Source organism: Lactuca sativa, chromosome 7 (assembly GCF_002870075.4).
Source record: "Lactuca sativa cultivar Salinas chromosome 7, Lsat_Salinas_v11, whole genome shotgun sequence".
In the NCBI taxonomy this organism is placed as follows: Eukaryota; Viridiplantae; Streptophyta; class Magnoliopsida; order Asterales; family Asteraceae; genus Lactuca; species Lactuca sativa.
In genome coordinates this window covers 22,073,157-22,145,245 of record NC_056629.2, presented here as the reverse complement: position 1 = coordinate 22,145,245, position 72,089 = coordinate 22,073,157, and the positions used below count along the sequence as shown (strand labels likewise).

The 72,089-nt window shown below is 37.3% G+C and overlaps 1 pseudogene; it reads right to left on the bottom strand.

Annotated features, from left to right (window-relative positions):
- Window positions 1-26,434: 26,434 nt before the first annotated feature.
- On the bottom strand, window positions 26,435-27,683 carry LOC111890984 (riboflavin biosynthesis protein PYRD, chloroplastic-like; annotated as a pseudogene).
- Window positions 27,684-72,089: the final 44,406 nt, after the last annotated feature.

Genomic DNA, 72,089 nt, shown 5'->3' with positions numbered 1-72,089 from the left:
GAATAATTGTGAGGTGGCACATACAAAGTCAACTCTTCCTTCCCTTGGGCTTGGGCCGAGAATGGGAGGGAAAGAGAAGATTTTTGGGCTTTTTTCCCTTAAGCCCATGTTATATCTAGGTTGGATGATTTTTGGCCTAAAAAATATAAATATGATTTTTATGACCCATTAGGTTAGATTAGGTTAATTATGGTCCAAAATGGTTCATATAATTAATCTATCTCATTCTAGGCCCTATATGGCCCAAAATATTGAATTAAATGGAAGTGGATCCAATTAGAGCCCATTTAAAGGTTCTAATCCCATGATAGTCAAATTGGAAGCTTATTGGTCCATTGAGTCCAATATGGAAGTCCTAGTCCAAAATGGACCTAAACAAGAACTTCTAGGGTTTCCAATTGCTTGTTGACTATTTGTAGTACTTGTATGGTGTATTGGATTGAAATTTTGTTGTCATAGAGTAAGCATCATACATGCTCTTAAGTTTTTGATTCTACATTTTACTTGAGTGTAGTGATTACAAGACACAAAATTTCTAGTTGTGACATCATCCCCCCGTTAGAGGGAATTTCGTCCCGAAATTCTATTTGAAAGCTAGATTTGAGAATGCTAGAATAGGTGAGGGTACTTTTGCTTCATTTGGTCTTCGCGTTCCCACGTGAATTATGGCCCACACTTCGCGTTCCACCGTACTTTCACGATCGGGATGCGACTTTGCTTAGTACGTTTCACCTCCCTGTCCATGATTTCAACCGGTTCTTCAACGAACAGGAGATTCTCGTTGATTTCGATCTCGTCAAGGGGAATGACGAGTGTTTCATCCGATAGACACTTCTTTAGATTAGAGACATGGAACACGGGGAGTACACTGTTTAGCTCTGCGGGTAGTTGCAGTTTATACGCCACTAGACCTATTCGGGCGACGATCTCGAAAGGTCCAATGTATCGTGGGTTCAGTTTTCCCCGTTTTCCGAAACGAATAACTCCTTTCCAGGGTGAGACTTTCAACAGTACTCGATCCCCAACCTGAAATTCTAAGGGCTTCCGCCGTTTATCGGCGTAGCTCTTTTGTCGGTCGCGCGATGCTTGTAATCAAGCTCTGATTTGAACGATCTTTTTCGTGGTTTCACGAATGATCTCCGGTCCCGTTAGCGCCTTGTCCGACATATGAGCTTTTTCTAGTTGGGTATCACCCACCTCAGCCCAACATAACGGTGATATACACTTACGCCCGTATAGTGCTTCGAAAGGAGCGACCTTGATGCTCGAATGGTAACTGTTGTTATACGAGAATTCGACTAAGGGTAAGTGGGTATCCCAAGACTTCCCAAAGTCTATCACACATACGCGGAGCATGTCTTCGAGCGTTTGAATGGTTCGTTCACTTTGACCATCCGTTTGTGGATGATAAGTGGTGCTCATGTCGAGATGAGTTCCCAGTGCTTTCTGGAGTGATTGCCAAAAATGTGAAGTGAACCTACTGTCCCTATCCTAGATAATAGACACTGGTACTCCGTGGAGTCTCACGATTTCTCGAATGTATAAACGTGTCAATCTCTCCATCTTGTAGGATTCTTTTATTGGCAGGAAATGGGCAGATTTCGTCAGTCGGTCGACTATTACCCATATGGTGTCTAGTCCATCCGACGTCTTGGGTAGCTTGGTCACAAAATCCATAGAAATCCCCTCCCATTTCCACTCAGGGATTACCGGTTGCTGTAATAACCCTGAGGGCTTCTGGTACTCCACCTTTACCTTGGCACACGTAAGGCACTTACTAACATAGGTGGCAATTTCCGCCTTCATGTTAGGCCACCAATAGTGTTGTTTAATATCCAAATACATCTTGTCTGAGCCGGGATGAATGGAGTATCGCGTCTTGTGGGCTTCCTTCATAACTACCTCCCTAAACCCTCCGAGTTTAGGGACCCAAATACGGTTCATGAAATAGTATACTCCATTCTCCTTTGCCTCTAGGTTCTTCTCCATTCCGCGCAATGCTTCGCTTGCTCTATTTTCCGTCTTCATGGCCTTTGACTGGGCTACTGCAATTCGAGTGGCTAGGTGAGATTGAAAGGTTATTGAGAGAGTTTTCGTACGACAATTAGAGTACTCCTTCCGACTTAATGCGTCAGCTACCACGTTGGCCTTGCCTGGGTGGTACTTGATCTCACACTCGTAATCGTTTAATAATTCAACCCATCTTCGTTGCCTCATGTTCAACTCTTTCTGGTTCAAGATATGCTGGAGACTCTTGTGGTCCGTGAAGATGGTGCACTTCGTACCGTAAAGGTAATGCCTCCAAATTTTTAGGGCAAAGACCACGGCTCCCAATTCTAGGTCATGGGTCGTATAATTCACTTCGTGCGTCTTTAGTTGGCGGGATGCGTAAGCTATCACCCTTCCACGCTGCATGAGAACGCAACCTAAGCCCTAATTTGACGCGTCACAGTAGACCACGAAATCTTCCATTCCCTCCGGTAGTGAAAGTACCGGGGCACTACAGAGAGCTTGTTTCAGGGTTTGGAATGCGATTTCTTGTTTTTCCGTCCATTTGAATGGTACGCCCTTTTGTGTAAGCGAGGTAAGTGGCTTGGCAATCTTAGAGAAGTTTTGAATGAATCTCCTATAGTAGCCTGCTAGACCAAAGAATTGACGGATTTCCGTGGGTGTTTTCCGGATTGCCCATCCTTCAACAGCTTTGACCTTAGAGGGATCCACATGAATTCCATCTTGGCTAACTACATAACCTAGGAAGTTCACTCTCCGGAGCCAAAACTCACACTTGGAGAGTTTTGCGTATAGCTTTTCCGATCGCAGAGTTTCTAGGATTTGTCGGATATGTTGGCCATGCTCTTCTTTGCTTCGAGAGTAGACGAGAATGTCGTCGATGAAGACAATGACAAAGTTGTCGAGGAATGGTCGACAGATCCGGTTCATCGGATCCATAATTGCGGCAGGGGCATTTGTTAGACCGAAGGGCATTACGACAAATTCATAATGTCCGTAACGAGTTCAGAAAGCGGTTTTTGGAATATCCTCTTCCCGGACATTGAGTTGGTGGTATCCGGACCGTAGATCTATCTTAGAAAAATAACTAGCTCCTTGGAGCTGGTCAAATAGATCATCGATTCGTGGGAGTGGGTAGCGATTTTTAACAGTGGGTTTATTTAACTCTCTGTAATCGATGCACATTCTAAAAGATCCGTCCTTCTTTTTGACAAAGAGGACTGGAGCTCCCCATGGCGAGTAACTAGGGCGGATGAATCCCTTGTCCAAGAGTTCACTGAGTTGGCTGGACAATTCCTGCATTTCAGTAGGAGCTAGCCGATAGGGTGATTTAGCGAGAGAAATTGCTCCTGGAACGAGGTCAATTCGGAACTGTGACAACCCGAAATTTCCATTTGTACGAACATCATCTATTCAATAGAAGCCAGTTCAGTTTCAGTGATTTTCATACTTTTCCGAACGAGTCTGTGTACTTTAGGGTTTATGTTTAAGGAGATATCAGGAGAGTGGATGCTCCTGGTTTTGTGAAATTTGAGCATTTCAAGTTTCATAATGTTACAGTCCAATATCAGGAATAAAAATATTTTCTGCCAAAATATTCCAGGACTATAAATAGTTTTCTGAATTAAATTAATTCATTATTCACAATTCCAAATAGAGAAAAGCCATATTCTCTCTGACGGATCTTCGGGTTTTCATCCCAGATTGTGAGTCTACTTTACTAAATGTGTTTCAATACTTGTTAGATGCTTTATAACATCAATTACATGTTTAGATTACAAGATCCGGGAGTTTACCGCCCAAGAACGTTCTTGGGGAGTAAACTCCAAAATGGAGCTTTAAGGCTACCTAGACCCATTTTCTTGTTAAGCAACTCATTGAGGACTTAGGATATGATCATAAGAGACTAGAAAGCATCCAAAATCAAAAAGTAATAGGAGTTTACGGCCAAGAACTTCTCTTGGGCCGTAAACCCCTTTTTAAGGGCATTTAGTGCCCTAAACCACCCCTAAAGCTTAAGGACTTTAACCCTCATATGCTTGTACCTATTTTGGACATCAAAACACTTCAAAATCATAAGTTTGTAGGAGTTTACGGCCAAGAACATCTCTTGGGCCGTAAACCCCTTTTCCAAGGGTTAAATGCACCACAAACACCCCTAAGGCCTTAAGACAATTACCATGGAACACCTAGGACTTGAATGGGGAGTAAAAGACATTAAGAACATCCCTTAAAGGGAGTTTACGGCCAAGGAACACTTCTTGGGCCGTAAACTCCAAGTGAAGGCACAAATGTGTGCCTCTTGTCCCCATTAGCCTTAGATAAAATCATGGAAGCTATCCTTGATGTGCAAGTGCCTCAAATGAATTAAAAGCCATCATCCCATAGGAGTTTACGGCCGTAAACTCTAGGGTATATGGACTATAGGCCGTAAACTCCCCTATGGAGCATTCTAGGGCCTTAAACTACTTCATGTATTATTCCAACAAAGCTAGGAGTGTTCTAGGATCAAGATAACACTTTAAAACACCCAAAACCACCATGTGAGGAGTTCACGGCCATAAACCCATGAGTTTACGGCCGTAAACTCCAAAGGGTGGGGTTTGTTGGGTGGTGAACTCTTATGCAAGGCCATTTGATGTTTCAAACCCTTTTGCCTTGTCCCGTAGCAACTTAGATGCAACCATTAGGACCTTTAACACTTATGAAAAGTGTTTACATGTTCCTAAGTGTTTTAACTTATTTATTAAGTTATTATTTGTCTAATTAGTTATACATATGCTTATTATATGATAACTAGGCTCGTGCGTGTAAACAAGTCTCCGTTTGCCACCTAGCACGGTATCCGACACTGCGATTCGTACAGCTCACCACAAGTGAGTTCATACCCCTTGAATCAACCTTTGACATGATTTTAAATGTTTTAAATACTTTATGGGGGGGTAATACAAGTCAAATACTTATAGTTATTGCTTCAATCACATGTGATTGCATTTAATCACATGTGATTAATAACTAGGAAAACAACGATTTTTACCAATGTTCAAACTGTTTATCAAACTGCTTTACTTTGAAATGTTTTACAAACTCTTTTACTATCCAAACTTATTTACAAACTGTGATTCAAACAAATATTTCTTATACTTAAACTGTTTTATCAACTTATGCCTTCAAATTGTTTTATAAATCGACATCAAGTCGATCTTCTCTTGAAATTATATTTATGCTTCAAATGTCCTATGAAAACCTATTTATGCTTTTATATATTCAATTGCATGCCCATATATGTATAGATGTATAAATAATGTTTAAAGGACTTAGGAAGGCCATCCGCCCTATTTCCTTTTCGCGCCTTGAGATGTGGTCTGGTGGGATTTCGGGTGACCATCCGAAGGTCGTTTCGATATTACTTATATATCATATATACATATATAGACATAAAAGTACTTCCATATTCATACTTATCAGTACATCAATAGTTAGTTACCATCGGGGTAACACAGGAACATATACAACTATACTAGAAACAAGTACATATACAGCTATACTAGAAACAAGTACATATACAGCTATACTAGAAACAAGTACATATACAGCTATACTAGAAACAGGAACATATACAGCTATACTAGAAACAAGTACATATACAGCTATACTAGAAACAAGTACTTATACAGCTATACTAGAAACATGTACATATACAGTTATACTAGAAACATGAACATATACAACTATACTAGAACGAGAAACATTACATATACATGAATACGTTAACAATTGTGATCCACTGTGTCGGAGCATGCCTTAAATGTCATGGCCCGAGTTGTAGCCAGAATTCTCTTGGAGGGAGAGCGTGATTTTGCGTATAGATCTATATTGGATTGACTATCCTACACCTTGCTTCTAGCTACAACCAGACTTGCAGGTCTACGGGTGCCAAACGTCATTTCTTTATTACGACCATTCATTATGTCGTTGTTACCAGTCGATAGCATGGTGCAATTTATCACATTATACCTTAATATAAATCCGGTTTAAGGTAGGAATTAGTACAGCAGTAGTTTTTATTATACAAAGCTACAGTACTACAATGATTTACCCATTACATATTTTAGTGATAATCTCACTTCAGCATTAATGTACAAACTATATTTTATTAAATGATAGTTATACTTGGGTAATTACACACTTTCACAACGAACGAGTATACAAGACAGTTAAGCCTTGGTAGAAGGTTACTTTTATAGAAAATATAGGATTTTCTGAGAGATTCAAACTTTTACAAACACTTTCAAACATTTACTTACATTTTTTTTACAAACTTATACATTGAGACAGGTTCAAACATTTTTGACAATAAACATTGACACCAAAATACTTATGAACTCACCAGCTTAGTGCTGATAAACTCTTTCAAAATAACTTGTATTCTCAGGTCATCAGTAGACAGGTACCGAGGCCATCTTTTGAGAGGATGGAGTGCATTCAAGACTCATCTCATATTATTTTGTGTTACATTATTTTTGGTGTCTATATCTGTACGGAACACACTTGTATTAAAATTATATATTTAATGCAATGGATGATGTTGTTTGCTTATTTACATTTACTGTGTTGTGATACTATACATGACGTCCTCCGCCCCAGAACGTTTCCGCCGTTCTTGGTTTTGGGGTGTGACAGGAACTCCACTTATCTCTCTGGGGTACTCCTGGAAGATCTTCAGGAAACACGTCTAGGAACTCACATGCTATGGGAATGTCTTGAACGTTAACCTCTTCCTTGGTTTTATCCACTATGTGAGCCAGGAACGCCAAATTGTTCTTTCGTAGATGTTTCCGTGCCTGGATGCACGAGATGAGGCAAAGGTTCATACTAGGTATGTCTCCGTAAATTACTAGGGTTTCGTGATTAGGAAGGTGAAGGCGAACGGCCTTCTCGTGACACATAATTTCAGCATGGTGGGGGCTTAACCAGTCCATGCCAACAATCACGTCGAAACTCCTAATGGACACAGGCATTAAGTCTATTCGAAAGACGTGTTGGTTTAGGGTTAGGGTACATCCAATGTAGATTTCCCCGGTGGATTCGGTTTTCCCATTGGCCATTTCCATCGTAAAGGTTTCATTGAGCTTCTGGGGTTGTTCTTTTAATAAATGCTTAAATCTATTGCTCACGAAACTTTGCTCTGCTCCGGTGTAAAATAAGATGCATGCATAAGTGTGGTTTAGGAGAAACGTACCGGTAACAACAGCGGGGTCCTGAATCGCCTCTCCCTGACCAATGGTCAGCATCCTTCCTGTTCCTCCGTTTCCGAGATTGTTGTTGTTAGGGCAATCTCGGCGGAAATGCCCAGTCCTCCCACACCCATAGCAGGTGTGGCTAGGCCCTGCATTGTGGCCGCCGGTGGTGATGTTGTTGTTGTTGCGATTGTTGTTGTTGTCGTTTCCTTGTTGTTGGTTCTGGGAAGGGTAAGTCCTGTAGTACCTCGCCGTGTGTCCCCTTCGAATACAACTAGTGCACTACAACTCCTTGCATTCTCCATTGTGATGGAAACCGCACTTCTTGCACTTGGGAAGATTACCGGAATAAGGTGTGGGAGCATTTGAAGCAGCTGAGGCTGGAGCATGTGGTGTGGCTGGAACCGGTGCGGTGGCAGCATTAACTGCCACTGTCTGCTGCTTCTTAGAGGTCTCGGGGCCTTGACGCCCCTTCCTCTTGTTGTTCTTCCCTTTCTTGCCATCACCTTCCTTCTTGCCCTCAGTCTCCGCTGGCTTCTCACCCTTTTTGTTGTTATGGTCATACAGCTTCTTCGCCAATCTTTTTGCACTGTCATATGTTTCGGGGTTTGCAGCTATCACATTTCCTTGGATTGGTGATGTTAGTCCCCAGATGAATCGCTCAATCTTCTTTCCTTCCGAGGTGATCATACCCAGGCATAACAGAGATAGTTCACTAAATCTCGATATGTAGGCATCGATATTCGCATTCTGCACAGTGAGGTTCCACAGCTCTTGCTCCATTTTCTGAATCTCACCTCGTGGGCAGTATTCAGCCATCAACATTTCTTTCATTTCCGACCACGGCATGGAGTTGGCTACAGGGAGTGTCATGGCTTCCACGTGTCCGTTCCACCAAGTGAGCGCTTGATCAACAAAAGTGCAGGCTGTGAACTTCACTTTCATCTCCTCGGGACAATCGCATATCTCGAATACCGATTCCACCTTCTCGATCCATCGCTTTAGAGTGATCACTCCTCCAGTGTCGTTAAAAGTTCGTGGTTTGGCGTTTGTGAAGTCCTTGTAGGTACATGTTTTGGTGGGTCCTTGATTCATCCCGTTGTTCGAACTCCCGACCCCTTGCCCGTTGCCTCCTCCGTTGTTCCCTTAGTAAATTTGTGACATAGCTGCGGTGACCGCAGTAGACACGGCCGCCTGGAATGCAGTGGAGTCAACTTCGGGTGGGGTTGGTCCAGCGTTTCCGCGAGTAGGTCGGCGGGGCATCTTTCTGTCATGAAACGGAAAGATGTTGAGTGTTTGGGGTTTCTGGGAGGTTGTGACCCTACTGACTAGGTGCAAGGTACGAACTTAAACACTCCTACCATTTAACATACAATCATAGATTCTCAACGCATAGCAATTTGTAATATCATAACAAAGCACGTAAAAGTTTACTAATATTATCCGCATTTGATACATGAAAAATTTGCTCGTAAGAGCATACATGAGTGACACTAGTTCGACAGCATAACGGCTCTATGAGTAGTGTAGTCACTTAAACATAGAGTCGGGGTACATAGCATAGTTCCTAATGACCTAGTAAGATAAGTCTATCCCTAATACTCTGTGGTGCGTCCTACGTAGTGGAGGGGTCATATGTCGAAGTGTTGAGCCAGTAACTGAGCCATCTCCGTCATGTCTCCAATAACCTCATCCCTCTCGTGCTCAGCTCGCACTGCACGTGCATCCATGGCGTACAACTGTTGCTGCAGGGCAGCGATCTCATCTTCGGGAGAGCGGTTCTCCCTTGGGGGGTTCATTGGTGGGGCGGGGTGGTCTGGTTGCGCCTCGTCCACGAACGAAGTGGCATGATCTTTGTCCGAGTCTTGTCCTTCTTCGATGTTATCGTCGGTCTCCCCAAACTCGTAGTCGGTGTCTATATATTCGTCAGGTCTGACATCGTGCGCTTCCTCTGGATTCCCTTCTGGTTCATCTTCAAGCATCCCGTGAGCCACTAGGACTTGATGAAACTGGATACCCGGCTGCCCTCCCTCCATGAAGACTGGGGAAAGTGTAAACTATCGTTACTCCTATGACTCTACAAATATGATATATACTAAAAAGACGTTCTTCTCTTTTGGTGATATAGGGGTTTGTTTTTAGGTTCCCTAGCTCTCACGATCTCATCCGAACGTGTGTTAGTTATACTTTGGAGAGAATGTAGTTGATCAGGCAACATCCACTCCTTGGTACCACTAAGAACAGTCTTGAATTAACCGAGATACTAGCATTATCTTGTTTGGTTCGGCGTTATGTTCCTTATTCCTAATGCAAGCAAAGGTGTTTTATTGTTGTATTTTACTTGTTCTGTTCAGAGTTGTGTTACTCCCTCTTTTGGTTTATAGTTGCATATCAATGTATCGTTAGATATGCTAGTTCACTATAAACAGAGCTCTGATACCAACCTGTCACACCCCCGAACCAGACGGCGGACACGTCCGAGGGCTATTGTGACTCAATTGAATACCATCACAATGAATATACATGAAACATAACATCATACATTACCAAGCATTGAAATATTACAACTGGTAGCGTTTACATTCAGTACGTTGATCCATAAGATTACATGCCCAAAAGTAAATTGTTTGATACTAATTAAAACAACAGCAAGACGTTACTAAGTACATTTTTCCTTTTTCGATTTACCTGTTACCTGAGAATACAAGTATTTTGAAAAACGTCAACATATGAAATGTTGGTGAGTTCATAAGTAATGTTTGAATATAGTGGTTTGTGTTGTTTTGAAAATCACCAGAAAATCCGATATTTTCTGAAAAGAGCATAGTATAAAAAGGGTGAAGATCCGTAAGTATGCTTGTTTGTTTCTATAGATGTGAAAGTAGAATTTGTAAAACTTGGTATGTAACTCGTAGGTGTATTAATTGAAAACCCTATGAAAACCCGATGTTTTCCTAATACTTTGCATCAAATGATTTATATTTTGTTATTTCGTTGCGACGGGTGTATTCGTTGAGTCCCGGTGACATTGGATTAATTATGGATTGTGAATTGTTATAAACACACATTAATGAAAATGACTAGTTTACAATTATACAAACGATCCCTTAGGCGTCGTTCGCACTATTCACTTAATCCAATCACCCGGACTTCTCATAGCCCCACAGCCGAGGAAGAAAAGAGGGTGCGAAGCCCCCGATATTTTCCATAAGTCGTTCAAGGCTATCGTGAATGCGAAGGGCCCTTAGCCCGACTCGCATTTGGTGAATTCTCGACTTTACTAGTAGCACCAAAGGACCCTTGGGGTCCAACAGCACAAAGCCTGTAAAAGTCCTTTTACACGGAATTTGGTCATATAAGACCCAACTACATGTAATCGAGTTTCCTTCGGGACTAAAGATCATGTCATTGGGCTAGCTAGGCCCAACAAGCACGATTTGAAACTTTCGGGCCCAAAGACAGTGTATCGACGTCTGGTGTATTCCCACGTGTGTATTGACTTCCCGAATTTCCGCGTGTGTATTGAATTCCTGAGATTTCTCCGTGTGTATTGAAGTATCGTCGTGTTAGTAATTTCGGATTCATTATTGATTCGAGACCGAATCAATTCGTTTGATAACGATTTTTGGTGTTGAAGGTGTATTATATTTCGCCGATAGTCGAGGTACTAGTATTTCATCATGTCGGATTTATTGTTTAAAACATTAGAATTTTACATTTTGCAGCCCCTTTCTTTTGGATAAATTTACACTTTTGACCCTTTGTATAAAAGAATTTCTATTTTAGTCCTTAAACCATTTTTCTTAACACTTTAGTATCAAAACTTGTAGAAAATGTATTTTTAAGCTCAAAGTTATTTGAAAAACATTTTTAGTCCCTCAAATGAAATTTTTCTCGGCTGAAACCCTTATTTTCGCAATTTTTACACTTTTGGCCCAAAATAGAAAATTTTTGCATCTTTGGTCCCTTTTAAATATGAAAAGCATTTTTAACCCTTGAAATGGACTTGGAGCACTAGTAGTCCCCTGTTTTACAGAAAAATACAGTTTCAGCCCCTCTAATTTGAAAATCTCGCAATTTGGGCTTTATTGGGCCGAAAAGTTCATTTTTGGCCCATTATGCTTAAAAATTTCACATTTAATCCTTCAAAGAGAATATTTCCAGAAAAATACATTATCGAAACTGTTTTGACTCATTTCATCCATCAGAATTTGTATTTTGTCATTTTGGGCCCTTTAACCTTATCTTTTTAACATTTTGAGTCCAAAAATGGGATTTTTAGCCCAAGGAGTTCATATTAACCAACTTGGTTATTTTTCTAGAAATGATTTGTGTGTAATAATATGTTTTATACTTGTTTCATACATCCTAATGCAAATCTCAGTTTTAAGGACTTTTTGACTAGATTCAACACCATAATCACATATGAACATGTAAATAAACATAGAAATCATACAAAGCATACATATACTCATAGATCTATACATTTGCTTGTATTCCCCCCCCCCCCCCCCACAAAACTTATAAAAACCGAAAAATAGGGGGTATGAAGCTCACCTTGAGTTGGGTTTCGGTTTTGGAGAAGATTGGAAGAAGTTTGATGTTGTTTTCGGCTCTAACAAGTCTTCCCTTGTTGATTTCGAACTTAGGGAGTTTCTAAGAGAGTGATCATGATTTTTACATGGATTAGAAAGAGATTTTTGATAAAACAAAGAATCTAGTTCATAGATCCAAGCATAATCTTACCTTAGATGAAGAATTTGTGGAAATATCTTCTTGAAAAACCTTCTAAAACTCGAGATCTTGATGAAGAGTGGAGGGAGTTTCCTTGAGAGATTTGTGGGAGAATTGTGTGTGTGTGTGTGTGTTTGGGATTGTCCGAGAATCAAGAAGAAAGGAGAGAAGAGAGAAGTGTGAAAGGATGGTGCATGGAAGTATGAGTCCTCTTGCATGGAAGTCCCTTGAATAATTGTGAGGTGGCACATACAAAGTCAACTCTTCCTTCCCTTGGGCTTGGGCCGAGAATGGGAGGGAAAGAGAAGATTTTTGGGCTTTTTGCCCTTAAGCCCATGTTATAGCTAGGTTGGATGATTTTTGGCCTAAAAATATAAATATGATTTTTATGACCCATTAGGTTAGATTAGGTTAATTATGGTCCAAAATGGTTCATATAATTAATCTATCTCATTCTAGGCCCTATATGGCCCAAAATATTGAATTAAGTGGAAGTGGATCCAATTAGAGCCCATTTAAAGGTTCTAATCCCATGATAGTCAAATTGGAAGCTTATTGGTCCATTGAGTCCAATATGGAAGTCCTAGTCCAAAATGGACCTAAACAAGAACTTCTAGGGTTTCCAATTGCTTGTTGACTATTTGTAGTACTTGTATGGTGTATTGGATTGAAATTTTTTTGTCATAGAGTAAGCATCATACATGCTCTTAAGTTTTTGATTCTACATTTTACTTGAGTGTAGTGATTACAAGACACAAAATTTCTAGTTGTGACATGACGCAACTAAGTTTGCTTGCGTCATGGTTGCCACCATGATACCTGAGTTGTAAAAGTTCTATGAGGACTACTGGCCATACGAGATGAACTTGGATCTTGTGGAAATTTTCACAAAAGAGCTTGCCAACAAAAGTATGAAGTCGTTAAAGATCTTATGGCATGAAAACTAAAGGAATGAGAGTCTTTCTGCAACCATGTGCAAAGAATGAAAAGATATGTGGAGCGCCTGAAAGGCTTAATGTGAATTTTAATGAGGAGTTAGACATTGACATGATTCTTAACTCCCTATCTCCTTGTTATGATCAGTTCATTATGGCTTATCATTAGAACAACACAGAAACCACATTGGCCCAACTTCACAACTTGTTGCGAACAGCTGAGTTAGGAATGAAGAAGACTCCTACCACTACAAATGCTCATTTCCTTGCCATTGGGAAAAAAATAAAGGAAAGAAATGGAAAGGTGGTCCTAAGCACAACTGGAAGGGTAAGGCCCATGTTGGGTCGTCTAGCAATGTCCCAAAGCTGAAGACCAGTTCTGATATTCCTTTTGTTAGTGATCCCAAAGAGGTCATTTGTGTCTATTGCAAAGATAAGAGCCATTAGAAACGAAGCTTCCCCAAGTACTTTCAATACATCAAGGATGGCAAAGTAAAGCGATCGTCGGCAGGTATTTACAACATTCAAACTAATAACTCACAACCTACTTGTTCTTGGGTCCTTGATAAAGGATATAGTTTTCACATTTCTTCTGATATGCAGGGATTAAGAGAAAGTGAAGAGGTGGAGCATGGAAGGATGAATCTAATCATGGGAAATAGGTAATCTTCTCCTATTACCAAGATTGGGAACTTATAATATTATGCATAGTAGTAATGTTAGATTAGATTTGGTTAATTATTGCTATTGTTCGGAAATGACGCGAAATATTATTTCTTTTCATGCACTTTTTAGACAAGGTTTTCGAAATTCATTTAATGATATGAATGGATTGATTTTGGTTTTTAAGAATGGAATTTTTATATTTAAAACTTTACCTTGTAATGGTTTGTATGAAACTATGATTTGTGTTGATAGCTTAGGTAATAGTGTATTTCATATTGATTTGCCTAATGATTTAAACAAGGCATGCGTGTGGCATTGTCATCTTGGGCACATTAACAAGAAACGCATCACCTAACTCCAAAAGAATTGAGTGTTGGGATCATTTGACTTAAGGCCAGATGATGAATGTGAATCTTGTCTTTTAAGGAAGATGACAAAATCACCTTTCATTGGTCTTGTGAAAGAGGTGAAGGTTTGTTAGATTTCATACACATAGATGTGTGTGGACCCTTCAGACCCACCACAAGGGATGCTAATCGATTTTATGTGACAATTATAGATGATTATAGAAAATATGGTTATATCTACTCAATCAAGCATAATCATAAACCTTTGAAAAGTTCAAAGAGTTTAAACATGAAGTCGAGAATCAATTAGGCAAGAAGATAAAGATGCTTCGATCTAACATAGGCGGAGAGTATCTTAGTATCGAGTTCCACGACTATCTCAAGGAATGTGGAATTTCTTCACAATTGACTCCTCCTAGGACACCACAACTTAATGGTGTGGCTGAGAGGCATAATCGGACCTTGTTGTACATGGTTCATTCCATGATGAGTCGATATTCTCTACCCATTTCTTTCTGTGGGTATGCCTTAGAGACAGCTGCACATATCTTCAATCTTGTCCCTACCAAGAAGGTTGCCAAAACACCTTACAAGATGTGGATGGGGAAAGTTCCCTCGTTAGCACATATCTCAAGGAATGTGGAATTTCTTCACAATTGACTCCTCCTAAGACACCACAATCTAATGGTGTAGATGAGAGGCATAATCGAACCTTGTTGTACATGGTTCATTCCATGATGAGTCGATATTCTCTTCCCATTTCTTTCTGGGGTTATGCCTTATAGACAGCCGCACATATCTTTAATCTTGTCCCTACCAAGAAGGTTGCAAAAACACCTTACAAGATGTGGACATGGAAAGTTCCCTCATTAGCACAAATCAAGGTCTGGGTTGTGAAGCTTTAGTTAGACGAGACACTCACGACAAGCTAGAACCTAGAAGTAAAAGATGTATTTTCATTGGCTACCCACAAAAGTCTTTTGGATATTTTTCTATAGACCTAGTGAGAACGTGGTCTTTATAGCACGAAGATAAGTCTTTCGTGAGATAGAGAGAGAAAGATATATATATATATATATATATATATATATATATATATATATCATATGCAAAGAGGACAGTAGGAGTACAATTTACCTTGAAGAGATTCAAGAGCCAACCAATGAAGGAACCTTAGAAGATACTAGCACTCAACCAGAGGATGAGACTCATGTTGAACCCATTGACATATGGACACCTATTCGACGTTCTAGTAGAGTTAGCATGCTACTAAAGTTTTGTGGTTTCCATATAACGTTAGATGGTGATACGTTTTTAGTGATCGTACAATGGAAAATTTAGATGAGTCAACTAACTACAAGGAAGAGATAGCAAGCCTTGACGCTTCCAAATGGAAAGAGGCAATGGACAGCAACATCAAGTCCATGTATGATAACCAAGTATGAAATTTTGTTAATTAAGAACCTGGCCAAAAGATAATTGGTTGCAAATAGATCTTCAAGAATAAGACCGATATGGATGGAAAGGTGCACACTTTCAAGGCACGATTGGTTGCAAAGGGCTTTACTCAATCCCCAGGGATTGACTATGATGAGGCCTTCTCACCAGTGGCCAAGATAAACTCGATTAGGATAATTCTCGCCATAGTTGTCTTTAATGATTATGAAATGTCGCATATGGATGTCAAAACCGCTTTCCTTAACAGGAAGTTGGCTAAAGATGTTTACATGAGTCAACTAAAGGGTTTTGTAGATGCAAAGTTTCCTAATAGGGTGTGTAAACTTGAGAAATTCATATACGAATTGAAACAAGAGTCTCATAGGTGGAATTTTTGCTTCCATCAAAAAGTCAAAGAATTTTATTTACCTAGGAGTGAAGATGAGTCTTGTGTGTATGTCAAGGCTACTGAGAGTATAGTAATCTTTCTAGTATTGTATGTTGATGACATACTCCTTATAGAAAACGACATTCCAATTTTGAAAGAAGTAAAGTCTCGGCTTGGAAATTGTTTTGCTATGAAGGATCTAGGAGAGGCATCATATATTCTTGGGATAAGAATTTTAAGGGATAGAAAGAAAAGACTAATTGGTCTTAGTCAAAGTACATACTTGGATAAGGTACTAAAATGTTTTTGTATGGAGAATTCTAAGAAAAGAGATCTACCTATTCAGAGTAATGCCAAATTGTGTAAGACTCAAATCCTAGTACAGATGAAGAGATAGTGGAAATGAGTCGAGTCTTATATGCTTTTTCTGTAAGATTGATCATGTACGTTATGACATATACTCGCCCTGATGTGTCGTTTTCTTTAAGCATGGTCAGTCACTTTTAGGGAAATTCCGACAGATCTCATTGGATAGTAGTGAAGAACATTCTCAACTATCTGCAAAGGACAAAGGATCTAATTCTAGTCCTTGGTGGCAGTGGTACATTGAGAGTGACTGGTATAGTGACGCCGACTTCCAAACAGATGGAGACAATCTTCGTTGTCAATTTGGCTGGATGTTCCTATTAAATGGTAGAGCAGTCACTTGGAAAAGTTCAAAGCAGGACATGGTGGCTGATTCTACTTGTGAATCAGAGTACATAGTAGAAAGTGAAGCATCAAAGGAAGTGGCTTGGCTAAAGAACTTTATCGGCAATCTCGGAGTAGTTTCGACCATTCAGGAGCTAATGGAACTTTTCTGTGATAATGAAGGAGTGGTTGCTTTGTCCAAAGAACCGAGAGATCATTGTAAATCAATACATATCGATAGAAAGTATCATTATATCATACATAGATTTGAAAATTTCATCTCATAGTAAAGTGAGTTTCGTCAGAAGACAATCCTGCAGATCCTCTTACAAAGGCTATGAGTAGGGTTAAGCATAGTCAACATTCTAGGAGCATTGGTTTGAGAGATGGCATTAGCTTTAGTAGTTAGATGATTAGTTTGAAACTTGTATCATAATAAATGTAATTGATTTTGGTGATTAAATAATAGAGATTATTTATGAGTTTGTATACTACCATTTTTCAATTATTTATTCTTGTGTTTCGTTTTACATGTTTTACTTCCTGAATAATTTAATTATTCAAAACTCCACATTCGCTCATACTTTAGGAAGTAAGTAATTAATGAATACTTTCAAGAATTGGATTGTAGATTGTCTAAAGGACAAATGTCTGATCAGATTAGAGTTTGGCAGCTGCTTTGGAAAGCACCATTTGTTGTTTAATTTAGAAGTTATACCTATAATTTAGTTTTAGACTTATTCAAGTGGGAGAATATTGTATTAGGTGTCTAAGCCAATAACTAAATTAGTATAATTTTGAATTATTAGCAAAGTCCTTTTGGGTTGCCCTCAAACCTAGTAATTGAATGGAATGCTTTTTGGAGAGAGAGACTGATATATTAATTTATTATATGGTTAATAAATTAATTAGAAATCAAAATAAATAAATTATTAGTATATTATGAGAGTAGTATCTTAATTAGAAATAGTATTATTTAATTAAAAATTAATTAGAAATTAATTGGAATTAATTTTAGGATTAATTGAATTAATTAAAAGTGGAAAGACTAAATGTGAAAATGTTCAAAAGTTGAACATTGACTAATTATAGAACCTTCCATAGAGGGGACGCTTTCTAGAAGAGGTTATGGAGGCATTCTTGGGCTCTAAGGAAGGTTAGAATGCATTAAGGAGGAAATAAGAGGATTAGGGTTATCTAAAAGGACCTGCTTTTTCCACTACCTTCCTAACACCATTATAAACCCTATAAGGGTTATGATTTTCAGCCATCATTTGTTCCCAAGAGAATTCTGAAAATTCTCTTCCTCCTCCTATCTCCTCTTTAGCCTCCAATTTGCTAGGGATTAGGTGTGAGCCATTAAAGACACGAGACTTCTGGTGCTTGCTATCTGAAGACCAACAATGAAAGATTACTAGTTTATTTCCTATAATAAACTAGGGGATGATTTTTCTTATAACCCTTTGTTAATTTGAAAATAGCAATGTACTTTAGGGCTCTTAATATTCAATAGTTGTTTGCAAATCATAGTGAGAACATAGATCCTTTAGGGTGCATGTGAACTTAGGGTTTATGTTTTTCCGCCAAAATAAGTTTTTTGTAACATATAAAGCCTATCATTTTCCCAAAAGGACTTTGTTGTCAATCTTCATGAGCCAGTCATGTCTTATTTTCACGTCATGGGCACTAGATTTTCAGCAACTTAATAGATTAAGTTGCTTCCTTCGATCCTTTGGGCTCCAAAGCATAGATCTAGTCTGAAACAATGTCTAGAAGGATAAAGTTTCCAACTTTATCTGTTAAGACCACCCAAAAGGTCAAAATCTTAAACCCTAGGTTTCAAATAGGCTAAATAAGACATGACTTTCCCCATTAAGTACTTATTCCAAAAAGTCCATAGCTCATCTACTCCAGATCATTTTCTAATATCAAAACCAACATAAAAGTTGGTGCTTTATACACATGCATGGCTCAAAACCCATCAAGAATCCAGATCCAAACTAATAATCATGCCAAAAGTCTCATAGATTCATAAATTTGCAAACTTATGAGCTCTCATTATTCCAACTCACTAAACATGTAGATTAAGGGACAAAACATAAGATCTAGCAGTCTATCATGATAAAAATCGAGTCTTCGACACTTACTAAGGTCCAAAAGAGTGCCAAGATCAAGGATGAGAACTAGCTTGCTGAATCTTAACTCACTTCTTCTTCGACACTTTAGGGTTTCTCGGATCTCAAATAGGTTGATGGAGGCTGAGGGTGAGTAAACCCTAGCCTCCTTATTCCTTTAAATAGGGAGCAAAACTCGAAAAATAGGGTTTGTCACTTGCCACCTGCCACATTGTGGCCTACACTGCCATGTTGTGGCGGCTTAAATGAAATATGCGGGTTGATCTTGACTTTCCACGTCGCAGTGCCTCCCTACCATGTCGTGGCAATCCTTAAAATGCCAAAATTTTCAAAATATAAATTACATCGAGATCTGGATGTTACACAAGATCAGTTAGCTGACTTGTTAACTAAGTCACTGTGTTCAAAACGTTTCAGGTTACTATCAAGCAAGTTGAACATTCGTAACCTTCATGTTCCAACTTTAGGAGGAGCAAGGGAACCGAGATTATCATATAGGGATAATCCCAAGATTTATATGTCATTATCTAGTTGTTACATTTATCTAATGGGATAATTGTTAGTTTAAAGTTAGTTCAAACTCCTTATATAAGGCACCATCGGATTTCTATGATTGTATTATTGTATTGAGTTTTCAATCAATAAACAAAACACTTTTCTGTTATCCAAAATTATATATATATATATATATATATATATATATATATATATATATATATATATATATATATATATATATATATATATATAGAGAGAGAGAGAGAGAGAGAGAGAGAGAGGGGGAGGGAGGGAGAGCATGACCATGGACATTATTCGACTTAGTTTAAGTTTATAACCATTCAAGTTTCAACACATCCTTTTCACATCTATTATACAAACCAGTTTGTTAGTCATATTAAATCAAGTCTATTTATTGAAAACTGAGTGAAGCTTTTTATTTAGTTTCTATATTAATAAAAGCTTAAGTAAGCTCTTATTTATTATGTGAATAGATTTTTCAATCAAACTCCATGTCTTAGAAATGAGCCTCTCAAATGGAGTGGGAAGAGGGTGGGTGAGCAGTTGCGTGTTGAAGACATCATCATTTATAGGTAGAAGAGCACCTTTCTAATTTCTATTGCTTTCTCAATTTGTCCCACGTCGTTGGAAAATGGAATATAGTAAAATGAGCTTTGTTTTGGAGAAAACTAGGAAGGCTTTGTCAATGTCTTTACAGCTGCTCAATTGTCATTTCTTATTGATTGTGATTAGTGTGGCATAATAACAAAACTTCAGCGGGGGCAGTTGCCCCACACCCTGATTATAACGTCCCAGACTTCACAACAACAAGGTTGTATTTTAGATTTGTAGGTGATTTTCATTCGTGAATTTTAAGGAAGTGTCCCATGAGATATAACCAAGACCATGACCCTTAAATGTCCATTCCCTGAACAAAATAAAAATTATTTTGTCCACTGATCATATATCTACATTCGGGACCATTAAGATATTTATATTTTAGCCAATATTCTATCTGCAAGAGAGCAATGCATTGTGTAATAATTGTGCTCATTCCGTCATTCGATTAGATATTTTAAGAGGGTGTTTGGCTAAGCTTATTTATGACTTATTTTCCGAGCTTATTTTTTATAAGCTCATTTTTCTGACTTATTTTTTATGACTACGGCTTATTTTCTTAGTGCAAGTCATAATAAGCTCAAAAGTTCAAAAATAAGTTAGAAAAAATGAACTTATAAAAAATTAAGTTCGGAAAATAAATCATAAAAAAATTTAACCAAACACCCTTTAAGATAACTTTTTAGAAAGGTGGGCCACAATAAAATGGAAGCATTTGACGGGATATGTTAAGGAGAGTCCAATTCATGGTTGTTAACAGTTTTAAGATTTAACATTTAGTCGGTAAGATTTAACATTTTGTTGTAAATATATGATTATCAGACAAAATTATAAAACTGGTCTTTATATTTTATAAAAAGCCATAAGTTTTGTGAAAAGAACCGAAAATGGTGTCTCATCGTCATTTGCACGACATCTTGCAAATATATGTGATGATTAAATAAAATAAACTAGAGTTGGCAACTGATCGATGGATTTGTCGGACTCAACCCCTTTATTAATTGGGTTAAAGATTTCAACTCAACCCAACATGTTCATTTATATGAGTTGATATTTTCAACTCAACCCAACCTTTCAGATAAATAGTTGTCAATGAGTTGACATGGCTATGTGGTTTTCAACCCAATCTATTAAATAAATAGGTTAAACTTGGGTTGACCAATTTAAAATAAATATAAATTAATTAATTAACTAAAGATTACGCCATTTAAATAGTTAGACTTCAATAAAATTTCAAAGTATGATAAAAGCACAATCTCAATTCACATATACAAAGAAATTGTTCAAATAACATTAAAGATATATGTATATTCTAAGTGATTTTTGAAGAGTGGCTAGTGTTGTCGATACCAAGAAAAAAATATAATAAATAGGATTCCATTTTTTTAAATAAATAATAATACGAACATTATAATTTATAAACTAATACTTAAGTTAATACATAATAATATTTAAATAATTATTAAATTAAATATAAATTAAAATTAAATGGGTTGGTGGGTTGGAAATGGGTTTATAATTTTTACCCGACTCAACCTATTTGATTAAATGAGTTAGACGGATTGACTCATTTAATTTAAATAAGTTGAAAATCTCAATCCAACCTACTAATTTTGAGTTTGGTTCAGGTTGAATTTATATTTGTCGGCTCTAAAATAAACTACAAAAACTCTTGACTAATTTTGAATCCTAAAAAATAATGAGATTGATTATTTATGAAAATATAACATAATCATTAAATGAAGTCCATTGACAAAAAAATATAATTGCTCCATAGGAAAGTTAATTCATGTTGCAAGGTTAATGTTCCTATAGCCACCGCTTTTATGAATTTTAGCAATCATATTTTTTATCATGGACTTCCCTTAATGATGTGTTAAATTTTCATAAATAATAAATCTCAATATTTTCTAAGATTCGAAAATTAACAGGATAAGAACGAAAAAAAAAACATTTACAATTTGTTATGGAACCGAATAGAATATATTGAAAAGAACAGGTATATGTTTATGAACTGCAAAAAATGATGATTTTGTTATATATATATATATATATATATATATATATATATATATATATATATATATATATATATATATATATATATATATATATATATATATATATATATATATATATATATATATATATAGACATCTATTGTGGATTGACATCTATTGTGTGGACGTGTGGATAATGGTATTCTGTGAGAATTACAAAGAAAATATGTTGTTTGATAATATGAATACGTTTAATCTTATACAATTATTTTAATTATTAAGCATTTTCATTAATTAAATTGTCTATAAGGTTATTATATATTTTTTTAATTATTCTCATTCTGTCAAAATATTATCAGGATGTTTATTGAGTCGTATTCTGTAAGAATTAAAATAAATAAAAAAACGATGAATGAAAACAAAAATGAATTAGAATTTGTGAGAATCCATTAAAATAACAATAGTTATGTGAAATTGAAGGTATTCACATTACTAAACAACATATTCTCTTAGTAATTTTCATAAAATAGCATTATCCACACGTCCACATAATAATTGTTCATCCACATTATAACCTATCTATCTATCTATCTATCTCTATATATATATATATATATATATATATATATATATATATATATATATATATATATATAGAGAGAGAGAGAGAGAGAGAGAGAGGTTGTTTAGTATATATATATATATATATATATATATATATATATATATAGAGAGAGAGAGAGAGAGAGAGAGAGAGAGAAAAGAGAGGTTGTTTAGTATTTTGTTTAAGCTAAAGTGGTTGTTTGCATTGCATAACATTCTAATCTCCATAATAATGATAATATAAGAAGGTCAAAACCAAAATGAGATTTTTCGCGGTAGCAATCGATATTTCATTAGTTATTGAAAACTATAAAAACTATGTATTCTTAACCATATCCATACATCCATAATCCATAATACATGTTATCTTAAACTTTTACCGTAAATCCATAATCCATACAAAACATTAAACTTTTGCTGTGAAAACACCCAATTGAAAACTAAAATATGAATCTAGGGACGTATGTCGCTACAAAACAAGGAAAAAATACTATTCATTATCCAATTTCAGGTTTTAGAACCGAATAAGCCCATAATTGTTGGAACTAAAGCGGAACCCCGAAAACCGATTAAGCCCAAATCTCAAAACCAGGAACCGAACCGGAATTGCTTATTTAATGCTAACCAGTCCTAACTGGTTCAGTTTTCAGTCTGATTTTTTGGTCCAAACGTTATCCCTATATTAGACTTGTTTGTAATTATCTAAATAATGTCTCAGAACCAAGAAAGTAAATAAAAAGTAGGCCTAAATATATAAGTGTATATAGGCCAATGAGCAGTGATAGAAAGCTAGGTATCGATAGTAATCTACTAGGTGTGTATTTGTGGATAGAACAGAATTTAGATGTTAAATTGTAGCTCTATACAAACAATAACAATATACATCCAATACTTAAACATAAACAATAGCTCTATATTAAGTTATTAACAAAGCAAATTAACAATCTAATATTAAAGGTTGGAATTAATAAGAAAAGATGAATAAAACAGGACCAAAAACTAAAATAAGTAAACAAAAGTTAATGGAAAATTGATTACAAAAGGTAAATAGGAAAAAGGGTGTCTTCAGTTGTGTGACGCGCAATATAGTGTTATTCATCCTTTGGATTATTTTATCACAATCCCTAATCCCTTTCAAAGAGGCGATATTTAGCAAATAACTACCGTAAGGAACAAACAATATACATACATCTACAGACAATACTTTACAACCATAAGTTCCAAAAAAAAATCTTGATTTTTCTTGCAAATATTTGATAAGGTGGGTAATGGTTTATGGTATGTCTAAAAAATCAAATCAAGAATCAAGAGCGGAATAAGCAAAAACGAAACATTGGAAAGGAAATAAGGAATAGTACTAATCTTTTTTCATTTTATCCAACTATACATGTACATACTAACTTATCCAACCATACATTAAAGCAGATAGATGTAAGAAGCACAACATTAACATGATCAACAAACTCATTTCTAACTTACATAACTCCTCCTCCTAAAATCAAATCCACATTGTATCTTATCCGCGTCCCTTCTTCCATTAATCCCAACAAGAATCGCAAAAATTGTTTTTTTAGAGTAAATTACATTTTTGGTCCCCAAATATTTCGGATTTTTACGATTTTGATACCAAAAAAGTTGTCTTGCAATTTGTTAACCTTTTTTATCCATGTTCCGAGTAAAATGACTATTTTGGTTATTGAGTAGAGCTGATTTTTGCACAATTGGTCTCAAAATTTATAGTTGTTTGCTTTGAACAACGACCAAAAACATAACAAAAACTTCAAATTTGTACTAAAACTGCAAGAAAAAACTTTTTTGCACTAAAAATGCAAAAATTAACGATACTTAGGGACCTAATATGTAATTTACAATTTAAAAGTTTTACAACTTCCACAATTAACTTACTGATATAAGTGATAACAAAAAAATAAATTATATTTTTGGTTCTTAATATACCTTTTCAATTTTGGTCATTCTTTAAAAGGTTTTTATAATGTTTTTGGTCCGTGTTCAATTTAAGATAACTCTTTTGGAAACAAAATTTTAAAAATTATAGTTACAGACTTACAGTCATGGCTCAGATTTAATCAATTTACTTGGAACAATGAATCAGTGACCAAAAATGTTACAAAATCTCAATTATAAATATACTCGGGGACCAAATGTAATTTACTCAAAAAAAAAAAAAAACATAGTTACATTACATTTTGCATATTTGCATACCCCTCCATTACTCCCATAATCATCAAGCGAACCCACATTTGACTATGATCTACATTTAGCATGAACAATCGGGTCTAACTAAGACCTATCCATACCCCCCCCCCCATTTGACCAACTTTGACCATTCATATAAATCGCACCTTTATACATCCATTCTTCCATTTCATAACTGTAAAAATCATCAAAAGGCTCTCTACATAACACACAAGCATTTTGATCCTCGTCAGCAGCGACCGCCACTTCATCATCATCTTTCTTTTCAATTACATTTTCAAATGGAATTAGAAATCCGGGGACTGGATCGGTTCCTAATGCTTCTACACTCTGCACTACAAAGCCATACGATGACATTTCCAAATCATTTTTGGGATGGTTTTCATTTACAATTTTATGATATGTGGTTTTTTGTTATGTGTCAATCCATGTGGTTACAATGTTCCTTTTGTGATTCGAACCGAAGCCCACATGTTTTGCATTGTCTGATAAGATCGGTGTATAATGCGGTTATTGTGGACTTGTGGCACGCTTTTAGAACATTGTTATCAAATTCGAGTCCTACTAAATCCTATAAACAGAAAAAGATGACATGAAATGATTCGACATGACAAAACATGTTGTATTTTATTTTGCATGTGCATTAAAATATGACTAAGACAGATGTAAATGGGACAAAGTTTTGAAAAGTTTTGCCTCACATTAAAATGGTGGGACATGGATTTACTATTCATTTGTGTTTGGGGTCTAACTTTGTTTTTACAATTTGGTACTTCAAGTTTAAATGTTGTGTACTTTGGTTTATTTACAATTTGTGTTTGGTGTCTAACTTTGTTTTTATAATTTGGTCCTTCAAGTTTGAAAAGTTTTGCCTCACATTAAATCACATTAAAAGGGTGGGACATGGATTTACTATTTATTTATGTTTGGTGTATAACTTTGTTTTTACAATTTAGTCCTTCAAGTTTGAATGTTGTGTACTTTGGTTTATATATATATATATATATATATATATATATATATATATATATATATATATATATATATATATATATATAGGCTTAGGTTATTATATTCAAAGTAATTATTGTGTTACTGTATGTATAAATGTGGGCCAATCATTTTACTTATTTTAAAAAAATGATTAATACATATTATTGAATTAAATATAATTGAAAAATACCATCTAATTTAACTAGAAGGGTATTTTAGTCAATTAATATAGATTTAATAAAGGAAATTTACATATTTTAAGGGATCATAGATTCTATTAATTTTAAAAATCCGATTTTACAAATTATAAGGTTTTAATTTCGGACATTCTCACAGAATATGTTTGAGTATGTTCAAAAATAAAAATATTATTAAACCATAAAATAATAAAAATATTCTTGGACATATTTCTTGATCATAACTTTAAAAATTTCTTGTAGAATAACAAAATTCTCGAACCATCAAATGAAGAATTAAAACAACAATTACATTAATTCTTATAGAATACATGTAACAATTACTAAAAATTACATTTATTTTTAAAGAATAAAACTAAAAAAAAACTTTCAAATCTAGAAAAAAAAAACATCAAAATCTAACAAAGACACTAATACATTCTAAAAGAATAATGTTGCTAAGAGACGTCGTTCAAATTTCGTGGTCCGTTCTTCAAGCATCAGCTTCTGTAGAAACAAATCCAATGAATAAATTAATGAGAAAATATCTATATTCCATTCCAACATAATTGGAATTCGTGATTCCATTCTGATAGAATTGGAATTTAATTACCAATAATTATATTAATTTGGGGAATTCTAATAGAATGTTCATGATTATCATAAAAACTTTCTTTTCTGATAGAATGCTATAAACGAAGAGATACCATTCAGTTGAAGGATTTTAGCCCTACACTTCTCAAAAGCCTAAGGCATAACACCCATTGTACTGTTACCAGCCCCACACTTCTTACTATTCATATTAGAAACAGCAAGCATCTGATCTGAAATACAAGGATCCATCACAGTATCATCAGGAATGCCCGAAATACCCTGCCCAGCAGTCAGATAATCCTCATCCATTTTTTCAAAAAGATCCTCTTCAATCGATCCTAAAACATCAAATCTATTTTTATTGTTTTTCTTATTTTCACCACCAGACAACACTACATTACCATCAATCTCTTTCTCATTTTTATTCCTAAGATCAACATCTGATCTGTTAATACCTAAATTACCCTTCACAGTATCAATTTATATAGAATTCGAATTTACCAAATTGTTAACAGTTGTCATCGGGGTATTTATAACTTATCCATACAACACTTAATGACATCAAAATAAAACATACCTTAAGGTAACAAAAGGGTTCCCAGTTTTCATTTGATGTGTCCATACCTCATTAAGCTTTTTGTAGAGTTCTTCTTCAACACCAGCTGTAACATCAATTCCTGTATCTTGTAATTTAGCAACGCCCCTTGAGGCTACAATTGGATTCGGATCAATCATTCCCACCATCACTTTTTTGACTTTTGCTTTGATTAGTGCTTCAGAACATGGAGGAGTTCTTCCAAAATGATTCCATGGTTCTAAACTCACATGTGTAGTTGAGTTCTCTGCCAATTCCCCAGTGTCCCTTAAAGAAAAAACCTGTGAAATGGAATAAAAAAAAGCGAGTCATACATATATCATATATGTGAAAGTTCGAAGCAGAAAAGGCAATATTGAAGTAAGTACCTCAGTGTGAGGTTGCCTAGCTTTGGGATGAAATCGTTCACCAATGATTTTCCACTCTTTAACGATAACACAACCAACCATGGGATTAGGTCTAGTATGCCCAATAGCTTTTCCAAGCAAGCTCTACACACCTCCTTATATAAAATCCGGTGTCATTATCTTTCTTATCATCTTTCCCAAGTGACGCTTCTTCACATGTAATCCCACCTAATCCAACGTGCCTCCTCATATTGTTTGTTGAATCAGATACCTTTCTGGTTGAATTACATGACCCAAATCTATAATTCGAAAAGGATTGAAATTTAACAAATTGGGTTGAAGGTGGGTTAGGGTTTAAGCAGCGAAACAAAGATGAGGTTTTTGTGGGATTGAGATTATAGTTTGAAATTGGAAGTGTTTGGGCATACATTATGAATACCCCCATAGCAACAACTTGTGAATTTGATGAGAGGGAAAAGGTTAGGGCGACGATGAATAGAAGAGAAGAGGAAAGAGGCGGGCGTAAGGATATATACTATAAATTGGGTTTTAAAACTGATATTACTAAATTAAAGGGATATTAATTGATTTATATATTTACCATAATTAATTAAATGTAAGATTACATAATTACCTTTTTGAAATGATCGGTCTACATTTATTCATACAATAACACAATAATTACTTTAAATACCTGAACCTAGCTCTCTCTCGCTCTCTCTCTCTCTCTATATATATATATATATATATATATATATATATATATATATATGTCACACCCCCAAACCAGAACGGCGGAAACGTTCAGGGGCGGAGGACGTCATATTCAGTATCATAACAGTTCATAGAAAGGAAAGCACACACCACCATACATATATAAAGGTTTTAAAAATATTTACATCATTGTATTCATTACATGCTCAAAAGATAAATGCATAAACATCTTTCAAAAGAAATAATTAACACCAACGCGTTAATCCCCAAAAGTTGATTTCCAACCTGCTTAACGGTTCCCTGAGAATACAAGTTATTTCAAAAGAAAAAATGTCAACAATTAAGTTGGTGAGTTCATAAGTGATTTAGAAACATTGAATGCCATTCCAAAATGAGTGTATATTTTCCAAGAAAATCCCTTATTTTCTTATAAAAGTATGAAATGCATGAGAGTATTTGTGTTGAAAAATTTAGCTAGTTGAACCAAGAAAATCCCTTATTTTCCTAATAGTTGTTTGGTTTGTATATAGGAAAATCCCATATTTTCCTAAAGTAATAGTTTGTTTAATGTCCAAGACTAAAAATTGGAAGCATTCCACATGCTTTAGAAGATTTTTAAACATAGATTTATAAAATAAACCTATCAGAAGATTTCAGTTTGTTAAATAAAGAATAGTTTTAATAACTACTCGTTCATCAATCAGAAGTACTATAATAGTTGTGTATCCGATGAGTTTTATAACCATACTAAACATAATATGCCTGTAGCGACGTTCTTCAGGTGTCGTAGCGTTATGACAAACTGTCACCCCAAAGGACGGACTGTAGCTAACAGTCAGGGCACGGGATCATGACTTCCCGTATAGATCTATACACATTTGACACGTTCTCCGAACGGGAGACTCTGGTTATAGACAGGACTTGTAGCGATACCTTCTAAAAAAAGGCAGTATTTGAAGATGTACACGTCTCATGGATTCTCAACTAAGTCTGTATTCAAGTAATAGTTTGTGTGCAAAGTTTATCCTTTTTCACAATGTTTGACAAAGCATAAATCATAAGTTTTTAGAATGTATAAAACGGTTTAGCAACGAAGGATACTTTTGAATTACTAAATACTTTGTATAAATCTAGTACATGCAAAGTATGACAAGAGTTTTCACATAGTAGTACTAAATCACAAGTGGTTTATTTGATAAAAATGAGTAAATGAAATTTTATGAAATACACGATAATAATCGTATGTTTACTTGTATCCCCCCCCCCCCCCTAAAAGAGTATAAAAGCATTTAAAATATATTTAAAGTGTGTTTGAAGGGGGTATGAACTCACTTGGAAGTTTGAAGATAGCGAGACGGAAAACCGGGCAGAGTTTCGTCTCGGGAAACGGATTTTTCTCGGGATTCTCGGGAATCTCGGGAGTAAAATCGACCTTCGGGACTAGAGCAAAATGACCAGGGCGTACGGGCGTACGCAGCGCGTACCTGTGCGTCATGCATGAGCGAGTCCTCGACTGCCCCGGAGCTCAGATGGGACGGATTCGCATAGGCTCGCATAGGGGCGACGTGGACGGACCGAGACCAAGGCCCTCGCGTACGCGGGGCGTACGAGGCTACGCAGCGCGTAACCCGGATGAGGTTGCTGACTCCTCCTTCGGATATTACTAGAATTTTGATTTAAATTTATTTATAATAAATTTAATAAACTGCAAAAAATCATATCTTCTTCATACGAACTCCGTTTTCGATGGTCTTTATATCCACGCGTAGGTGAGACTATGCTCTACAACTTTCGTTTAGACTCCGTTGGCAAATTATGAAATTATTTTTATTATTTATTTATTAAAATGATGTGATTAAGAAATTTCTTTAAAAATTCATAACTTCTTTATCTGACGTCGGTTTTTGACAGACTTTTTACCGCTGAAATACCATTTTCGAGACCTTCAATTCTTGTTTAGGTCATTCCGGCCAAAAGTCGCTCGATCTCCGATTCGAGTTTTTAGCTGTCTGCTGCTAAGCCGAACTTGGAAAAATCTTAACTTCAATAAACGAAGCTGGATTTGGGCATCCATTTTACGTACGATCCCGGTTTAATGATATTAAACATAGTAGGAATTTAAATAGATACTTTTTGGGCATTTTATTATCAAAGTTAATTTTATAAACTCCAAGGTGGTTACAATACTTGACTTTTTAGGTCATTACAAAGAGTTGAAATATCGGGTTGTTACATCATCACCCCGTTAGAGGGAATTTCGTCCCGAAATTTTAATACAAAAGAGAAGTCTTAGGGGCTGGGGAAGAGGTGCGGATACTTCTATTGCATTTGGTCTTCCCGTTCCCATGTGAACTCGGGTCCTCTCTTAGCATTCCATCGAATCTTAACTATTGGAATGCGACTCTGTTTAGTTCGTTTAACTTCCTTATCCATGATCTCGACGGATTCTTCCACAAAGTTAAGATTTTCATTTAGTTCGATTTCCTCGAGTGGTATTACAAGTGTTTCGTTGGACAAACACTTTTTCAGGTTCGATACGTGGAATACTGGATGTACTTTGTTAAGTTCGATTGGAAGTTGGAGTTTGTAGGCCATTGGGCCAACTCTTGAAATGATTTTGAAGGGTCCAATGTACCTAGGATTTAGCTTTCCACGCTTTCCAAAGCGTATCATGCCCTTCCAGGGTGAGACCTTCAGTAGAACATGGTCGCCAATCTGGAATTCCAAGGGCTTACGTCTTTTGTCGGCATAGCTCTTTTGCCTATCTCTTGAGGACTTTAGTCATTCTCGTATTTGCACGATCTTTTCAATCGTTTCTCTGATGATCTCCGGACCAGTGAGGGTGCTGTTAGGGACTAGCCCTTTTTCCAATTGCGTGTCGCCCACTTCCGTCCAGCATAGGGGTGATCTGCACTTACGACCGTAAAGGGCTTCAAATGGAGCAGTCTTGATACTAGTATGATAACTATTGTTATAAGAGAACTCAACCAAAGGTAAGTGAACATCCCATGCCTTACCAAAGTCGATTACACATGCTCGCAACATGTCTTCCAAGGTTTGGATCGTCCTCTCACTCTGTCCGTCAGTTTGTGGGTGGTATGTTGTACTCATATCCAACCTTGTTCCCATGGATTTTTGCAGTGATTGCTAGAATCTGGAAGTGAATCGGCTGTCTCTATCTGAGATGATGGACATCGGTACTCCATGAAGTCGTACGATCTCCCGGATGTAGGTTCTTGATAGTTTTTCCATCCTATCAGTTTCCTTGATCGGTAAGAAATGGGCTGACTTGGTTAATCTGTCGACGATTACCCAAATAGTATCTTGGCCACTCTGAGTTTTGGGCAGTTTGGTTATGAAGTCCATGGAAATCTGCTCCCATTTCCACTCAGGTATTTCAGGTTGTTGGAGTAGACCTGAAGGTTTCTGGTGTTCTATTTTTATTTTGGCGCAGGTCAAACACTTGCTCACATAAGTAGCAATCTCCGCTTTCATGTTTGGCCACCAGTAGAGTTGCTTGAGATCTAGATACATCTTGTCTGACCTTGGGTGTACGGAGTATGGAGTCCTGTGTGCCTCGCTAATAACTACCTCTCTGAATCCACCAAACTTGGGTGTCCAGATCCGGTTCATGAGGTAGCGTGCTCCGTCACTCTTGATTTCTAAGTTCTTGTCCATTCCCCTAAGGGCCTCACCTGTCACGTTTTCGGGTTTCAAGGCCTCTATTTGAGCTTCCTTGACTTGCGCTGACAGGTGCGAATGGATCGACATGGCTAATGACTTCACTCTTCGGCCAGAGTATTCCTTTCGACTAAGGGCATCGGCCACGACGTTCGCCTTTCCCGGATGATAGCGAATCTCACATTCGTAGTCGTTGAGCAATTCGACCCAACGTCGTTGTCTCCTGTTTAACTCCTTCTGGTCGAAGATGTGTTGGAGGCTCTTGTGGTCTGTAAAGATAGTGCACTTGGTACCGTATAGGTAGTGCCTCCAGATTTTAAGAGCGAAGACCACCGCTCCAAGTTCTAAGTCATGAGTGGTGTAATTGACTTCATGGGTTTTTAGTTGTCGTGAGGCATATGCAATAACCTTTCCCCTCTGCATTAGCACACAGCCCAACCCTTTCTTTGAAGCGTCGCAATACACCACAAAATCTTCGGTCCCTTCCGGAAGAGAAAGGATAGGTGCACTGCAAAGGGCTTGTTTCAAAGTTTGAAATGCAGCATCTTGCTTTTCTCCCCAGTTGTAGGTCACACCTTTCTGGGTTAAAGCGGTAAGAGGCTTTGCGATGCTGGAGAAATTCTGGATGAACCTTCGATAATAACCAGCAAGACCTAGAAACTGGCGAATTTCGGTTGGTGTAGTTGGTGCAGACCAGTTTTCGATAGCCTTGATTTTTTAGGGGTCCACGTGGATTCCTTCTTTGCTGACCACGTGACCGAGGAAGTCCACCTTTCTAATCCAAAACTCACATTTTGAGAATTTTGCATTAAGTCTCTCAGTTCGTAACGTCTCTAAGACTTGTCTTAGGTGTTGACTATGTTCTTCTTTATTCTTTGAATAAATGAGTATGTCGTCTATGAATACTATCACAAATTTATCCAAGAATGGACGACATACCCGATTCATTAGATCCATGAATACGGCCGGGGCATTGGTTAGTCCGAACGGCATCACTACGAACTCATAATGTCCGTATCTTGTTCGGAAGGCCGTCTTGGGAACATCACTCTCCAGGACTCACAGCTGGTGATATCCCGACCTCAGATCGATCTTGGAGAAGTAGTTGGCTCCTTGGAGTTGATCGAATAAGTCGTCGATTCGGGGTAGGGGTTATCGGTTCTTGATGGTAAGTTTGTTGAGTTCTCGGTAGTCGATGCACATCCTGAACGATCCATCCTTCTTTTTCACGAACAACACGGGTGCTCCCCAGGGCGAGAAGCTCGGCCTGATGAATCCTTTTCCAAGTAGTTCATTCAGTTGGCTGGATAGCTCCTGCATCTCTGTTGGGGCTAATCGATAGGGTGCTTTGGCTACTGAGGTAGCTCCGGGAACCAGATCGATTCTGAACTCGACTTGTCTTGCGGGTGGTATTCCTGGAAGGTCCTCGGGAAAATCGCATACGTCGGGCACATCCTTGACGTCCTGTAATTCGCGTTTCACATCTATAACATGTGCCAGAAACGCGTGACACTCCTTGCATAGGCACTTCTGTGCTTGGATACTTGAGATGATACGAAGAGTGGTACTGGGTTTGTCACCCAAGACAATGAAAGTTTCGCCGGTTGGCAGATTAAGGCGAACGGCCTTCTCGTAACATAAATGTCCGCATGATGTGAACTCAGCCAATCCATGCCAATGATGACATCGAAACTCTTAATCGAGACTGGCATGAGGTTGATTGGAAAGGGATTATCGTTTAGAGTCAGGGTGCAGTTTAAATATATTTCCTTAGTGCCTTCGGTTTTCCCGTTGGCCATTTCTACTATGAATGTTTCACTTAATGATTGTGGTATTGGTTTTAGCATGCCTTTAAAGTCGTGACCCACAAAACTCCTTTCTGCTCCACTATCAAACAAAATGCATGCATATGAATTATCGAGAAGAAACGTACCCGTAACAATAGTAGGGTCCGCAACGGCTTCATCTTGCCCCATTGCGAAAACTCGGCCCCTTCCGCCGGTATTCCTGTTGTTTGACTTCGGGCAGTCCCTGCGGTAGTGCCCCGTGTCTCCGCACTCAAAGCAGGCGCGGCTTACTCCGGTATTAGCAGTGGGGGCAGATTGTTGGGTTGGCTCTTTGCAATAGCGGGCTGTATGAACCTTCTTATTCCACCTGGTGCATTGAAGGTCACGGTAGAGACCGTGGTGGTGGAAGTTGCATTGGTTGCACTTTGGAAGTTTCCCATTGTATGAGCTTGTGGGGGCAGTGGTGGTAGGTATAGTAATAGTGTGGGTCGCTACCACTTGTTGTATCTTGGGGTTCTCCTGGAGGGCTTGACCCCTTCTCTTGTTCCAAGGTCTACTCTGGCCCTGAGCCTCCTTAGGTGGATTTGCGGTTGCTGCAATGGTAACCTGTTTTACTCCGTGGTCGATAAGTCGCTGAGCTAGGCGTTTAGCGTTGTTGTAGGTAATAGGGTTGGAAGCTAGGACATGCCCTTGAATCTGGGGTGACAACCCCCAAATGTACCTTTCGACCTTCTTTGATTCTGGGTTGACCATGGTAGGGCACAAAGCAGCGAGGTCGTTGAACCTAGCTGTGTAGGCGACTAGATCAGACCCAGTCATTTTCAGATTCCAGAGCTCCTGCTCATGCTTTTGCACTTCGCCTCTTGGGCAGTATTCTTCCAGTAGTAGAACCTTCAGATCTTCCCAACTCATGGCGTTGGCGACAGTGAGAGTCACAGAATTGACATGGCTTTTCCACCAGGTGAGGGCTCGGTCAATGAAGGTGCAAGCAGCAAACTTGACTTTGCTTGTTTCTTGGCATGAGCAGATCTCGAAGACCGTTTCGGTCTTTTCGAACCATTGCATTAGTGCAATGACTCCCCCAATTCCATTAAAAGTTTTTGGCTTAGCGTTAGAGAACTCCTTGTAAGTACATTCTCTTACTTGACCACGACCAGTGCCTTGATTGGAATGATTCGTGCTGCTTCCTGCCCCTCCATTTCCGTTGGAGTTTATTTGCGAAAGGGCTGCAGTTACTGCTGCTGTGATAGCAGCCTGGACCATGGCTGGATCATAAGTTGATGGTGGAGGTGGTGTCATGCCCGGTCTGGGCCTTAGGTTTGGGCGAGGAGGCATCGCGCTGCCAAAAAGAAAAAAAAATGAGAGATTATAAGTTTTGGTGGTTGCGAGTTGAATGATATTGAGTTAACTTCCTTTAATAGTTTAAGAATTTGGTTTAGCCAACACAGGGTTTTGAGCTTGATTCATAAATAACGTTTGAATAGATGTACTTATGAATTGAATGGACTACACATAATTAAAACAAGAAAGAGATATGCCCTATATATATTAAACATATAGTTGTGTTACATCTGAGTTTAGACAAAACTTCTTGACCTTTCTAAAAGTCTCCGATTACAGAAAGTTTTAAAGAAAATTATATTCTTATCCGAAGTCCTAATTTATAATAAAATTTGGAATCTTGGCAAGCACTATTTGCGACGTAGGTTGCGCTTGGAGCTTGACTCAGCATCTGATTGCTTCGATTCCATTAGACGCCTATCAAAAGCGGCTTGTTGCTCCCTTAACTCGGCTAGGGCTGCAATCATTTGTGCCTGAAATGCCTCAGTTTGGAGTTGGGCATGGTCCTGAATCCCATCCAGCCTACGGATGTCAGAAGTGTGAACCTGTACTTCTACGTTGATCTCGCGGATCCGGTTGGCTTGAACTCCGGATTGATAGCATTGGTTGGCTAGTTTGCCAACCATGACCGGAAGTGCTCGGTTTGCCGATCCCCCGCCTCTGACATTATAAAAGTCTCGGCACATGCCATAGGGAGGGCGTAAGCTTTGTTGTCGGCTCCAATGGTGGAGGTGACTTCCCCACACAGGAGTGGGTCCTTGGAAGTTCCTCACATGGATAGGAGGTTGTGGGGCCAGTGGATTGATAACCTCTGGTTCTGAATCAGTACCAGAGTCATCTCCCTCATCCAATTCTATTGGCTCTTCGTCTTCTTCGGGATCTTCTTCGACCCACCCTCCATTACCTTGGTTGGGTTAGTAGGGGTCATTGGGGTGCTGGAATCCAGCCATTGAGTCTGTACGAGAATAGGGTTAAGAATTTACTATAAGCTAGAGTACATGAAATTTACCCTTAAGTTTAATGGTTTGATGACAAACTGTCACCCCAAAGGACGGACTGTAGCTAACAGTCAGGGCGCGGGATCATGACTTCCCGTATAGATCTATACACATTTGACACGTTCTCCGAACGGGAGACTCTGGTTATAGACATGACTTGTAGCGATACCTTCTAAAAAAAGGCAGTATTTGAAGATGTACACGTCTCATGGATTCTCAACTAAGTCCGTATTAAAGTAATAGTTTGTGTGCAAAGTTTATCCTTTTTCACAATGTTTGACAAAGCATAAATCATAAGTTTTTAGAATGTATAAAACGGTTTAGCAACGAAGGATACTTTCGAATTACTAAATACTTTGTATAAATCTAGTACATGCAAAGTATGACAAGAGTTTTCACATAGTAGTATTAAATCACAAGTGATTCATTTGATAAAAACGAGTAAATGTAATTTTATGAAATAGACAATAATAACCGTATGTTTACTTGTATCCCCCCCCCCCTAAAAGAGTATAAAAGCATTTAAAATATATCTAAAGTGTGTTTGAAGGGGGTATGAACTCACTTGGAAGTTTGAAGATAGCGAGACGGAAAACCGGGCAGAGTTTCGTCTCGGGAAACGGATTTTTCTCGGGATTCTCGGGAATCTCGGGAGTAAAATCGACCTTCGGGACTAGAGCAAAATGACCAGGGCTTCGGGTTTGAACGGGCACGGAAAACGAGGCAAAACGCAAGAGAAATGAGAAGAAATGAGCAAGTTTTCCGGAGACCCTCGCATCCCTTTTATAGGGGCTGAGAGGCCTCGGTACGCGGGGCGTACGGGCGTACGCAGCACGTACCCGTGCGTCATGCATGAGCGAGTCCTCGACTGCCCCGGAGCTCGGATGGGACGGATTCGCATAGGGGCGACGTGGACGGACCGAGACCAAGGCCCTCGCGTACGCGGGGCGTACGAGGCTACGCAGCGCGTAACCCGGATGAGGTTGCTGACTCCTCCTTCGGATATTACTAGAATTTTGATTTAAATTTATTTATAATAAATTTAATAGACTTCAAAAAATCATATCTTCTTCATACGAACTCCGTTTTCGATGGTCTTTATATCCACGTGTAGGTGAGACTATGCTCTACAACTTTCGTTTAGACTCCGTTGGCAAATTATGAAATTATTTTTATTATTTATTTATTGAAATGACGTGATTAAGAAATTTCTTTAAAAATTCATAACTTCTTTATCTGACGTCGGTTTTTGACAGACTTTTTACCGCTGAAATACCATTGTCGAGACCTTCGATTCTCATTTAGGTCATTCCGGCCAAAAGTCGCTCGATCTCCGATTCGAGTTTTTAGCTGTCTGCTGCTAAGCCGAACTTGGAAAAATCTTAACTTCAATAAACGAAGCCGGATTTGGGCATCCATTTTACGTACGATCCTGGTTTAATGATATTAAACATAGTAGGAATTTAAATAGATACTTTTTGGGCATTTTATTATCAAAGTTAATTTTATAAACTCCAAGGTGGTTACAATACTTGACTTTTTAGGTCATTACAAAGAGTTGAAATATCTGGTTGTTACAATATATATATATATATATATATATATATATATATATATATATATATATATATAGAGAGAGAGAGAGAGAGAGAGAGGGAGAGAGATAGAGAGAGAGAGAGAGAAAGAGAGAGAGAGAGAGAGAGAGAGAGAGAGAGAGAGAGAAACAGGTTCATGCGAAAATATAAATATCTTGCAAAAACGCGAAAACAGATTTTATCTTATGAAAATCAAACACATGTACTATAAAATAATAATTTATTAGAAATAAATTAAAGATAGAAAGTTTACATGGGATGGTGTTATGGTAATATAGATTTAAAGACGGTTTTAATAATTATTTTTTTTTCACGTCCTTAATCATTTTGAAATTCATGTTTTCATAATAAAAATGTTAAAAATTATAATTTGCTAATATGAAATAATTTCTCAGCTATCATTGATTATCATAATGTATTTTAAAGTTTAGATAAATTGTTTTGCAAAATATAATGTTGAGGTGACACAATATCATTGGTTTTTCTTGTTTTTGCGTTTTCGCAAATTATTTGCATTTTCGCATTAACCCTCCCCTATATATATATATATATATATATATATATATATATATATATATATATATATATATATATATATATATATATATATAGAGAGAGAGAGAGAGAGAGAGTTCAATTGAGAAAAAAAAAGGTTGAGAATAAAGGAATCATTCTCAGCCATACATTTCTTTTACCGCAAAACACTTAGGCGTATCGGCGGAAATGGATAACGGATAAACATGTGTTTTCTAACCCAACATGTTTCCTTAAACTATGCTAATCATTACTTTAATATACACAAAACATACTTTTTTTGTTTTTTTTTTATTTTTAGAAAGCCATTTTATCGAAAAATTATTTTAAATATATCAAAATTCATAATTTTTTATTCTCTATAAATAGACATCCATATTAATATAGTTTTAAGATAAAATTAAAAAAAAATAGAGTTTCAGCTCTCGTTATTTATAAATGAATAAAGATAAATTTTTATTATAGTACATTCGTTATTCACTTATGAATAAAATGTGTGCTTAATTTTTTATAATTTAAGTATCGTTCATATATGAAAATGACATGCAATAAAATTTTCTTACTTAAAATATATTTTTTATATCATCTTTCTTCATATATTGTATTTATATATGAATAAAATGTGTATTAGTTGTCGTCATATTTTATATTCATATATGAATAAAACATTTATCAAATTTTTGTTACAGTTAATTTGTTATTTATATATGAATAAGTAGTATAAATGATACTTAAATTGTAAAAAAGATATATATATCTTTTTATTCATAAGTGAATAAAGAATGTTCTGTGGCAAAATTTTGATATATTTTTATTCACTTATGAATAAGGATAGTGGAAAATATAAAAAAAAATAATTTTTTTATTTAATCTTAAACCTATATCAATATGGATGTCTATTTGTAGAGCATAAAAAATCATGAATTTTGGTATATTTAAAATCATTTTTCAATAAAAATAGCTTTTTAAAAATTAAAAAAACGAAAAAAAAAAAAAAAAAAAAAAAAAAAAAAAAACTATGTTTTTGTATATATTAAGGTAATTATTAGCATACTTTTAGCAAACATATTTTGTTGAAAAACACATGTGTATTCCTTTCCAATTTCCGCTGGTACGACGGAAGCTTTTACGGCAAAAATAAATGAGTGGCTGAGAATTATTCCCCCATTCTCAACCTTTTTTATTTTCTCAATTGAACTTATATATATATATATATATATATATATATATATATATATATATATATATATATATATATATATATATATATATATATGGGAAAAGTGAATATACATTAAAGCCACACCAAAGCTTAGGGACTAAACCTCATGAAACTACGTTGTTTTATTAGCTAAACATTCCGATTAGGGATTTACATTTACCGCTTGAAGTGTAGATTTAGGATTGAAGCAATAACTTTAATAGGAAAATAAAAAATATTGATTATCTTCGACCTTCGTGATGGTGGAAAACAATAGTGTTTACTAAGGTGAAGTAATAAACGACAATTGAGAAAAACAAACATGGATGGTTAACCGATAATGGAGGAAATAAATGTGATGGGGATGGTATATTTAGCAAATGAAAATCGAACATGGTATATTTACTAAGTTAAAACGACATATTTTAGAGGTTTCCTGCATATGTTTAGGTACAGCTGTAATATATATTCTCTATCTCTCTCTCTCTCTCTCTCTCTCTCTATATATATATATATATATATATATATATATATATATATGATACTCTTTTTTGTGTTTAAACCATTTTGGTGCAAAATACGTAGGAGTGGGTTTTAAGATGCCTAAATAACCTTAGAAAGTCGGTCAGTTACGTAGTCATGTCACGTGTAATGTCATAAGGACCAAAATTGAAAAAGAAAATGTTAGGAACCATAACTGCAAACACCAATAATGTTCGGGGGGTGTGCGAGTGATACGATCATACGGGGCCTCCACCTTTATGGGGCCTCCAAAATTTGGGACAAATATATATAGTAAATATGTAGTTATGGTGTTGACAGTTTCATAAAATGCACTTTTATGTGTTATTATTTAAGAAAATTAGAAATTTTGGCTAGCTATATACACAAGGTAACATTTGGTTACAATCATTAAATAATTTTAGTTATGAAAAAAAAATCAATGAAAGTTAAAATATCAAAATATTATTATAAATTATGTAATTATCAATAATTCAAGGAAAGTATTTACAACAAAAAATACATATATGTTTCTATTACACATTCTAGAAAACGTTTTAGCTTTTTACAAAACTCACCAAAAAGATCAAAACCTAACAAACCTAAGAACAATGTCAGTAGATCGTCGATGTTACTCGTCTTTGTCGCCAAAAACTATCATATTATTGTCTTGAACTGTGATATATCGTTCAGTCGTTGGTCGCCACTTTTTCCTCCTTTAAGGTCTCTCTTTGACTCCTTGACAACAAGTTGGTATCTCTTAACTCTTTAAATTTTCCAAGTCCTAACTGTGCTTGACTGCTTTCTCTCCCAACCTAAATGCTCATTTTATTTGAATGGTTTTTTTGTGAATTCATAATGAAGCTAATGAATAGTGAATTAGAGAAAGTCAAAAACAATGATCTTGGTTTGTATTTTTGTATAGTATATTGCCTTGTGAGTAGTGCTTATCACTCTATCAATATATTTTATTGATTTAGTTTTACAATGTTTGGTATAAAGGAGTCAAAGTATGGTATTGATGGATTTTGGGGTGGAGGTGGCGGACTGTAACGACCCAAAACTTACCAACAAAAATTTTCATTTTCAAATCATCAATCCATTCAAACATTTATTCCAAAATGAATCATAGTAAAATGATGTTAAACATCAGAGTAAAATGAGAATAATCGGTGTGGAAAAATCATATGTGGATGTTGTGCAATCAATCCAGGCCTTTCCCTTTGGAACTGGAAGTACATGAAAATGTTTAAACCACAAAACCGCAAGCACAAAGCTTAATGAGTTCCCCAAAATACCACATACCATACATATCAATGGACCCAACCCTATGGGTATCTTTCAACCTTATGTTAACGCTATGATCCAATCATAGTCTTACAATCACTCCCAGATTACAGCCTAACCATAACCTTTCTGCCATGATCCAACCATAGTCTTCCATGCAAGTCACACAAAAACAAACAAGTGTTGTGATCCAACCACGATCTTTAATACAAGTGTTGTGATCCAAACACAGTCTTTCATATAGGTGTTGTTATCCAACCATAGTCTTTCATGTACGATTCACAAAGACAATCTAGCAACCAACATAGTGTAGTGAGAAGACTCACATCAATCTACAGACAAGACAATCACACACTCGAGCTGCTGATACTAGAACTCCTCACACTAAACAGATCCACAAGAATCCCTAATAAACAACTAAGGTAATAACCAACATTCAAAGATTCTTGGTTCATAGATAATACTCCTTGGGACAAAATACCATTTTGCACTTCCAAAACTAACACCCAACACAAATGACTAAAAGTCAAACTTGTCAAAAAAAGTCAATTGTCTAATACTATGCTCAGCATACCACACTGCTCTATGCTCAATGTTGAGCCTCAAATGAAAAAAGGGAAAATCATGCTACGCTAAGCGTAAAGAAAACTACGCTCAACATAGCTCCACTGATGCACCAACTTTTTATTAAGCTCTTACTACATCAAGGCTATCCCCCCCCCCCAACTCTCATATCTGAATCAAATGCATGTCTTAACGGGTAAAGCCTTTGGATTTTTCCCTTTTCATGGCTAAACAGAGCACAAATCAAAACCCTAAGTCCATAATACCACCTCTCACTCAAATGGAAAACGGGGAAAATCGTGCTACATTAAGCGTAGTGAAAACTACACTCAACATAACTCCACAGATGCACCAATTTCTATTAAGCTCTTAATACATCAAGGCCAACCTCCCAATTCTCATATCTAAATCTAAAGCATGTCTTAATGGGTAAAGTCTCTTGATTTGTCACTTTTCATGGCCAAATAGAGCACAAATCCAAACCCTAAGTCCATAATACGTCCTTTTGCTCAAGAACTCATGCATGGATGGATGAGAGTGGCCAAGCTCTCATTTTTATGGCTTTACAAGCCCAAAAACGCCTGAAAATGACATTCAAATGGTCTGGGGTAGCTCATACTCACAAAGACCAAGGTTATAGGGACAAAAGCACAAAAACTCATCACCAACTAGATCTAACACGAGTAAACATTAAGATGGAAGATTTATACCTTTTGTAGGTGGATTATGAAAAGAAAAATATAGATCTATTAAGCTTAGTGATGGGTTTTCGACATAACAACAAACATATGTGTTCATGCAACCCTAGTTGTTTTGGATCTAAGTTTTTCATTATTGAACATGCAAATTGAATTCCAAAGAAATAACCCTAGATCTAGCATATAATTTCGAAATTCATATACAAATTAGGGTTAGAAGAATACCTCACTTGTTATGTAGTTATTACGAGACAATCTTGAAGATCCTTGACTCTTGAAAGCTTAGTGGCCTAAATGTTGCACCTCTAATGGTTCGAAAACACCCAATACAAGAGAATAAGAGGAGAGACAACTATCAACTATCAATGATTTGCAAATCTTATAGGCACTCCTATAAATTTTGTCTACTCCATTCCATGGAGTCCTGAGCCCAATTTCACAACTATCAATGATTTGCAAAACAGTCCCTCCATTATTAATCAGTTCCTTTAGTCTCAAAATTAATGCCAAATTAATTTCTGATTAAATACAAATTAATAATATGATTTCCAAATAATATATTAATATTATAATATATCAATAAAATCATTTTAAGTACCAATTTATTATTTCAAATAATAAATCCTACTCTCTCTCCACCAGTCATCCTGTTAAGTTGCATGAGTGAAGGCAACCCAAAAGGACCATGCTACTATGAAATCAAGTACATATCAATTATAGTTATGGGCTTAGACACCTAATCCAATAGTCTCCCACTTGGATAAGTCTAATAACTATGATTTTAAGTATGACTTCAAAATTTGACCAGCAATCGTAGCTTTCAAAAGCGGTTGTCGAACTCTGACCTAGTTAGTTACGTGTCCTTTAGATAAGTGATCAAATATCCCACCGTTATACAAGATATCGTATGGATGTGATACATGGATTATAATCAATCTCTTTGTCCAAGGTTTGTTTCCTAGTTTCCAATTTATGAAGACCGACTAATTGAACAAATCAAATCGGTCCAGGCTTGGTCAAGCGCTTAGGGTGTCATCACTAAATCATCGAGGGGCCCACATATATCGTGTTTTTCCCATTTAGGGTAAAAGGAACGGATAAACTTCGACTCATATGCTTGTATTATTTACTTATCAAATCACACACAATAATATGTTTTATAACATTAAGTTACTGCTGTGTTTATGTATTACCAATGCACAACCGACTCATAAACAACAACTCATATATCTCCGTTTGAAGAATATAAGATATTATCGTCTCAAAATTACTCGTGATAAAATCTATGCAGTAATTCTCAGAGCGTGGGTTAATCCAATACTTAAATCCCATTTCAGGAGTACTCATGATCACTGCAGAAAACCATTGCCATGTCGAAGCTCTTAGACAATCTACTGTCAGATTCATGAAGGTCTTAATTCACAACTTACTTCCAAAAGTATGATCGACTGTGGATGTTTGAATAACCTAGTTATTCGAGAAGTAAAACATGCGAAGTGAAACACAATAATAACCTAATTAAATATGGTCTCAACCAATTGAATATAAATAAAATACTTATTATTTAATCACCATATTAATTAGACTTTATTAAATATGTAATGTTTCGAGTAATCAACTTAATACTTGAACTAAAACAACATTCATGTCATGCTCCACGCACACACACTATGTTTATCTATGGTCCTTCATTTGTGAAACAGATCAATCAAACACATTTCCAATGATGCTTATTTCACAATTCCAAATCCTTATCACAAATGTAAGAATAACAAATTCTTGCCACTACTAGAATTCGTTACAGTCTAAACTTACATGCAATGATCCTTTTGTAATGTGAAGGCACCAAAGTCACAGAGACTTTGTCAATGATATTACAAAGCATTTCATTAGAGATTGGTTACAAAACAATTCCATGGAAATGAAGTCTCACATTCAAAGAGCATTCCTTGAACATCCTTCTTTCATTAAAGTTACTAATATTACACACAGATCTCAATAACCAAACCCCACTATGGAAACATTTCCATATTCTCATATGACTATCAATTCTGAATAAGAGTTGCCTCCATTCAGAACATGTCAATATGGTCCTTCCAAAATTATACTATACTTCCAAATGTCCATAAGCAAACAATCTTTGGTAAACCTCATATTATCCTTGACAGTTGTTAAGCATCTTTAGTCATATCTGGTCCTAATCCCTTTCCCACTTAATGCCCTAGGCATTTGGAAAATCTGAATGAGTGAATATTATAGCATGTGATCAATCCTATATCTAAAGCATATGGGATTCGATACATAATGTCTTATATAAAGACTTCATCAGTCTCTTGCTATAATATTTCCATATATTGAATTTCCTATGTTGAATCATTTCAACATGACATTCATATATGTTCATGACTAAGTCCTATTAGATCCTTCAGTCTAAACTTGTAGATTTGAAATGAAGTATAAGTGCCCTCTCCCCTATAACTTTCTATAACAAAACGACTTCCAAACTTTGCAACTTGCAAATTTGTAACCTTTGTTTCCTACAACCAGCATTGCCTACTTGCAACACTTAACATAAAAATCATGCTCCCACTAGCATAATAATTATGTTCTTACCAGCATAACAATTATGTTCCCATTAGCTTTCACATGTACCCAGAAATTAGTTGGACTTCTAGAAATCAATACCTATTGACTTTCTTACAAAATTTCAGATTTCTGATATGTGGAGCTTCGATAAATCTTTATCTAGACTTCTCAAGCTCATACACCTTTCATTAGATATCTTATGTGTGTCTCTAAAAATTTTCAGAACTTATAGCAATAAGTCCCGAATGTTCAAACTATTTGTCATTTCTCACAATTCGAACTATGAAAAGGGATGTCGCATTCATACTCGAATTTGAGAATGCAATTATCATAACTGTTAACTCTAATCATATTAATCAATCCTTTAAAATCTACTAGCGAAAGTGTTTCCTCATAATCATTTTCATAAATTAGAGCGAAAAATTTTGCCACCTAGATTTTATGGTGTATGTGTTCCTATCCATGTGATTTTGTCATTTCCAACCACTATCATAAAACAAGGTTTATGACAAATTCAAACTCATATGGACTGAACTTGCTTAATCTTAATTTCTTGCCATCCGACAGCACAAGGGCCTACCAGTTCTTCAAAGTTATTGAGCAGCTCGCCCATATAGATTAATGTACTTTCACCGATCAAGGTGCTTTGCCTTATACAGTCAAATGAAAACCATAGAAATCATAAGCATTGCCAACCCAACTGGAATGAGCACAGAAACAAGAATGTGTCAACACGATAGGTTATCAACCTCAGGTCGTGTGCTAGTGATTACTAAAAGGTTTATTCTTGATTAGCTCCTTAATCTTTTCAAGATCAACAAGACTCTCACTAACTTCTTGACATACAAGATTCTCGGTCGAGGATCATTACTTGACAAACAAATATTCAAGAGTTAGTGTGGGTTCTTATCAATAAAACACTTCATATAAATGATCTTAGTTGGTTTTTGTTTTAACCAAAACATCACAACTACCAATTTCAAATGTGTTAGAGCAAGAAAACATTTCTACTCCACATTTCATGAGGTGTTACAAACCTACTTAGAACATGTTACTCAAGGTACAACTTGAAGTAACTTGATTTTTGGAACGAAGTATGACTCATCTTCTTGATTTAACCATTTCAACAAAACCCAATTCCTCTTCTTAGTCATATAAATGCACTAAGGCATTCTTAGAGGATCAATTATGACATGGTTTCTAAATCGTTAAGATGATCATAAAACATGATACTAAAGTACTATCCTTTCCTTTCAGATTGGAGAAACTTTTATCTTTCTACCCAATGGATTATTTTTATTCATTCTACTATACTTTGAAACTTTTCACCGTATCAGAATTATACTTAATCTTATAAGCATAACCATATTTACTGAAGCAACAGTAAATCATGACGAATAAACTTTATCTTCCATTGTGGTAGATCTAACCACATCAATGTGTATTAGATCCTTTGGTCCTTCACTTGACTCACATATACATGTGAACAAGGAATTAGTCCCAGTTTCCCAAGGATTAAGATTCTCATACATCACATAATTCAAATCGCATGACTCCAAGTTTTTGTCCAATTGAAACTTGGGTGATGAGAATCCTTCCTCACTTGGTAAATTATGACATTACCACAACCGATATAACTAAGAATCAAATCCATTTTCAACATTGCTAATAACAGAAATATAAACACCAATATTCATAAATGTCATTGCAAGTAATCATAAAGCAAATAATAAATAAGATGAAACCAAAATTTACTTTATTGATAATGTGCGGAAAACTTGTCCTTACAATGCAAATACATGTGAAAACTATGTTTCTAAATATTCCTAAGCAATCTATCAATTTATCATAACTCCTAAGCAGCAGCTCCAAAATCTGATCATCGAACCATGCGACCAAAATCTATCTCTCACGATCAGATTCAGCTTACTCTTCCTAAGCTTCCTTCTTTCTCTTAGATCCTGCAAAAACATCAAATTATGATTACCACATCATGTATTAAGAATCTATAAATTGGAACATAAGGGAGTTAGACAGTGGATGTACCTGAAATAGAATCATACAATTTGACTTTACCATCTCTAAGATCTCTCAGGTAGTCAAGGAAGCTTCGCTTCCAATACCCCTTCAATCGGCAATAGAGACAGAGGGACTCTTCAGGAGTGGCACGTGAAACTATCTCAGAATGGGCATTTCTCTTATGATCAAACTTTTTGACCTTGGCCAATTTCTCCCCTTAGGAGAAGAAATCATTTCCGAACTATTATCGTTGTCATTGCCTGTGTCCATGGAAATTTGGGAGGTAGATCTTCCACACAAATTTGCTTGACCAATGCGCCAAAGCATTGTTGCTTCAGCAGTAATTAGCAAATATGTCAGATCCATTAGGGTCACGTCGAGATCAGTCATGTAGTAGTTTGTAACATACACGTTCAGTTATAGTGTTTTTTTAGTTTAAAAATGAATACTATTAACTAGTATATGGTTTTGAGAATTGAGTTCTAACAAGATAGTTTTATGAGATTTGAAGTAAAACTATGTTTAAAATCATTTGGGAAGTATTGGAAATCTTATGAGATTTCAATCAAAAGTCAATTATCAAAATTAACGAAAATATAAAGTTAGAAATAGGCAAAAATAATGTTATTGAAAGTTGTAGATTATCTCGTTAGAAACATTTAGGCAAAAACCTCACTGAGATCTGAGTTATAACGAAGGAGTTATGACTTATCAAAGTTTCACGACAGAACCGGCACGACGCCATATGACGTAAAAAGTGAGTTTACAATAAACTACTTTTTAGCTTTAGTGATCTAAATGAAAGTTGTAGTATTCGTTAAACTGAGAATTTTCATAAAAAGAACGTCCAACTCTGACTTCGTATGAGGAAGTTATGATCTTTCTAAGAATCGGCATAGCAGTACACAACCCGAAACTCAAAATAAAGATCGAGTGATTTTTAGCCGACACAACCTAAACTAGAATCGTAGATCTTGTCAATAGTAGTAAAATGGTAAAAAAACAGACGAAAATGGACGTCGAATGAAGTTATGAATTTTTAACGGACTTTTCCTGTCCCGGCCTGTTAAAAATATAATATTAAAAATGAAGTCAAAAATTAGCCGACGGAATCTAAACGAAAGTTGTAGAGTATAATCTCACCTACGCGTGGATATAAAGAACGTCAAAAACGGAGCTCTTATGCAAAAGATATGAAATTTTGAAGTTTATGGCACAAATTACGAGGCTGGACCGGAGAAGTACGCCCAGCGTACTCAGAAATAAGGTCAGGAGCCGGCCACGTCGCCCTTCCTTCGCATATCGACATGCGTCAACCATGTCTGAGGCCTGGGTTCCGATCAGAAGCCACATCTCACCTATGCGCCGCGTACTAGATTATGCTCAGCGTAGAGCACCCATACGCATTACGCCAAGCGTACCGAGGAGTTATGCCCATCGTAAAGCAAGGCTTCGGATACTATAAATAGAAAGTGAGGTCTTTTGGTTTTTGTTTACAAAAGTGAATCTCTTTCACCCTCTACTGTCACGCCCCGAAACCGATGGCGGAAACGTTCTGGGGCGGAGGACGTCATGAAGTATCGCAACCAATGTACATAGTAAGTGTAGTAAACACAACCATTACATTACATAGAAATATTTATATTGTTTGAAAACAAAGTGTTACAAGTGTTATACATCTATATCATATGAACAAAAGTTAAGACGAGTCTTCTATACGCTCTATCTTATCCAAAAGATCGCGGTGTACCTATCTAATGTGGACCTGAGAATACAAACAGTTTGAAAATCAGCATAAAGTTGGTGAGTTCATAAGCGGTTTATTTTTGTAAAAGAACAATTTCCTTTGATTTTTCTGAAAAAGTCGTTATCCAAGAAAATCCCATATTTTCTTATAAAGAAAGTTTAGTTATCCTTTCGTTACACAATTTAGTTAAGAGCAGTTATGTATCCCAGGAAAATCCCTTATTTTCCTAATAGTCGTGGTTAGTTCTTGATTCGGAATGCAATGTACTAGTATCTACCATACTTGTAGTATTAGTTAGGTATTCAGATATCCTAGTTATCCTACACGCAAATGTCGAATATCTACTATACTTAGCCGTATTTTCAAATATTTGGATACACTCAGAAACGTACACTAACTGTATATTCGATGTTCTGGTGACTTCCAAAAGCGTACTTTAGACGTATTTCCAAAGCTCTGTCAACATCCAAAGGCGTATGTTTTCGAAACTCTGTCGGTATCCAAAGGCGTACTTTCAAGTTATTTCTGAAACTCTGGTGACACTCAAGGCGTACACTAGCTGTATTTCCGAAGTCTTGGTGTCATCCAAAGGTGTGCACTATCTGTACTTTCATCGTTCTATTCCTAACTGTACTTTCGCCGTTCTGTTCCTAACTGTACTTTCGTAGTCATTCTGTTACTTTCGTCGGCGTATGTTATTAGTATAAATCCTAATTTATGATTAGTATGAATCTTTCGTAAGATTATAAAATGAAACATAAATTATAACATTTTATAAAGAAATCTACTATTAGTCTAAAGGCTAACTCTGCAATTCGAACTATTAGTTAATACGATTTTCGATATTAAGAACATACAGAATTTGAACATTGAACTGAAATAATGTGTTTGAGTACAAGATTTCCTTGTACTTTTGCTTGTATCCCCCCCCCCTGAAAACATTTGAAAAACACTGAAAAAGAGTAGGGGTATGAACTCACCAGTCGCGGAATGTGTCGGTTTGAATGCTAAACGTCAGTTTGGGGCTTGAACGCGTGCAAGGTTCCTATGTAATATGAAAAGATACACATTTGTATCTAATTAGGCTTTGTACTACTAATTAGCTGAGGATATACACTTCTAGTCGTGAAAACACTTCATTACAAGTGTTTGGAGTGACCCGGGTGGCATCTATGGATGTGTATGGCTTGGATATGGAGTTTACTCTTCAAGAGTAAACTCCTAAAAAGTTTACGGCCCTAATGACCCACTCCCCATGAGTTTACAACCGTAAACTCATGGTGGGGGTGTTCTAGGGTGCTAAATGGCCCTATAACATTTGAGGGGTGATGCTAGGTTTGGTTCTAGGGCATTGGAAAGGAAATTAAATCAATAAATGGACCATTTGAGGAGTTTACGGCAGTAAACTAGGAGTTTACGGCCATAAGCTCCCTCATACCCATTCCTTTGGTGTTTTGGTGGTCCTAGGTCAATCACATGTGATTCTAAGTCATTATACAAGCCTTAGGATGAATTTAGGGCATCATTTGACTAAAATATAGGAGTTTACGGCCCAGGAACCCATCCTTGGGGGGTTTACAGCCGTAAGCTCCTATGGGGGTGGTTTTCATCAAGTTTAAGGCCCCTAACTCGTTTGTGGTTGCTTCTAGACTTTATTCCAAGGCTTATGAGGTGTTTAAGGGGCATCTTAACACCTTAAGATGTGTTTACTGCCCAAGAAATGGTGTTTATGGTCCAAGCATGCTCTTGGGTTGTAAACTCTTATTTACTCCCTAAATGTTGAGTTTAAGGTGTTCCTAGTCCATTCAAATAAGTCCTTAATCCATATCCAAGTTCCAAAAGTGGTTTGGAAGGGTTTTTGGGCTCCAAACCCCATTTTATGTGTGTTTACGGCCTAGGACTGTTCTAGGGCCATAAACACATGATTATGGTCCTATTTCATAGATTAAGCAAGAATTTGAAAGCCAAAGAGGTTATACTATGAGCTAGGATAGTTACCTTGACAATTTGGAGCTTGAATTTGATGATTTTGGGACCTAGAACTTGGATTGAGGAGAGAGAGAGTAGAGAGAGAGTGGAAAAGGCTTCAAATGAGGCTCATTACACTTTATATATGGTTTGAGTTTGGGACACGGTGGAATTCTACCCGATACTGACGTTAAACATGGCTTTTGGTCGCACCCGATTAAGTTGTCGTAACCCGATATGGTCGAAACTAAAAATTTTCTAAGTAATAATTTGGAATGTTTTTCATGAGTTTCTAAGGGGTTTGGACATTCACGAGATAAAAATCTAAATAACAATTTAGATAACTTAACCCAAAACGAAATCGGAACAATTCACAAAAGACGAGTTTTTATGGACAGAATGGGTTACGGCTATGGAATAAACTTCGGGTTGTCACATCTACTCTCTCTCTCTCAAATTACCCTAACACCCCCCGAAGCCTAGGGAACTTCCCCAACACCCGAAGCAAGCCCCGGTGCACCGAAGACCCTGAGAAAATAATATTTCCAGTCGACACTCTGCCCACACAAAGCCCGGTTTTCAACAAAAATCCTCGATTTCGTCAAAGAAAGTCATTTTTAGAGACAAAGTGCTGCCCAAATTATCATTTTACCACTCAGTTATTTCATGGTGATTTCAATATAGGGACAATTATATGTTATTTTTTATATGTGCAATGTGCTTTCCCATGTTATTATGATAATGGAGCTATACCTTTGACCATGAAGTAAATGACTAAGCATCACTTTGGTGTTGGTATGAAGCCTTTGGCCATGTAGAGCATGTCTCGTATCACTTTGGTATTAGATTTGTGCCTTTGGCCATTTAGAGAATGACTCGTATCACTTTGGTATTGGCAGAAGGCCAGGTAGGGCTGAAAGCCTGTAAATGCTAGCAAAATGAGAATCCGAAATTTTATTTTCTATGCCACTTGGGCTGAAGTTTTGTTGAAGTATATCAAGTTGAAATTGTTATGTCTCATTGATTGTAAATCATTGAATCAGATTATTGGTTGATATGGAAAGCATGTCATATGATACTCATCTGCCTTTGTTGTTCTTTGTCTCTCTTTGTTTCTATCAAATATATATATATATATATATATATATATATATATATATATATATATGTATATATATATATATATATATATATATATATATATATATATATGGCATAGCGTTATATTGTAATTGTTATTGAACTCACTAAGCGTCACCCGCTTATCCCTCTTAGTGTTTAATTATTGCAGGTGATAAGCATCCAGTATAGTTATGTACTGTTAGAAGATGTAGAATATATAATATTATAGCTTTTGTATTTAGTGTATAAATTCCTGGGAAGTTATGTAGTATATAAAACATTGTAAAAACCTCGTTTGTCAGTTTGTATCCAGTCTTTTGTAATAAGACCATATATGTAAACTATGTTTATGAATATGCATGTAGCATGTTTGGAGTAATAATGTTAAGTATTAAAGGGGTCTCTCAATCATTGTATCAGAGCTGTAGTTTAAGTGAACTAAATACCACGGATTTGTATTTAGACTTAAACCGTCGGAAGTTCAATATATGAACGAATTCATTGTGAGTGTATGGATACAAACCATAGGAAAGACTTAAGTAGGGTATATGCCTTAATTAATATTATATACTAATTGAATTGGTATAGCATGCCTTAGGTTGAATACCTCACTTGCTATAGTGTGCACTAGCATACTTTAAGGGAGATGTCTTATATGCTAATATGTGCTAAAAGATAAATAATATACCCGAAAGCACGGGCACGACTTGGAGATACGTGGTGTCACTCTTTCTCTTCCGAAGTATCCACGTGTCGATAAAACTGTTTATGTTTCTTCTATTCCATCGGCTCAATCTAATCCTATCAGACAAGTACAATCTCATAATATTTTCGTGGTCACGATAGGTCACAATCTTTTTTTCTTCAGTCACCATCGTGTCGAAAATGTGGAAAGAATCACCAGGGTTAATGCATAACAGAAAAGGACCTGTGATTTGCTATGGATGCGAAGAAGAGGGTCACACGAAGCCCATTTTCCGGAGGAAGAATGTTACATGATATGATTTTGGTGTTACTGGCCATAGGAAACATTTTTGCCCTACGAACGAGATGTGAATAACCATGCAAATTAGCTCGGCATTCTCGATGTCATTTATCACCCAATCAATGTTTCGGTTAACCACACACACTTCATTGACTCAGCGATAATTTACAAGAAAAACCCATTGCCAACAATATTGGTCCCATATTAGTGTGCCGGTTAACCACACACACTCCACTAATGACTAATAAGGTGCAATGTGCAATTTCATGGGTTAGCATCAAATTCACGTTTTTCCTAAAGTAACTAAAACTGAGAATTTTAAAAAAGCGTTTAGTTACTTTATAATTCATTATACTTTTAATGAGAGTTTAGTGTCATATCGTATCCGTTCGGCTAAAAACCCTCCACTAATCAAGAGTGTGGTGGGTAAGAATATGGATACCCAATGGCAGTCATTTTACAAGTCACTTCCTTAAGCACCCCTTATAGACCAACTTCGTGAATGAGGCTGACTAATGGTAAGGCTGACTTTTCTTATACATATATAATATTAAACTTTTAATTTTATAATAGTATAAGGGTGTATTGTAAGCTTTTAAAATACTAAGGGTTTAATCTTTTAATAAATTAAACTTTTAATTTAATTAAATTTAAACCACACATGGATTTATTAATTGTCTTTTAATTAATCTTTTAATTAAATTATTAATAAAAATCCACAAGGATATCTTTTAGTGTTTTCCATTTAAATTGCCAAAATTAAACTTTTAATTTCAAATTTAAATTATAAAACCAAAAGTGTGTATTTTAAAACTTTTCAAAATACTAGGTTAAATATAAAATCATAATAATCTTATCATTATCCAAATTTAACCAAATCTTTTAATTATGATGAGGATATCATATTACCATTCAAAATATTCGATTTTAGGCAGTAAAAACGAAATAAGGAAATAATCCTAATCAAGATAAGATCTGAAAATCGAAAACATAGGGAACAGACGAGTCAACTCGTTGAGTTGGCCAATGAACTCGTCGAGTTCATCCAACTCGTCGATTTTCACATTGAACTCATCGAGTTCTAAGTTCAGACAGCAAAAAACGATTTTCTGCTACTTAGGATAGTTCACCATTGAATAAATTCAATTGAAAAAGAACCTATGCTCTAATACCACTGATGGGTTTTGAGCATAACAACAAACCTATGTGTTCATGCAACCCTAATTGCTTTGGATCTAAGTTTTTCACTTTTAAACATGCAAATTGAATTCCAAAGCAATAACCCTAGATCTAGCATATATTTTCGAAACTCATATACAAATTAGGGTTAGAATATTACCACACTTGTTATGTAGTAATAATAAGACAATCTTGAAGATCCTTGACTCTTGAAAGCTTAGTGCCCCAAATGTTGCACCTCTAATGGTTCAAAAACATCCAATGCAAGAGGATGAGAGGAGAGACAAGAAAAATTGGCTAGGGTTATGCAAAAATGCATAGGCCAAAATTCCTAGGGTTTGGGGAGGTTTATATAGGCTAGGTTGCTTAATCTTGAAGCTGGACTTGCATAACGAAACCCTAGTTCCCCTCTAAAACCCTAAGCAACCCATGGGCCTTTATTAGAAGCCCTTGGACGAAATCATATAGGGCCTCCTGTAAATTCCGTTCACTCCATTCCATGGAGTCCTAAGCCCAGTTTCACAACTATCAACGATTTTCAAAATAGCCCCTCCATTATTAATCAGTTCCTTTAATCCCAAAATTAATGTCAAATTAATTTCTGATTTAATACTAATTAATAATATGATTTCTAAATAATATATTAATAAAATCATTTTGAGTACCAATTTATTATTTCAAATAATAAATCTTACTCTCTCTCCACCAATCATCCTATCAAGTTGCATGAGTGAAGGCAACCCAAAATGATCATGCTACTATCAAATCAAGTACATACCAATTATAGTTATGGGTGAAACATCCCAAAAATATGCTCCAAAATTTTCGTTTTAAAAGCATTTAAAAAAATCATAATTCATCAAACATCACAAAAAGATCATAAGTCATGAATCTCAAATCATCATAATAAAATATTGTATCAAAATCATGTCTCAAAATATCAGAGTCTAAACATCACAGGCTGAACGAATGGTGTGTGCACTGCAATCATCCTGAGCTCTTCCCTTTGCTACCGGAAGTACCTGAAACCAAAACTGAAAACTATAAGCACAAAGCTTAGTGAGTCTCCCCAAACTACCCCATACCATACACATAACATATAACATGCAGCTAGGAAATACGGGCATCGCCCACACTCAAGGATGTATGGTCCCCTGCCAATACTCGGCTAACTATGGGATACAGGCCTCGCCCACACTCAGATATCTCATAGATACTGGCCTCGCCCACACTCTGTTAACTAGGAGATAAGGGCCTCGCCCACACTCAGCTGGCTAGGAGGTATGGGCCTCGCCCACGCTCCGCTATTCAGGAGATACGAGCCCCTGTCCACACTCCTCTAACTAAACATACATACAAGTATCACACAAACAACAAGTATAACTATAATCTACCAGTTCATAAACATACTCAGATAATACTAAGATACGGGCCCTGCCCACACTTAGCTACTAATCATAAAGAAGTCTAAGATACGAGCCCAGCCCACACTTAGCTACTAAACATAATAATTCTAAGATACAAGCCCAGCCCACACTTAGTTACTCTACACGGGCCGCCATTGGTGCCTTCAACCCGCTACTACTAAAGGAAACTCACCTCGTATGCTAACTGTGAAATCTCATGTGAGGAATCCCTGACTGCTGCTCCAACGACTCACTGGCTATCATTATCATAATAATCACTTAGTCAAAAATGGAGAATCCTTCTAAGGGTAAAATAACCATTTTACCCCTGGTCAAAGTCAACATTTTGTTTTGACCCAACTCACCGAGTTGGCCTATCAGCTTGCCGAGTTCTATAATTCAAAAATCTTGAAATCGCTATCCAAAACCCTAGTTCTATAGAGCATAGATCTTGATCCAAAAGCCATACTACTCCAAGCTAAAGCATACTAACATAGATCTAGGCCTAAAATATCATTTGAACACGTAAAGTCTTAGACTTTCCTTCCATGCATGGCCTTTTGGGCTTAAAAAGGCCAAACTAACACCTTAGAGCTTGCATGGGGGATTCAATGGCATAAAGCTTGCACCGTTATGCCTTAACAACCCTTAATGATTCCAGATTTGAAGGGATCCTTGCTTAGGACGTCCATATCCCAAGGGTCAAGCTTCTTGGACCCAAAACCCAATAAAGTGGAAATAAGGAGATCTAATAAACTAATAGACAAGTTAGAGGCTTGATTACCAGAAAATGAAGGGGGTGAGATGTTGCTTCTGTATCTACTATCTTCTCGTTGAACCTTATTGCTCCTTCTTCTTCCTCAAGCTTCAAGAACACACAAAGATCACTCAAAATGGCTCACAAGCTCACACAAAGCTCTAGGGTTTTGTGGATTAGATTTTGGGACTTGGAGGCTGGAAATGAAGCCATAAGGTGGGGATTAAAATGTTTAAATATGGTGAAACCCCCCAAAATTAGGGTTTCACTCTGGCAGACCTAGTCTCCGAGTTGAGGGATCTCAACTCGTCGAGTAGATTGCTTAAAAAACCGCGCCTAATCTCGTTTCTACTCGACGATTCTGGGGCTCCCAACTCGTCGAGTAGCTCTAGAAAAAGAATAGATTATAAATAAATGCATACCAGGAATCAGGCGTTACAATTCTCCCCTACTTGACTTAGACTTCGTCCTCAAAGTCTGTCGCGTCTAGAAACAACTCCGGTTAGTGCTCCCTCATCTCCTCCTCGGGCTCCCAAGTCTACTCTGAACCCCTACGGAGCTGCCACTACACTTTCACCAACTCAACCCTCTTATTCCTCAGCTCCTTCGTCTTCTTATCGAGAATAGTTACTGGTCTCTCGATGTAATTCAGGTTGTCATTAACCCGAATGTCCTCTAAAGGCACAATCGCTGAGTCATCCACTAAGAATTTCTGTAGCTAAGAAACATGGAAAGTGTTGTGGTCTAGCTGAGCTCTGCTGGAAGATCCAATCGGTACGCTGCCTTGCCCACTCAGGCTATAACCCTAAAAGGTCTGATATACCTGGTGATGGGTTTTGAGCACTATAACAATCCTATGGTGCACATACAACCCTAATGCTTTGGATCTAAGCTTTCTTAAGTTATACATGCAATTTCATTTTATCCAAAGCATATACCCTAGCTAGCATGCAATTGGGGATATACAAAATAAAAACTAGTTAGATGAATACCTCTTAGTTGTAGCTTATCGTTCTTGGCCTTTCAAGAGCTTAGTACCTTAAGTGTGATACCTATAATAAGTTACAAACACCAAAAGCAAACGGAGGCTTATTAGAGAGAGGTTAGGAAGCACAAAATCAGCTAGGGTTTCACCTTGGAATTCTTATGGCCGATTTTAGGGATGTTAGGGGTTACTTTTATACTGTGGAATTCCTAGGGTTTCTTACATGTAAACCCTAATTCACCATGAATCTTCACATTTCATAGGCCCTTTGAACTAAACCTTCATGGACTCTCATATAGGTTTAGTCAATCCCTAATCAACATGGACCATTAGCCCAAACTATAAGTATTATTAATTTACCTAATCAGTCCCCGTAAATTTAATCAGTCTCTTTTGATCACAAAATTAATTCTATATCAATTCTTGATAAATACTAATTAAATAATATGATTTCTCAATTAATATATTATTCATATAATATATTAATAAATCACAAATAACCTCTTTCTCAAATATCTATCCTATCAAATTACTCCGGTGGAGGCAACCCAAAAGAACCATGCTACTATCGAGTCAAGTACATACCAATTATAGTTATGGGCTTAGACACCTGATCCAATAATCTCCCACTTGGATAAGTCTAATAGCTATAACTGCTAATGCAACTTTAGAATCCGATTGGCAATCGTAGCTCTCAAAAGTCGTTGTCGAACTCTGATCAAATAAATGACGCGTCCTTTAGATAAGGGATCATACCGTCCTTTGTTCTTCAACATATCTTGTGGACAAATACATGGAACATAGTCATACTTATTGTCCAACAGTTTGTTTCCCGATTTCCGAATTGTTAGACATAGAACTTAATTGAACACGTCAATTTAGTCCTGACTGGGCCCTGCACATAAGTCAAAACAAAACATCGAGGGGCCCAAGATATTGCTTTTAATCCTCTTAGGATAAAAGGAATAGATAAACTTCGAATTATATGCTTGTACTAATTACTTGTTAAATTATACACAACAAAACGTTTTATAACATCAAGTTACTGATGCTTTTTGTACTATCAATGCACAACTAACTCGCAATCAGCAAGTCATATATCTTAGTTTGAAGACTATACGATATTATCGTCTCACAATCACTCGTAATAGATTCCATGAAGTGATTCATGTGAGCATGGGTTTAATCCAATTCTCAAATCGTATTTCAAGAGCACTCATGAACGTTGTAGCAACCTTTGCTATATCTAAACACTTTAGACAATCTACAAGCCAATTCATGATAGTCTAACCTCATAGCTTACTTCCAAAGTATGATTGACTATGGATAGTTTGAATAATCATATTATTCTTGAACTCAAAACATGCAAAATTCAACCATAAAATAAATAATTGACAAAAGACAGTAAACTTTACTTATAAATAAAACCCTTAATATTTAATCATCAAATGTCAATTACATTTTTTTATTACAAGTTTCTAACTGCCTATCTAATCACTAAAACTAATATCGTCTCTAAGGCCAATGCTCTTAGCATGCTGCAAATGCTTAACCCTAGTCAGTCCCTTCGTAAAGGGATCTAATGGGTTCTCCTCTGAAGATACCCTCTTCACTACGAGGAGTCCCTCTTCTACTCGATGTCTTATGAAGTCATATTTTATGTCGATGTGCCTGGATCTACCATGATCCCTTGATTCTTTGGTTAAGGCAACCACACCCTCGTTGTCATAGAAAATCTCCATAGGCTCCTTTACAGCTGGTACAACTCCAAGGTCTTCGATGAAGTTCTTTAGCCATATTTCCTCCTTCGACGCGTCGCTTGCTACTATGTACTCTGATTCGCACGTTGAATCAGCTACAGTCTCCTGTTTGGAACTTTTCCATGTTATTGCTCCTCCATTTAGGGTAAATACCCAGCCCGACTGAGAGCAAAAATTATCTACGTTGGTTTGAAAATTGGCATCACTATACCCTGTCACTCTCAAGTCATCACTCCCACCAAGGGTTAGGACCCGGTCCTTTGTCCTCCGTAGGTATTTAGGAACGTTCTTTACTGCTATCCATTAAGTTCTACCAAGATTCCCTTGATATCGACTAACCATGCTCAAAGAAAAAGTCACACCAAGGCGAGTACATGTTATAGCATACATGATCGAGCATCCTTATCCCTAGAATGTAAGCAGCTTCCCCGAGGTCCTTCAGAGCGAAACACTTCCCAAGCCAGGACTTAACTTCCTGAAAGGTTGGAATGTAGTTTCCTATGAGCAGTATTGTTGGGTTTTGAGCATTCTAACACTTCCTAAGTGTACATGCAACCCTAATAACCTTGGATCTATGTTTGTCTAATTATCATGCAAAGTTGAATTCCAAGGCTATGACCCTATCTAGCATACATGGGGAACAATATTAACTTGAATAATAGATAGAACTACATACCTTGTTGTTGTAAGTGTTCCTTGAAACCTTGTGAGCCTAGCACCTCAAGTGTGATGCCTCAAATGCTTCACACAACACCAAATGCAAAGAATAAACTTGAGAGAATACTCTAACACATGCAAAATCGGCCAAGCCCTCTTGTTTCTTAGTGTAGCCGATTTTGGGGAGAGTTACATTGCTTATATAGTGTGTGACATTAGGTAAACCCTAATGTTCCATGACTCTTCATTTCTTGATCCATGGGTTAACTCCATGGAGCATCTTATGGGTGAAACCCAACTTGATAATCCATGGAGCCTCTTAGCCCACTATATAAGATAAGGAAGATTTACATAATCTACCCATATATTTAATTAGTTATCTTTTGATCACTTAATTAATTCTAAATTAATTCTTGATCAAAACTAATTAAATAATATTATTAATATATTAGAACTTATAATATATTAATAAACCATATGTGTTATTTCTCTCATTTAGTTTATCCAATTGCATGGTGCCATGCAACCCAAATGGACCATGCTGGGTCGGGTCAAGTACTTACCAGAAATAGTTATGGACTTAGACACCTTATCCAACAGTCTCCCACTTAGATAAGTCTAATAACTATAACTGCAATACTTCAGGACCGATCGGCAATCGTAGCTCTTTCAAGGTCTCTCGAAACTGAGAAGATGTTGATACGCCATTTAAGATAAGTGATCATATAATCCTCTGTTCTAGATATCAGCTGGACAATTACAGGGAACAATGTCTTACTCATTGTCCAGCATTTTGTTTCCCGATTCCCGATTTGTTTGACAAAGAACTTAATTGAACACATCAACTTAGTTCTGACCGGGCCCGGTACATAGGTCAAAACAAAATCATCGAGGGTCCCAGATATCAGCTTCTAATCCAAGAAGGAACAGATAAACTTCGACTCATATGTTTGTTCTACTACTAGTTGAATTATACACAAAAGCACGTTTTATAACATCGAGTTACCAATGCGTTTTCGTACAATCAATGCATAATCAATTCATAGGCAACAATTCATATCTCTAGGTTTGAAGACTTATATGACATTACCGTCTCACGATCACTCGATATAAAATTCCATGCAGTGATTCCAGTGAGCATGGGTTGATTCCAATACTCAGAACTTATGAGCACTCAAGAAGTGTTGTCTTATATCCTGACAACTACAACCAACTTCATAACAGTCTTACTTCATATCTACTTCCAACATATGACTGACTGTGGAAAGTTTGAATAATATGTGAAACCACAACATACTATTCTGGAAGTCAAAACATGCAAAAGAAATTATAGTAAACAATTGACAAAAGATAGTAACACTTTACTCATAAATAAACACAACTTTTATTCATCATCAGATGTCAATTACACTTTACAAATTTCATAATTTATCTAACTACTAAAACTTATATCATCCTTCAGCCCTATGCTCCGAGCATGCTGGAGATGCTTAACCCTACTCAGTCCCTTCGTGAGGGGATCTATTGGGTTCTCATCCGATGATACCCTCTTTGTCACGAGGATTCCTTCTTCTATGCGATGTCTGATAAAATGATATTTTCTGTCGATGTGTCTGGATTTCCCGTGATCCCTTGGTTCCTTGGCTAAGGCAACAGCACTTTCACTATCACATAAAATTTCCATGGGCTCCTTTATAGCTGGTACAACTCCAAGGTCTCCAATGAAGTTCTTTAGCCATATTGCCTCCTTTGCTGCCTCGCTTGTTGCTATATACTCTGATTCACAAGTGGAATCAGCCACTGTCTCCTGCTTGGAACTCTTCTAAGTGATTGCTCCTCCGTTTAAGGTAAAGACCCAGCCCGACTGAGAGCGGAAATTATCCCTATCAGTTTGGAATCTAGCATCACTATACCCTACAACTCTTAAGTCATCACTCCCGCCGAGGGTAAGGACCCAGTCCTTAGTCCTCCGTAGGTACTTGAGGATATTCTTTACCGCAGTCCAGTGTGCCTTGCCAGGATTCCCCTGATACCTGCTAACCATTCTCAAGGCAAAGGCTACATCAGGTCGAGTACACGTCATAGCATACATGATCGAGCCTACTGCTGAAGCATAAGGTACTTGACTCATTTATGCTATCTTAGCCTCGGTATTTGAGCTTTGTGTCTTACTCAATCTGGCATTACTCTGGATGGGTAACTCTCCTTTCTTGGAGTTCTGCATGCTGAATCTCTTCAACACGTTGTCCAAGTAGGTATTTTGACTAAGTCCAATTAGTCTTTTACTCCGGTTTCTCAAAATCCTTATCCCTAGAATATAGGCAGCTTCTCCTAGGTCCTTCATAGAGAAACACTTTCCAAGCCAGGACTTAACTTCCTGTAGAGTAGGGATGTCATTTCCTATGAGTAGTATGCCATCCACATACAATACCAAAAAGCAAACAATACTCCCACTAGCCTTGACATACATACAAGATTCATCTTCATTCCTAGAAAAGCTAAATTCCTTGACTTTCTCATTAAAGCAAAGATTCCATCTGCGAGGTGCTTGCTTTAATCCATAAATGGATTTCTCAAGCTTACACACTCTATTAGGGTACTCGTTGCTGACAAAACCTTCTGGCTGACTCATGTAAACATCTTCAGTCAACTTTCCATTAAGGAAAGCGGTTTTGACATCCATTTTCCATATTTCATAGTCATAAAATGCAGCTATGGCTAACATAACCCTAATAGACTTAATCTTAGCTACTGGAGAAAAAGTCTCATCATAATCCACTCCAGGAGTTTGAGAGAAGCCCTTTGCAACCAGTCGAGCCTTATAAGTGTGTACATTACCATCCATGTCGGTCTTCTTCTTGAAGTAGATCCATTTGCACCCTACAGTCTTACGACCTGGTACATTCTCAACCAAGTTCCAAACTTGATTGTCATACCTGGATTGTATCTCGCTATCCATAGCCTCTTTCCATTTAGCAGACTCAGGGCCTGCCATGGCTTCCGTGTAGCTGTTAGGTTCATCCAGACCTACTAGTGTCTCATCACTAATAAGTGTCTCACCTTCCGCAGTAATATGGAAACCATAGTAATGCTCAGGTGCATTCCTAACTCTCGTGGAATGCCTCAGAAGTACAGACTCGTCAATTGGCTCAACAGGAGTTTCCTCCTCAAGTTGAGGGCTAGGGTTTGAAGTTCCTTCACCACTTGACTCTTGAAGTTCTTCAAGGTAAATTTGCCTCCCACTGTCTCCTTGGCTTATAAACTCTCTCTCTCAAAAGACTCCTCTTCTTGCTACAAATACCACATTATCACTAGGTCTGTAGAAGAGGTAACCAAAGGATCTTTGTGGGTAGCCGATGAAAATACACCTCTCGCTTCTGGGTTCTAGCTTATCATGAGACTCGCACCTCACAAAAGCCTCCCAACCCCAAATCTTGATGTGGTCTAGTTTAGGTACTTTACCAGTCCACATCTCGTGAGGAGTTTTGGCAACTTTCTTTGTAGGGACTAGATTAAGAATATAGGCGGCAGTCTCTAAGGCATACCCCCAGAATGAGATTGGTAACGAAGCTCGACTCATCATGGAACGAACCATATCCAAATAGGTTCGATTACGCCTCTTAGCCACACCATTCAACTGCGGTGTCCTGGGAGGTGTCAATTGTGAGACAATCCCACATTCCCTAAGATAGTCGAGGAACTCTGAACTAAGATACTCACCACCTCGATCGGATCGAAGCATCTTAATGTTCCTGCCCAATTGATTCTTGACTTCCTGTTTAAATTCCTTAAACCTTTCGAAAGTCTCTAACTTATGCTTGATTAAGTAGACATATTCATATCTACTATAATCATTAGTAAAAGTCAAATAATAACGATTAGCATCCCTTGTGGCATGTTTGAATGGTCCACACACATCCGTGTGCACAAGATCCAACAAACCTTCACCCCTCTCACAAGAACCTGTGAAAGGTGACTTTGTCATTTTTCCAAGTAAGCATGATTCGCAATTATCATCAGACTTTAGGTCAAATGACTCCAAGACTCCATCCTTTTGGAGTTGGCCTATGTGTTTCTTGCTTATATGTCCAAGACGACAATTCCATAGTGATGCTTTATCCAAGTTATTATTATTAATAGAATCAACACACAATACATTATTTCGTAAGTTATCAACCACAGATACAGTTTCATACATGCCATCACAAGGTACTGCTTTAAAATAAAGAACATTATTAAAGGAAGTATTAATCAAACCAACTTCATTATCAAATGAAAAGGTGAAACCTTGTTTATACAATGCATGAAAGGAAATAATATTTCTTGCCATTTCTAGTGAATAACAACATTTATTCAAATCTAAACTAAACCCACTACTTAGCGATAAAGTATAAACTCCAATCTTGGTGACAGGTGAAGCTTTCCTGTTTCCCATGATCAAGTTTATTCTTCCTTGCTCCACATTCTCACTTCTTCTTAGTCCCTGCAAATCAGAACATATATGAATACCACAACCGGTATCAAGGACCCATGAGTTAGAATGGGGTGAGTTATTAGATAAGATAGTGTAAATACCTGCATGGTTGGGTTTAACTTTCCCATCCTTCACATCTTGCTGGTACTTTGGGCAGTTCCGCTTCCAATGTGCCTTTTCATGGCAATAGAAGCATTCAGCCTCTTTTGGGTCAGAAGAAGGAGTGATGAAACCTTTCTTGGTTCCACTTGAAGAAGATCCATCAAGGGTCCTAACCTTGGTACCCTTCTAAGAACTCTTTCTCTTCTTCCCTCGTCCTTTCCCGATTGCCAAGACAGGGGCGGAGTTGGTAGGAGTAGGAGTAGTAACAACTGCCTTACCCTTAAGACCATTTTCCGTGGTCTTTAAGAGTCCTTGAAGTTTGCTGAGAGTGACCTCTTCCTTGTTCATGTGGTATGTCATGCGGAATTGATCATAGCATGAAGGTAAGGAGTGCAAAATAATATCTATTGCTAGCTCCTTGGGGAAGTTCAGATTAAGCTTCAGCAAGCGGTCCACAAATCTTTGCATTTTCTGCATGTGGCCCGTGATGGGTTCTCCATCCTTAATTCGGGTTGTTATCATGGAGGAGATGATTTCATACCTCTCTTGTCGTGCACTTTGATGGTATATTTCCATCAAATCTTGGTGCATTTCAAAAGGGTAGTAGTCCTCGTAGGACTTTTGGAGGTCGGCTGTCATAGTGGCCATCATGATGCATGCCACCTTGGTGGCATCCCTTTCATGTGCCCTAAAGTCAGCGATGTCTTGAGGAGTAGCAACTGTCTCATCAATCTCCTTAAGCTCCTTATCGAGGACATATTCTTTGTCCTCGTAGCGAGTAATCATTCGAATGTTTCTGATCCATTCATTAAAGTTGGACCCATCAAAAGTGACTTTCCCACACAAGTTCATTAGAGAAAATGAGCCATTAGGATTAGAGCCAAAAGCAGCAGTGTTTGCAGACATCTGAAAAGAAGAAAAGTTTAGTTTAGAAATAGAGATAGTCCTTAATAAAACACCCAAATGTAGTATTAAGGCTAGGACCCAAGCACAATATATTATACTTAGAAGAGGTATGCCGTAATCTAAGTAATAACATATTTGAAAGGTAGGTGAATGACGATTCACCAATTTCCACCAAAGTCGAAATATTAAAAATATTCAATTTGGTTCTTAGAAACTCCTAGATTCTTTTGAGATACAATGAACTTTTCAAAGGCATGTTTCAATCTCGAGTGTGCCCTCCAAGTTTTGTGACTGGGATGCCGAGGATCACAAAACAAGGTGTGAAGTAACCATGCAAATTACTTGGTACCCTTAATGTATTACCCCTCAATCGATGTGCCGGTTAACCACACACGCTCCATCGATACTATGATAAATATTAAGTCACCCTTTACCTACCTTGTTAAGTCCAAGTTAGTGTGTCGGTTAACCACACACGCTCCACTAACGACTTAGACAAAGTGTAAAGTGTAATTTCATGGATTAGCACCTTATTCACATTTTTCCTAAAGTCACTAAGATTGGGAATTTAATAAAACATTTAGTTACTTTATAATATTCATCATACTTTTAATGAGAATTTATAAGTCCTTGTCTTACCCGTTCGGCTAACGACCCTCCACCAGTCAAGCAAGCAGTGGGTGAGAGTGGACACCCATTAAGTTGCCATTTTATTGGCAACAACCTTATACCCACCTTATAGACCGGCTTCGTGAATGAGGCGTACTAGCGCTAAGACGACTTTGATCTTATACAAATATATATTATTATTAACTTATAATATTATAAGTATAAGGGTTGAATTTTAACTTTTAAAATTCTAAGGGTTGGAACTAAAGTTTTAATCAAGACTTTACTTGTTCCAAAACTTGAGGGCAAGTTTTGTAAACTTTCAAAACTTTTTATTTCTTGTAACTTATGAGTTTATTAGGGTATTAAAAAAGAAGACTCTTCATTTTTATAACCCATGTGTTCTTTTAATGGTTTTAAAGCAAAGTGACTTTTGGTTTTCCATAACTTGAGGACAAGTTATGGACTCCATTAAAACACATAATGATCAAGAATTAATCTACCACATAGGTTACAAACAATTCATATGATCATCTAAACATCATAAGATCAAGAACATGAACATGAACACTTTCATGAATCAAAACTTACACTTGAAACTTTGTAATTTTGATAACTTGTTATTGTAAATGGATTAGCAAAGACATTACACCATCTAAAACAAGTTTTCAAGTACCAAAACAGTTTAGGGTAATGTTTCTAGTCCATTTCCAGCAACTAAAGTCGAAAATCTGCATTCTGAGGCTCCTACTCGTCGAGTGCACGAACCTACTCGGCGAGTAGGATGAAGATACACATGAACTCGGCGAGTCCCCCCATGGACTCGGCGAGTTTATCAGGCAGATTGCAAAAATATCGACTTTTTTCAACAATTTTGCACAAATAACAAACAAACAAGCCTAGGCTCTAATACCACTGTTGGGTTTTGAGCATTCTAACACTTCCTAAGTGTACATGCAACCCTAATAACCTTGGATCTATGTTTGTCTAATTATCATGCAAAGTTGAATTCCAAGGCTATGATCCTATCTACCATACATGGGGAACAATATTAACTTGAATAATAAATAGAACTACATACCTTGTTGTTGTAAGTGTTCCTTGAAACCTTGTGAGCCTAGCACCTCAAGTGTGATGCCTTAAATGCTTCACACAACACCAAATGCAAAGAATAAACTTGAGAGAATACTCTAACACATGCAAAATCGGCCAAGCCCTCTTGTTTCTTAGTGTAGCCGATTTTGGGGAGAGTTACATTGCTTATATAGTGTGTGACATTAGGTAAACCCTAATGTTCCATGACTCTTCATTTCTTGATCCATGGGTTAACTCCATGGAGCATCTTATGGGTGAAACCCAACTTGATAATCCATGGAGCCTCTTAGCCCACTATATAAGATATGGAAGATTTACATAATCTACCCATATATTTAATTAGTTATCTTTTGATCACTTAATTAATTCTAAATTAATTCTTGATCAAAACTAATTAAATAATATTATTAATATATTAGAACTTATAATATATTAATAAACCATATGTGTTATTTCTCTCATTTAGTTTATCCAATTGCATGGTGCCATGCAACCCAAATGAACCATGTCTGGTCGGGTCAAGTACTTACCAGAAATAGTTATGGACTTGGACACATTATCCAACAAGTATGTCATCCACATACAATACCAGAAAGCTAACTATACTCCCACTAGCCTTGACATATACGCAGGACTCATCCTCACTTCTCGAAAAACCAAACTCTTTGACTATCTCATCGAAACAAGGATTCCATCTATGAGATGCTTGTTTTAATCCATAAATGGGTTTCTCAAGTTTACACACTCTATTAGGGTACTTTGCATCTACAAAACCTTATGGCTGACTCATGTAAATATTTTCAGCCAACTTCTCATTAAGGAAAGTGGTTTTGACATCCATCTACCCTATTTCATAATCATGAAATCCAGCTATGGCTAGCATAACCCTTATATATTTGATCTTCGCTACCGGTGAGAAGGTCTTGTCATACTCAACTCCAGCAGTTTGGGTGATAAATGATATACCCCCCTTGAAGACCAGTTTCGTGAATGAGGCCTACTAACGGTAAGACTGACTGACTTATATATATATATATATATATATATATATATATATATATATATATATATATAAGTAGTAAGTTATTAATATTATAATAGTATAAGGGTTGAATTTTAAACTTTTAAAACTCTAGGGTTTAGAATTTAAATATTTCAAAATCAAAACTTTTTAATCAAATTTTAAATTCCAAAACTTGAGGATAATCATTACCTTATCTAGTAATTATCTTAAAATTTGACAATCATCATTTAATTGGATGAGGATAATCATTACCTTATCAGAAAAATCGAATTTTATCAATCAAAACAACTTGTGGTAATGATCCTAATCCAAATTTGGCCAAAAACTCGAAAAAACTGCAAACAGATGATCCAACTCGTCGAGCCAGGCAATGGACTCGTCGAGTTGGCACCTACTCATCGAGTTCCATCATAGGACTCGTCGAGTCCAGCAGTTAGAGGCCAAAATTGAAATTTTTTCAACTTTGAAAACAATAAAATTGCATCAATATAACAGAAAACACCCTAGGCTTTGATACAACTGATGGGTTTTGAGCACTATAACAATCATATGGTGCACATACAACCCTAATGCTTTGGATCTAAGTTTTCTCAAGTTATACATGCAATTTCATTTTATCCAAAGCATTTACCCTAGCTAGCATGCAATTGGAGATATACAACATAAAAACTAGTTAGATGAATACCTCTTAGTTGTACCTTATAGTTCTTGGCCTTTCAAGAGCTTAGTACCTCGAGTGTGATACCTCTAATAAGTTGCAAACACCAAAAGCAAAAGGAGGCTTATTAGATAGAGGTTAGGAAGCACAAAATCGGCTATGGTTTCACCTTGGAATTCTTATGGCCGATTTTAGGGATGCTACGGGTTACTTTTATAGTGTGAAATTCCGAGGGTTTCTTACATGTAAACCCTAATTCACCATGACTCTCCACATTTCATAGGCCCTTTGGAATAAACCTTCATGGACTCTCATATTGGTTTAGTCCATCCCTAATCAACATGGATCATTAGCCCAAACTATAAGTATTATTGATTTACCTAATCAGTCCCCGTAAATTTAATCAGTCTTTTTTAATTACTAAATTAATTCCAAATTAATTCTTGATCAATCCTAATTAAATAATATGATTTCTCAGTTAATATATTATTCATATAAGATATCAATAAATCACAAATAACCTCTTTCTCAAATATCCATTCTATCAAATTGCTCCAGTGAAGGCAACCCAAAAGCACCATGCTACTATCGGGTCAAGTACATACCAATTACAGTTATGGGCTTAGACACCTAATCCAACACTTGGGGCCCGGCTTGCCCAGCTTCCAGAAACGGATGACACCTTTCCAAGGTGACACCTTCAAGAGGACCATGTCGCCCACTTAAAACTCCAAGTCTGAACGCCGCTTGTCGGCGTAGCTCTTCTGACAACTCTGAGTAGTCTAGAGCCTACTTCGGGTCTGCTCGATCCTCTCTGTAGTCTTGTCTACTACCTCAGTACTCCCCATGACTCTCTGACTGACATCGGCCCAACATATTAGGGTCCTACACTTCCTCCCATAGAGCATCTCGAAGGGAGGTCGGTCTATGATGTCGTGGTAGTTGTTGTTATACGAAAATTCCGCTAACGGAATATACGTATCCCAACTTCCACCGAAATCCAAAACATATGCGCGTGGCATGTCCTCGAGAGTCTAAATCGTCCTCTCGCTCTGTCCATCCGTCTGAGGGTGGAAAGTGGTGCTGAAGTGGAGACGAGTACCCATCTCGTCATGAAACAACTTCCAAAACATGGAAGTGAAATGGACATCTCAGTCTGACACCATCGAGACAGACACTCTATGTCGTGCAACTATCTCATGCATGTAAATCTCATCCATCTTCTCAGCCGATATACTTTCCTGGATTGGGATAAAATAAGCACTCTTGTTCAACCGATCCACGATGACCCATATCGAATCGACTCCACGTGCGGTCCTGGGAAGCTTTGTGATGAAGTCCATAGTGATATCTTCCTATTTCCACACAAGAATGTCTAACGGCTGCATCTTGTCGTGGGGGCGCTGATGCTCGGCCTTGACCTTCCTGATGGTCAAGCACCGCTCCACGTACCATGCTACGTCCCGCTTCATGCTGGGCCACCAATAATCAGGGCGAAGATCCTGATACATCTTCGTCGCCCCGGGATGGATGGAGAACCTCGACTTATGGGCCTCATCCATCAGAACCTGTCATACTCCGCCCCAGTACAGAACCCAGACCCTCCCATGCAAGGTCAACAACCCACGGCTGTCGTAATCAAAGGAGGCCACCTGGCCTTTGATCCGCTCGCACTTCCGGCGCTCCTCCTTCAGGCCTTAAACCTGCGCCTCTCTGATCTGCACCGGCAATGGAGTAATCACTGGCATCCTCAGACAGATGTCTCGAATTGGGGCCGCTATCGCCTTGCGGCTCAAGGCGTCGGCCACCACATTGGCCTTCCCTAGGTGGTAAAAGATATCACAGTCGTAGTCCTTCACCACATCTAACCACCAACACTGCCTCATGTTCAGATTCGGTTGATCCATGAGGTACCTCAAACTCTTGTGATCCGTGTAAATGGTACAGCGGACCCTATAGAGGTAATGTCGCCAAATCTTGAAGGCGAAAACCACAGCCCCCAGCTCTAAATTATGCGTCGGATAGTTAGCCTCGTGAGGTTTCAAAGGCATCGAAGCATAAGCAATCATGTGACGTCATTGCATCAATACCACACCCATGCCCGTGATCGAAGCATCATAGTAAACCACGAAGTCATCGACGCCCTCTGGCAAAGTCAGAATCGGTGCCTCGCATCACCGCTGTCTGAGGGTCTCGAAGGCTGCGTGCTGCTCTGGCTCCTAGCAGAATGTCACCGACATCTTGGTCAGTTAGGTCAAAGGAACAGCGATGTAGGAGAAATCCTGGATGAATCTCTGGTAATAACCTGCTAGACCAATGAAACACCGAATCTCAGTTGGAGACCTCGAAATTTCCCACTGCATTACAGCCTCTATCTTGGCCGGGTCGACCAAAATACCCTTCCGGTTGACAAGGTTCCCCAGAACCTGTACCTCATGCTACCAGAACTCACACTTGGAGAACTTAGCGAAGAATCTCTCCCTCCTCAGTGTCTCCAGCACCTCCCTCAAGTGCTCCTCATGATGCTCCTGAGTCTTGGAATGGACCAAGATATCATCGATGAAGACTATCATAGACCGATCCAACATCGGTCTGCACACGCAGTTCATGAGATCCATGAACGAAGCTGGATTATTGGTGAGCCCAAACGGCATCGCCAAAAACTCATAGTGACCATAGCGAGTCCTAAAAGATGTCTTCTACCCATCCTCGTCCCTGACTCGCATCTGGTGATACCCGATCGTAAATCAATCTTGGAGAACAAAGATGCGCCTTGTAGCTAGTCAAACAAATCATCAACCCTCGGAACGGGATAACGATTCTTCACCGTTACCTTATTCAGCTCCCGGTAGTCTATACACATGCGATGTGACCCATCCTTCTTCTTCACAAACAGGATCGGGGCTCCCCATGGTGAACTGTTCGGCCTGATAAATCCCTTGTCTAGCAGCTCCTGCAGCTGCGTAGACAACTCCTGCATCTCGGGAGGAGCCAATAGATATGGTGCCTTGGCTATCGAAGCCACACCATGGACTAGGTCAATCCTAAACTCAACCTGTCTCTCCGGAGGTACCCAAGGAAAATCCTTCGGGAATACATCCGGGTACTCTCGCACAATCGGTACATCATCTACTACCGCCTTACCCTTCTCCCGGGTATACATGACATAGGCGACATAACCTACGCAACCCTGCTGAAGATAGCGCCTCGCTCTCGCTGTAGAATATAGGGTCAGTCCACCATGTGGCCTCTCACCCTGAATCACTAACCATCCCCCAATAAAAGTAAGAACCCTCACTAGCTACTGCTCGCAGCCGATCACTACCCCATTGGGGCTCAACCAATCCATACCAACTGTAACTTTATTCCCTCGTAGGGGAATAGGGACTAGATCCATAGAAAATTGCTCATCAAATAACTGCAGTGTACATCCTCGGTGAACCCTTGCAACCCGAACGGTCCTATCATCTGCTATCTCTACATCAAGTGGGCAGTCCAGCTCCCCATGAGCCCCTGTGAATCGCTTGCTGAGCGCGATAGACACAAAATATCAGGTGGCACCCGAATCAAACAGTACCAAGGTTGATATATCGTTCACTAATAATGGTCCTATAACAAAACACATAAACATAAGCAATAATCAGTATAAGTAAAGAGATAAGGAGAAGATACATACCCGTCACCACGTCGGGAGCTGCTCATGCCTCCATTCCTGTCAACGGGAAGGCTCTGCTCTTTGCCACTGACGCATCTGCCCGACCCTGGCAGCCATCGGTAATCCTCAATATAGCAGGAGTGGGTGCCACCACCTACACTTCTGCTGCTAAAATCAGGCACTAGGACCGCTTATTTCCCCTCTGATTGCACTGGAAGAAAATCGGGTCTGATATTATCATGGTGGTGGTGATAGCTGTACAATCTCTGCT